General features: G+C 40.0%; 2 protein-coding genes across 2 annotated transcripts; both read right to left on the bottom strand.

Annotated features, from left to right (window-relative positions):
• Positions 1-36276: 36276 nt before the first annotated feature.
• Positions 36277-38214, bottom strand: LOC142175271 (uncharacterized). The gene is made up of 4 exons (XM_075241856.1): positions 38092-38214; positions 37717-37986; positions 37325-37498; positions 36277-37128 (listed from the first exon to the last, which is right to left on the bottom strand). The coding sequence occupies exons 1-4, from the start codon at positions 38212-38214 to the stop codon at positions 36277-36279; spliced, it is 1419 nt and encodes a 472-aa protein (XP_075097957.1).
• Positions 38215-49563: 11349 nt separating this feature from the next.
• On the bottom strand, positions 49564-53759 carry LOC107771170 (premnaspirodiene oxygenase-like). Its single transcript, XM_016590499.2, has 2 exons — positions 52815-53759; positions 49564-50318 (listed from the first exon to the last, which is right to left on the bottom strand). The coding sequence occupies exons 1-2, from the start codon at positions 53727-53729 to the stop codon at positions 49698-49700; spliced, it is 1536 nt and encodes a 511-aa protein (XP_016445985.1). The 5' UTR covers positions 53730-53759; the 3' UTR covers positions 49564-49697.
• Between the last annotated feature and the right edge of the window lie 14472 nt (positions 53760-68231).

Here is a 68231-nt window from a genome sequence, read left to right on the forward strand (position 1 = left end):
GGGTAGAAACTCAAGCCACCTGCGCTGCCTCAAACTGAAATCCCTCTGCTTGAACAAATGCTGCAGGTTTCGATAATCGATATAAACCTCACAGGACACCCCATAAAGATAATGCCTCCAAATCTTAAGAGCATGAACAATCGCGGCCAACTCCAAGTCATGTACATGGTAATTCTTCTGGTGGGGCTTCAGCTGACGTGAAGCATATGAAATAACTTGCCCCTCCTGCATCAGTAAACAACCCAAACCAATGCGTGAAGCATCGCAATACACAGTATACATCCCTGAACCAAAAGACAATACTAACACTGGTGCTGGAGTCAATACGGTCTTGAGCTTCTGAAAGCTTGCCTCGCAATCATCGGACCATCGGAACAGAGCACCTTTCTGGGTCAATCTAGTCAAAGGTGCTGCAATAGATAAGAAGCCCTCCACAAACCGACGATAATAACCTGCTAACCCCAGGAAGTTCCTAATCTTAGTCGTTGTGGTAGGACGAGGCCAACTCTAAACTGCCTCGATCTTCTTGGGATCAACCTTAATACCCTCGCCTGATACAACATGTCCCAAGAATGCCATAGAATCTAGCCAGAACTCACACTTGGAGAACTTAGCATATAGCTTCTGCTCCCGCAAGGTCTGAAGTACCACTCTCAAATGTTGCTCGTGCTCCTCCATGTTACGCGAGTAGATCAAAATGTCATCAATGAAGATAATGACAAACAAATTAATATATGGCCTGAACACCCTGTTCATCAAATTCATAAACGTCTTTGGGGCGTTAGTTAAGCCAAAGGACATCACTAGAAACTCATAATGGCTATATCTAGTCCGGAAAGTCGTCTTCGGGACATCGGAATCCCGAATCTTCAGCTGATGGTACCACGATCTCAAGTCAATCTTAGAAAACACCTTAGCACCCTACAACTGGTCAAACAAATCATCAATACACGGCAATGGGTACTTATTCTTAATGGTAACTTTGTTCAATTGGCGGTAATCAATGCACATCTACATAATCCCATGTTTATTCTTCACATATATCACTGGTGCACCCCAAGGCGAAACACTCGGTGTGGCGAACCCTTTTGCTAGAAACTCCTCAAGATGCTCCTTCAACTCCTTCAAATTTTTCGGAGCCATGCGGTATGGTGGAATAGATATAGGCTGGGTACATGGAGCCAAATCAATACAGAAATCGATATCACGATCTGATGGCATGCTTGGGAGATCAGAAGGAAACACATCGGAGAACTCCCGGACCACGAGCACTTAATCAACTGTTGGAGTCTCTGCAGTAGTATCCCAAACATAAGCTAGATAAGCCAAACACCCCTTCTCGACCATGTGTTGAGCCTTCAAAAAGGAGATAACTCGACTAGATGTACTGACAGACGAACCCTTCCACTCCAATCTAGGCAACTCTGGCATTGTCAAGGTAACAGTTTTGGCATGGCAATCAAGGATGGCATGATATGGAGACAGCCAATCCATGCCCAGGAGGACCTCAAAGTCGGTCATATCAAGCAACAAAAGATCTGCTCTAGTCTCATAACCATAGAATGTAACAATGTAGGACCGATAGATATGATCCACAATAATAGAATCGCCCACTGGAGTGGACACATAAATAGGAGTACCCAAGGACTCACGAGGAACACCCAAGTAATGAGCAAACAGAGATGAAACATGTTAATAACTGGATCAAATAGTACTGAAGAATCCCTACCGCAGATAGAAATAGTACCTGTAACCACGGCATTTGAGACCACTGCATCTGGTCGGGCTGGAAAGGCATAAAATCTGGCAGAAGCGCCTCCTGGCTAGCCTCCACCTCTAGGACGGCCCCTACCCACCTGCCCTCTGCCTCTGGGCGGTCGGACGGCTGGTGGGGCAACTGGTGTTGGAATCATAGGCTGCTAACCCTGCTGCACTGCCTTGTCCCAAAGCCTGGGGCAGAACCTCCGTATGTGACTAAGGTCCCCACACTCGAAACAACCTCTCGGTACGGTGGATTGCTGACCTGAAGTCTGACCCTGATGGCCTAAATACCCACTAGAGGGTGGTCCCTGAATAGCTGGTGGGCAGTAAGAAGTCTCTAGCATGGCACTGAAATAAGGTCGCACTAGAGCACCCCGAGGAGGCGGCGGTGCTGGATATGTGGTCCTGCTAGACTAACCCCTCACGAACTGACCCCTGCCCCCAGCCGGGCACCACTGAACTCTCCAGAATATCGGAACCGCTTATCCCTCGTAGCCTTCTCACAACCACGCTGACTTGACCCTCGATCCTCTAAGCTATCTCTACAACTAGTTCGCAAGAAGTCCCCATTTCCACCTCTCGGGCCATAGTGGCATGGCTACCACTGTGCAAACCGGAAACAAACCTCCGCACTCTCTCTGCATCGGTCAGAAGTATCATAAGTGCATGGCGAGACAACTCATAGAATCTCGCCTCATAGTCAGTCATTGACAGCTAGCCCTGCGAAAGCTGCTCGAACTGAAATCGCAACTCTTCCCCTATGAGAGAGCGGAATATACCTATCTAAGAAGAGGCATGTGAACTAGTCCCAAGTCATGGGAGGATAACCTGCTGGTCTGCCGCGAAGATATGACTGCCACCACCTACGGGCCCTGCTCTCCAGCAGGAAAGTAGTAAAATCCACTCCATGGGACTCCAATATCCTTATGTTGTGCAGCCTGTCCCTGCACCGGTCAATAAAGTCCTGGGGGTCCTCGTGTCGCTCACCTCCAAAGACAGGAGGCTGTAGCATTTCATCTGTCCAATAGCCTATGCGGATCGCCTGTCGCAGCTGGTATGGGCCCAGGTATAGCTGCTGCAACTGGCTGAGCTCTGCCCACGGTTAATGCGCCCGGGGTCAGATATACGGCAGTTGCGTGCCCTTGAGCCTGATAGGTAGGGGTTTGTGCCCCCTCCCGCCTGAGGTGTGGCAGGGTCTGCTGGAAATAAACCATCCTGAGTCATAGAATCCAAGAACCGTAGCATACGGCCTATGACCTCCTAGAATCCCGGTGCGGACATGAAATCCATTGGGGCTGGTCCTGCTACAGGCACCTCACCATGCTCCTCAATAATGAGATCCTCTACTGGATCCACTGGTGGTATAACTGGAGCAACTCTAGGATGCCCTCGTCCTCTACCACGAACTGAAGCCCTCCATCCCTCCCTCGGCCTCTAGCGAAAGGGGGAGCAGCTCCTCCATGGTCTGGTGCATACGTTGTGTGCGTTCTCACCATCTGTGAGAGAATGAGAGAAAAATACTTAGTACTACATCAACTGCACAATGGCATATGAAGAAAGAGTAGTTTTCTAACACCCTATAACATCTCGAAGATAAGTACGGACGTCTCCGCACCGATCCGCAAGACTCTATTAGGCCTTCTCATAACTTGTGAGACCTACGTGAACCTAGTGCTCTGATACCATGTTGTCACGACCCGCTTTCCTTTATAGGCCGTGATGGCACCCAACGTCGCCTCTAGGCAAGCCAACTATGAACTAAACCATGTTATTTCTCTTTAATAAGTTTTTCAAGTAATTAAATTCTATTTAATAATAAATTAAGGAGTAGGAAATTTAATAACTTAAATGAAGAGAACTGAATGGCAATCATAATGATGTAAGTACTCCCAAAAAATCATAAAGTCTACTAGTATGTATGCCAAGACCTGGTGTCACAAGTATATGAGCAACTAGTAGAATACAAAAATCTAACTACTGTCTGAAATAAAGTAGACAGAATATAAATATAAAAGAGAGACTCTAGGGACTGCAGAATAGCTCGGAAAACAACTCACCACTAGGCCTCGAGATATCTGGGACGCGCGTCGGTAGGACCGCTAGATGCACCTGCCTCAGATCCTGCACGGTTAGTGCAGAAGTGTAGTGTGAGTACATAAACAACATGTACCCAGTAAGTAACAAGTGTAACCTTGAAGAAGTAGTGACGAGGGTCGATATTGATACTTACTATGGGCTAATTAGTAAAGAAATATGGGAAACTAAATGAGCACGGGTTATGTATATAATAACAATAACTCAATAATAAGCAAAAAATAAATAAATAAACCTTTCACACATGGTAAGTTCTAAATAAATTTCCATCTTATAATATTTTGCATCTCAAGCCAGGGAAGTATATCAAATATATAATTACATATCGAGTGTTATCACGCACGATTATGCCGAGGTCGTACGTCCCGATCCGGAATAATGTGTACACTACCGAGGGTCGAGCGGCACGAATCATAGATGCATCTATCTACTGCCGAGGCGTTCGACCCGCTCCACAAGAATAGAGGATACTTTATAAGCATTTGACTTAAACGTTATTAAAGGCTAATACATAATGTATACAAATTCTATTAACGGTCTTTCACAATTCCTCTAACAAGTTTCAATATAATTTAGGTACTTTAATTAACAAATAGGGTGCAAACATCTTAAATAATTCATGATTTGGGTCCTAAGACTACCCGGACATAAGCATAATTAGTAGCTATGCACGGACTCTCGTCACCTCGTACGTACGTAGCCCCCACAATTAGAAGCAAACATTAATTTAAATTACCTATGGGGTAAATTTCCTCTTACAAGGTTAGACAAGAGACTTACCTCGTCTCAAGGCTCACTTTCCGGTCACAATTTCGCTCTAAAGCCTCAACTTGATGCTGTACAATCCAAAACTAGTCAAATGTTATATATATTAATCAATACATGTCCAAAAGTTCATATTCTAATTATTATAGTGTTACCCAACCCCAATTGTAGAATTCCTAAAATTCATCCCCGGGCCCACGTGCCCGGATTCCGAAAATATTTGAAGTAAGTTGTTACCCATAACCTCACGAACTCAAATATATAATTTTTACTCTATTCTCTAACCATTTTCGTGGTTAAATCCCATTTTTTATCAAAACCTATATTTTTCATCTAAACCCATAATTCTCACAATTTTACATGTTAAAATATACCCATAATCTATGTATTTAACTCATATTGTATAGGGATTACTTACCTCAAAGTTCTAGGTGAAAACCCCTCTCCAAGAGCTCCAAAATCGCCCAAGACATGAAAGAAAATGAGCCAAAATAGCCTAAGTCCCGCATTAAATAAACCATTCTGCCTCCAGCGATTTTCGCACCTGCGACTCCTCGTTCACATCTGCGGCTCCACATCTGCGGCTCTGCTTCTCCGGAAAGTGCCTCGCAGATGCGGTCCTCCCCTCAGCTGGCTTCCTCGCTTCTGCGACCAGCGGCTCGCTTCTGCGAGACCCCTTCTGCGGTGAGCACGTCGCACCTACGCCTTTCTTCGCTTCTGCGATCGTCTGCTTCACACCTGTGCCTCCGCAGGTGCGGTCCTCCCACCGCTTCTGCGATTCCATGGGCAGCCTTTCCTGGGCCGCTTCTACGGTTACTGACTCACTTCTGCGAGCTCGCACCTACGGCTGGCCTTCCGCAGGTACGATTACACTAGAAGCTGGATGCTTCAGCCATTTCCTCTAAGTCCAAACTTGGTCCGCGCCTCGTCCGATTAACACCCGGGGCCCCGCCCAAACATACCAACAAGTTTGAAATCATAAAACGGACTCGCTCGCTCCCACGTAATGCATAAAATAATATCAAAACTAAGAATTACACTCCAAACCAAATTGAATCAACTTATGAACTTCAAGTTCTTTCAAATTACTCTGAATGCGCCAAAACATACTTAAACTACTTAGAATGACACCAAATTTTGCGTGCAAGTCTTTAATCATCATACGGAACTATTTTCCGGCTCGGAATCCCAAACGGACCTCGCTAGCACCAAAATCTACTCCAAACCAAATTTAAAGAACTTTAAAACCTTCAAGGTGCCAACTATCAATACTAAGCGCCGAAACGCTCCTGTTCATCCAAAACTCGATCCGAACATACGCTCAAGTCTAAAATCAGCATACGAACCTATTGGAACTATCAAATCCCGGTTTCGAGGTCGTTTACTCAAAATATTGACCAAAGTCAAACTTAGTCTTTTAAAGCCAAATTAAGGAATCAAATGTTCTGATTTCAACCCGAACCCTTCCAAACCTCGAACTAACCATCCCCGCAAGTCATATAATAGTAAAAGCACATACAGGGAGTCTTATTTAGAGAAACGGGAATCTAGAAGGTAAAACGACCGGTCGGATCGTTATATTTGATATCTGCTTCGTAAAAAGATCTTATCAAAAACAGTACATGAAGTTTATTAAGTTGAGTAACGTTAGAGTAGACAGGATCGTAGATGCATCCTTGTGATACAGAAGAACCACACAAAAATGAGAGACATATTAAAAAATCACTTCTACATCTCGAAAGAGATAATTGTCTAGCACAAAAAGGAGCGCAAAAGCAAATAAACCAGCCAATTGCAGATTTGAGCAAAAACACCGATAAATAAAGTATTCTACTGTAAATCAGAACCTAATTAGGCAAATAAAAACTTCTCGATATCAAATATTTGTAATAGTCAATATAGAGCAATAAGCAAAATTAAAAGATTATATTTTACTAGTTCTGTTTCAAAAGGAAGAGCAAAATGCTGCAAGGGCTTTACCTCGTGCGAAATCTATTGCTATACTTTTTGGTATGTTGTTCAAAGAAAAGAATCTACTGCAAAATTATTTATATTATCGTATAAGATCAAAGAAACATAACTTAAATATGTTGACAGCCCGCATACATCTACGTCGGAAGATGAAACAAAAACAAAACTGAAAAACGCTTCAGCATGATATTATATTTTTAGAAAAGGTACCGTTTGATAGGATCCCAATTAAATATCAAATTTTATTTTTCAATTCAGTTCACAGCAGATGAAAGAGCTTCGGTTGTGCTAAAAACTGTTTTTCAATTCACATGTTCAATATTTATACCTCTTACTATTTAATAGGATCAAATTAAATGGCCAATTTCATTTTCCAACTTATCCATTCACAATTTCATATATCAGTTGTAGTTTTACCATTTAATAGGATCCCAATTAAATTTCTACCTTTTTTTTTCTATTCACACGTTCACACATTAATTGTATCTATAATTACCATTTAATAGTATCTCAATTAAATGACCAACTTCATTGTCCAATTTACAATTTCGCGTAGCAGTATCTCAAATAAAATTGAAGTAATATTTTAGTAAAATAACTTTCACCAAAAGTTTTCACACTTATAATATAATATGATATTGAGGGGCATCCTAACGTACAGTATGTAATAAGTCTTTTATCTCCTTTTTTTTGCGTTTTTCCTTCACAAATTCCTTCTTTATTTTCTTTCTCATAAATTTTAATTTTATTCCATATGAGAATTTTCAATTATGCATCATCCAAAGGTAACAATTTACTCTATTCTATATTACAGGTTGAGTATTGGATATGCTTAACCTTTGTTTGAGGAACCCTTATATGTTTTCGACGGATCATCGAGGCTGATACCGGACAATTTGAAGCAAATTATAGAGTGTCACATCTCCTTTTTACGGGGAAAGGAGGTTTTTCAATTTAAGTGACATTATTTGAAATATGATTTTATTTTATTTTAAGAGTCGTCACTCGAAATTATTTATTTATGGTGTTCCGAGCCACCATTTATGTTAAATCCCAGATCAAGAAAAATTGACTCCTTTTAAGTCCGCGAAACTAGAAGACCGGGTGGGGAATTATGTTAACCCGGGAGAAGGTGTTAGGCACTCTCAGATTCCGTGATTTTAGCACGGTCGCTTTTAATCATACCTGGCTTAATTAATGGATTATTACGTATTTTAGAACCTATGTGCATTATACCCTTTATCGCTTTTTAATTTCTTGATTATGACGCTATAGAATTATCTTGAAACGAACCACGTGTGTGTGAATCCGTTTTATTTAGTGAGCTAAAAATCATGTCACGCGTACGTGTACACACTTAATAACACTTTATTATCATTAAGGTTGTTTGGCCAAAGTCGCGCGAACGCGTACCTTGATTTATTTTTGGGATCATAATTATGTCACGCGAACGTATACATAACCATGATAATAAATTAAAAGCGCGCCTAAAATATTTTTCACATGTTCATGGGTTAATTCATTTATCCAAAGTCACGATTATGTGAGGAGGTCTAAAGTTTAGGGGTGTTCAAAGCGAACCGGAAAACCGCACCAAATCGAAAAGTCAAACCAAACCGATTAAAAAATCCGACTAGGTTTGGTTTGATTTGGTTTGGTATTGAATAAAAAAACCCGAACCAAACCGACATATAAATATATAATTGTTTTATATATACTTTAAGACTTTATCTAGAATTTTATTTAAAAAATATCTAGAAGTATTTAGGATCGTCTCATGAGATGTAATATTTGATAGAACTACGAAGTACATTCATTTTTATTTACTTTAAATAATGGGTTGTATCATTTTCTTATTAAGTGTTAATGAAATGCGTCAATCATATCTTTGTATTTTGATATTCATATGTCAAGATTTTTTTTATCTTTTTCGAATTTGAAGTGGTATTTCGATAATTTAAAATTACATAGAATATATCATTATTTAAGTCTCATATTAATTTTTATGTTTACTTATTAAATTCGCTTAACATTGAAAGCGTACATCAACGAAAAAATTATTATTAGACGACTAAGAAAATAAAATAAACTATCATATGTTACTAAAATAAATTCTCCCATAAGAATACTTTAATAGATCATATGTTTGTTAATTTTTTAAATTTTTTTAGCAAACATATATTCACTTATCAAGACTTTATCTATAACTTTAATAAAGTAAGATTGAAATAATATTCATGTAACAAAAAAACCCAAAAATCCGAAAAACTCGACAAAACCGAACCAATCCAAACCGATATAGTTGGTTTAGTTTTGTTTTGATAAAATCCGAACCAACCCGGTCCATGTAAACCCCTACTAAAGTTATTGAAATTGTTTTGGATTTGAAAGGCGCGCCAAATACTCCTTCACGTTTGGTATACAGGCGACCCATTGAGTAATTAAAAATCTGCCGAAGTCAATTATTTTACATGTTTGAGGGGCACCTTGATGAGTGCCATGGGCAGTTAAGTACTATTGAGGCTTTAAAAGTTAGTTGCATCGTTCTCTTAATTCCACGTTTCAACATGGACTAACAGGTATTGTTTATGGATGGGAATTATTTGCATAATTACATGAGGCCTCTAACAAATCAGTGGTCTTAAATGGGCCAAACTCGAAACCCACAGAAACATATGTCAAAGCGGCCAGTCTTCAGGAAATATCGTGGTCATTGCGGGCCTCGAAATTGTTAGGCCAGCACATTATGGAATCCACCTACCTTCACTCTATGTGCAGGCTTTGCATTAAGCTAGGCACAGATTCAAACTTCTAGATATGGGATCTGGGCTTCCCAAATGAGCCCAGCAGTGTTAACAATTTGAACAAATGCAAACATAAATTGTAATTAATCAGTTTAATTAGGTACAGAGAAAGGGCGAACAAATTGTATCTTACATTTGACTAATCATAGCATGAATTACTAGAGAGGTGCTAGGGGTAACGAAGGGTTATTCGGGAGGCCACAAAGGAGACTGGTGGTGGAATGCGGAGGATCAAGGAAAAGTGGAAGCTAAGAAAGCGGCATATCTGAAGCTAGTGGAGAGCACGGACGAGGAGGAGAAGAGGACGTGTAGGGAGTGTTACAAGAAGGCAAGGAAAGAGGCAAAATTGGCAGTCACGGCAGCTAAGACTGCAACTTTTGAGCGATTGTACGAGGATCTTGGGGGAAAAGGAGGTGACAAGAAGCTGAGCAGGGGTAAGGCTACTGGGCCATATGAGATCCCAGTGGAATTGTAGAAGGTAGTGGGTCGGGCAAGCTTGGAGTGGCTTACTGGTTTGTTTAATGTCATTTTCAGGATGAAGAAGATGCCCGAAGATTGGCGGCGGAGTTTGATGATCCCATTGTATAAAAACAAAGGTGATATCCATGACTGTAATAACTATAGGGGTATCAAGCTGCTGAGTCATACTATGAAAGTTTGGGAGAGGGTGGTGGAGATAAGGGTGTGACGTAGTGTTACTATTTTCGAGAACCAGTTCGAATTTATGCCGGGACGGTCTACTACAGAAGCCATTCACCTTGTGAGAATATTGGTGGAGCAATATAGGGAGAGGAAGAAAGACTTGCATTTGATATTCATCGACCTAGAGAAGGCCTATGATAAAGTCCCGCGAGAGATCCTATGGAGGCTATCAGTGTCCCGTGGCATATATTGGGGCGATTAAGGACATGTGCGAGAGAGCGAAGACTCGGGTGAGGACTGAGGGAGGAGACTTAGATCATTTTCCAGTGGGGATGGGGTTACATCAGGGATCGGCTCTTAGCCCGTTTTTGTTTGCCTTAGCGTTAGATGTGTTGACTCATAACATACAAGGGGATGTGCCATGGTGTATGCTATTTGCTGATGACATAGTCCTGATTGACGAGACGTGAGGCAGAGTTGATGCTAAGTTGGAAGTTTGGAGATAAACGCTAGAATCTAAAGGTTTCAAGTTGAATAGGTCAAAAACTTAGTACTTGGAGTGCAAGTTCAGTGAGGGGATGCGTGTAGAAGAACTGGAAGTGAGGATTGGTGCTTAGGTCATCCCTAAAAGATAGTTTCAAGTATCTTAAATCTATTATTCAAGGCAATGGGGAGATTGACAAGGATATTACTCATCGTATTTGTAACGATCCGGCCGGTCGTTTCGAGAGTTATAGCCCCGTTTCCCCTATTTCTACTTCCTTTTGTTCTTTTCAGCTATATTATGATATACCGGGTTAGTTGGTTCGGGTCCAGAGTCGTTTCAGAGTGGATTGAGACACTTAGTCTCTAAAGTAGAAGTTTAAGTTGGAAAAGTCAACCGGATATTGACTTATGTGTAAACGATCTCAAATTTGAATTCTGATGGTTCCATTAGCTTCGTTAGGTGATTTTGGACTTAGGTGCACATCCGGAATGTGACTTGGAGGTCCGTAGTGGAATTAGGATTGAATTGGCAAAAGTTGAATATTTGGCGATTTCGGTCGGTTGTGGAAAATTTGATATCGGGGTCGGAATGGATTTTCGGAAGTTGGAGTAGGTTCGTGGTGTCATTTGTGACGTGGTTTGGTTGGTTTCGACATCGGTTGTCGAATTTGAAAGTTTAAAAGTTCTTAGGCTTGAATCTGAGGGTAATTTGGTGTTTTGATGTTGTTTTGAGTGTTTCGAAGGTTCGACTAAGTTCGTATGTTGATATATGACTTGTTGGTATGTTTGGTCGAGGTTCCGAGGGGCTCGGGGTGAGTCCGGGTGGTTAACGGATTGTTTGAAGTTGGAAAATGCAGCTGAAGGTGCTGCTACTATAAATTGAACACTTTGTAAATTTTGGTTCATTTCCACCATTTTCAAGTCGGTCTTTGGAGCTTTTGGAGTGATTTTTGAAGGGGATTCAAGGGTATTCACTGAGGTAAGTTGCTTGAGCTCTATTATCATTAGCTATGGTATTTTCCCGCTAATTTCTCACATAATTAGTAGGATTTTTGGAGTGAAATAAGGGGTTAGGGCTTGGGATTTTGGAGAGAGTAATTTGGAGATTTGAGGGACCATATGAGGCCGGATTTTAATGAATTTAGTATGGGTAGACTCGGGAGTTAATGCATTTTCGGATTTTGTGACTTTTATCAGATTTCGAGACGTGGGTCCGGGGCCCGATTTTGAGTGAATTTCGGGATTTGGCCTATAAATTGGTATTTTCCTTGTGGGATTCATTTCTTTAGCTCATATTGATCGTATTTTATTGCTTGTGGCTAGATTCGGGTCATTTGGAGGCCGGTTCGAGAGGAAAGAGCATTCTGAAGTTGGAGTTCTACGCTGTTGAGTTAAGTAAGAGTTTGAAATTTGTTCTTAAGGGTAAGGAACCCGGAGTTTGGCATAATGTGACTGTTTGGAGGTGGCACCGATGCTAGGTGACAGGCGTGTGAATGTACGCAGTGAGGGATCGAGATTTGGTCCGTCCCGTGAGACTGTAAAGTCTAATAGCCTTTATTTTTATTCATATGCATTCCTGTCTGCTAGAACTTGACTGCTTTTCATGTTAGAAATCATGCTTAGGCTATATTCCGGCTCCTGGTAGTTATATTCAGTCATAGTGCTTCTTGTACATCTTTACCTCAGTCTCTGCTATTTTCCCTGATGATATACTGTAACACTTTGATTTGGGTTGTTTTTCCTTTCTTTATTGAGAGCTATGAGACTAGAGAGGTTCATGACTGAGTAAGGCTGAGGGCCTGGTTGTGAGGTATTGTTCTATGGCACGTGAGTTGTCCGTGCAAATACTTATGTTTATACTATGGCACGTGAGTTGTCTGTGCAGCACGTGAGTTGTCCGTGCGGATCCAGATATGATATTATAGCACACGAGTTGTCCGTGCAGCACGTGAGTTGTCCGTGCGGATTATAGCGCTTGGGCTGTATGAGCCCCTCATGAGTCTGAACACCCCCAGTGAGCGTAGGTACCTATTGAGAGTGTGTATTGAGGGCTGAGAGCCGAGAATGTGAGCTGTTGAGATGGGTTGAGTGACTACTTCCTTGAGAGGCTGTACTTGCTTTTATTTATTATTTTACTTAGTTGTTATCTGTTGTTGTTGTGAAATTTCTGGAAGATTCATATCTGTTTTACATGAGTGCAAACTGATTTGACTTATACCACAGGATTTGAAAGCATGTTCACTCTTTACTGAAAACTTTTAAAATAAACTATACTGTATAGCTCGTAACTGCTTCTTAGTTCCTTATTTATTTATGTTACTTACTTAGTTGGTTGTACTCATACTACACCCTGCACTACATGTGCAGATCCAGGTGTGTCTGAGCATGGAGATTGTTGAGTCCAGGCTTGTTTGAGTTTCGGAGACTACAAGGTAGCTGCCAACGTCCACAGGACCTTGTTTACTCCTTCCATATTTCTTTCTGTTTTGTACTGATATTTAGACATTGACTGTTATAGTTTTAAATACTTAGACGCCCATGCCTAGTAACACCCCGATGTTTGGGGTTGATTTCTGCATTTTGATTCTATATTGAGTTTAACTTTGATTTTATGAAAAATTCCTGATATGGAAAGCTTTACTTTACTTTTATATTTAGTTTGGAAGTATTTTTGGGAAGGTCGTCTTGCCTAGTACCACCGATAGGCGCCATTACGACGGGTTTGGTTTTGGGTCATGACAAGTTGGTATCAGAGCCAGGTTACATATGTCTTATGAGTCATGAGCGGGTTAGTAGAGTCTTGCGGATCGTTACAGAGACGTCTGTACTTATCTTCGAGAGGCTGCAGAACCCTTAGAAAAATTTCACATTCTTGGATTCTTGTCGTGCGAATCTATTTATTCTAGTAATTAAACACCTGTTGTTTCATTCTCTTACAGATGGTGAGGACTCGTGCTACCGATCAGGAGGGCCTGCCACCAGTACCACCAGCCAGGGCCGCGAGAGGCCGAGGCCGCGGTAGAGGCCGTGGTAGGGGCAGAGGTGCAACCCGTACCGCATCTCGGACAGTACCTACAGATCCACCAGTTGTCCCATATCAGGACCAGATTCCTAGCTCAGGCACTACTTATGCCTATTGTGATTCCAAGCCTCTAGGAGGCCCTAGCTCAGATTCTGACAGCGTGTACCGACCTTGCTCAGGCGGTCTCTGTCTCGACGATCGCAACTACTTCTCAGGCCGGGGGAGGCACTCAGACTCCCGTCGCTCGCACACCCAAGCAGGTTGTTCAGGGACTCCAGACATCGGAGGCACCACCAGCCCATCCGCTTATAGCTGCTCAGGATTATGTGGTTCCTGCTATGCATGAGGATGATCAGCGTAGGTTGGAGAGGTTTGAGAGACTCTAGCCTCTACCTTTCAGTGGCACAGAGAGAGAGGATGCCCAAGACTTCTTAAATAGGTGTCAGAGGATACTCCGTACAGCTAGTATTCTGGAGACTTGTGGGGACTTATTCACTACTTTTCAATTTTCTGGGGCTGCACTCAGATGGTGGGAGACTTACGAGAGACGTAGGATTGTTGGCACAACACCCCTTACTTGGCAGCAGTTCTCCGTGGTCTTTTTGGAGAAGTTCGTGCCTAAGTCCTGCAGAGAGGAGCTGCACAGATAGTTTGAGCAGCTTTGCCAGGGTGATATGTCTGTGATGCAGTATGAGATGCGATTCTCAGAGTTGGCCCGTCATGCTATCTGGTTGGTTCCCACAGATAGGGAGAGGATCATGAGGTTTATAGATGGTCTCACTTTTCAGCTACGATTGCTTATGACCAGAGAGAGGGTGTCTGGTGCTACCTTTGATGAGGTAGTCGACATTGCTCGGCAGATTGAGATGGTTCGCCGTCAGGAGAGGATTGAGAGGGAGGCCAAGAGGCCTCGTGGTCAGGGTGGATTTAGCGGTGCTCCTTTTGGGGGTCAGTTTCATCACGGTAGAAGTCATCATTTCAGACAGGCTCAGACAGCTCGGCCATTTCACCGTGGTGCATCATCTGGCCATGGTTCTCACAGTCATCAGCAGGGCCAGTCATCATTCAGTGCACTACCAGCGCAGAGTTCTCATCATGCCCCGCCCGCTCAAGTATCCTCGGGTAGTTCTTTTTGGCATCAAGAGCAGCAGTTTGGTCAGATGAGGGGTTGTTTCGAGTGCGGATATTTTGGTCACATTATGAGAGATTGCCCTAGGCTATTAGGTGGGACTCCACAGCGGAGTACTCAACCGATGGCACCAACACCAGTTCCTCCACCACCCACTCAGCCAGCTAGGGGTGGAGCTCAGTCAGCTAGGGGCGGAGCCCAGTCAGCTAGGGGTCACCCGAGAGGGGGAGGCAGATTAGGGAGTGGTCAGGCCCATTTCTATGCCCTCCCTGCAAGACTAGATGCTATTGCTTCAGATGCCGTGATTACAGGTATTGTCTCAGTTTGTCACAAAGATGCCTCTGTATTATTTGACCCTGGTTTCACGTATTCATATGTTTCCTCGTATTTCGCCCATTTTTTGGATATGCCCTGTGAGTCTTTAGTTTCATCCGTTCATGTATCTACTCCTGTGGGTGATACTATTGTTATGGACCGCACATATCGGTCATGTGTGGTGACTATTGGGGTCTGGAGACCCGAGTGGAGCTTTTTCTGCTAAGTATGGTTGACTTTGATGTGATATTGGGTATGGATTGATTATGTCCATGTCATGCCGTTCTAGATTGTCACGCAAAGACCGTGACGCTAGAGATGCCGGGATTTCCGAGGGTTGAGTGGAGCGGTTCTATATATTATGTACCTAGTAGGTTGATTTCATATTTGAAGGCTCGGCGTATAGTTGATAAGGGTTTCCTATCTTATTTGGCGTTTGTGAGGGATGTTAGTGCAGAGACTCCTGCCATTGACTCTGTTCCGGTGGTACGTGATTTTTCGGATGTGTTTCCTGTAGACCTGCCGGGCATGCCTCCTGACAGGGATATTGGCATCGGTATTGATTTGGTGTCGGGCACTCAGCCCATTTCTATTCCATCGTATCGTATGGCACTGGCAGAGTTAAAGGAGTTGAAGGAACAACTTCAGGAACTCCTTGATAAGGGGTTTATTCGGCCTAGTGTGTCATCTTGAGGTGCACCGGTTCTATTTGAAAAGAAGAAGGATGGTTCCATGAGGATGTGTATTGATTACATGCAGTTGAACAAGGTCACTATCAAGAACAAGTATCCTTTGCCTCGTATTAATGATTTATTTGACCAGCTTTAGGGAGCGAGGGTGTTCTCCAAGATTGATTTGAGGTCCGGTTATCACCAGCTGAAGATTCGGGATTCAGATATTCTTAAGACATCTTTCAGGATCCATTATGGCCATTATGAGTTCTTGGTGATGTCTTTTGGGACTGACCAATGCCCCAGCAGGTTTCATGCATTTGATGAACAGTGTATTCCAGCCCTATTTGGACTCATTCGTTATTGTATTCATTGATGACATCCTGGTGTACTCTCGTAGCTAGGAGGAGCATGTTCAATATTTGAGGGTTGTATTGCAGAGATTGAGGGAGGAGGAGCTTTATGCAAAGTTCTCCAAGTGTGAGTTTTGGCTCAGTTCAGTAGCATTCTCGGGGCACGTGGTATTCATAGTATTCAGGTGGATCCGAAGAATATAGAGGCGGTGCAGAGTTGGCCTAGACCGTCCTCATCCATGGAGATTAGGAGCTTTCTTGGTTTGGCGGGTTATTACCGTCGCTTTGTGGAGGGATTTTCATCTATTGCATCATACTTGACCAAATTGACCCAAAAAGGTGCTCCATTCAGGTGGTCGGATGAGTGTGAGGAGAGTTTCTAGAAGCTAAAGACTGGCTTGACCACGACACCAGTTTTAGTTCTGCCATCAGCTTCACGTTCTTACACCGTGTATTGTGATACCTTGAGGGTAGGTATTGGATACGTTCTGATGTAGGAGGGTAGGGTGATTGCCTATGCCTCGCGCCAATTAAAGACCCAAGAGAAGAACTATCCTGTCTATGATCTTGAGTTAGCAGCCATTGTTCATGCCTTGAAGATTTGGCGTCATTATTTGTATGGGGTTCATTATGAGATCTATACTGATCACCGGAGTTTGCAGTATCTGTTGAAGCAGAAGGATTTGACTTGCGTCAACGGAGATGGTTGGAGCTTCTTAAGGACTACGATATCACTATTTTGTACCATCCGGGGAAAGCCAATGTGGTAGCCGATGCTTTGAGTCGCCGGGCGGAGAGTTTGGGGAGTTTAGCATATCTCCCAGCTGCAGAGAGACCCTTGGCATTGGATGTTCAGGCCTTAGCGGGCCAGCTTGTCAGATTGGATATTTCGAAGCCGAGTCGGGTTTTGGCTTGTGTGGTCTCTAGGTCTTCTCTTTATGACCGTATCAGGGAGCGTCAGTGTGATGAACCCCACCTGCTCGTTCTTCAGGATAGGGTTCAGCGAGGTGATGCTAGGGATGTGACCATTGGTAATGACGGCGTGTTGAGGATGCAGAGCCGGATATGTGTGCCTAATGTAGATGGGCTCAGGGAGTTGATTCTTGAAGAGGCCCACAGCTCGTGGTATTCCATTCATCCGGGTGCCGCGAAGATGTACCAGGATTTGAGGCAGCACTATTGGTGGAGGCGGATGAAGAATGATATAGTTGGGTTTGTGGCTCGGTGTCTCAACTGTCAGCAGATTAAGTGTGAACATCAGAGACCGGGTGGCTTGCTTCAGAGGTTAGAGACCCCAGAGTGGAAGTGGGAGTGAATCACCATGGACTTCGTAGTTGGGCTCCCACGGATTGGGTTATTGTGGATCGGCTGACCAAGTCCGCGCACTTTATTTTAGTTGGAACTACTTACACTTCAGAGTGGTTGGCTGAGATTTATATCCGAGAGGTTGTTCGCCTGAATGGTGTTCCAGTTTCCATCATTTCAGATAGAGGTACTCAGTTTACATCGCAATTTTGGAGGGCCGTGCAGCGAGAGTTGGGTACTCGGGTTGAGTTGAGAACAACTTTTCACCCTCAGACGGACGGGAAGTCCGAGTGCACAATTCAGATATTGGAGGACATGTTGCGCGCTTGTGTTATTGACTTTGGGGGTTCATGGGATCAGTTTCTACTGCTCGCGGAGTTTGTATATAACAACAGTTACCAGTCGAGTATTCAGATGGATCCGTACGTGGCTTTATATGGGAGGAGGTGTAGATCTCTGGTTGGATGGTTTGAGTCTGGTGAGGCTAGGCTCTTAGGTACAGACTTGGTCCAGGATGCATTAGATAAGGCAAAATTTATTCAGGAGCAGCTTCGCACGAAGCAGTCTAGGCAGAAGAGCTATGCGGACAGGAAGGTCCGTGATGTGTCTTTTATGGTTGGGGAGAAGGTTTTGCTGAAGGTATCACCCATGAAGGGTGTTTTGAGGTTTGGGAAGAGGGGCAAGTTGAGCCCCCAATTCATTGGGCCTTTTGAGGTGCTTCAGAGTATAAGGGAGGTGGCTTATAAGCTTGCCTTGCCACCCAGCTTGTCGAATGTGCACCCAGTGTTTCATGTTTCCCTGCTCCGGAAGTATATTGGAGATCCGTCCCATGTTTTAGATTTCAGCACGGTTCCGTTGGAGAGTGATGTGACTTATGATGTGAAGAGGTCAGCATATGGAGGAGGCCACCTGGGAGACCGAGCGGGAGATACGGAGCAGATATCCACGCCTATTCGAGACTCCAGGTATGTTTCTAGATCCGTTCGAGGACGAACGATTATTTAAGAGGGGGAGGATGTAACGACCCGATCAGTCGTTTCGAGAGTTATAGCCTCGTTTCCCCCATTTCTGCTTCCTTTTGTGCTTTTCAGCTATATTATTATATATCGGGTTAGTTGGTTCGGGTCCGGAGTAGTTTCGGAGTGGATTGAGACACTTAGTATCTAAAGTAGAAGCTTAAGTTGAAAAAGTCAACCGGATGTTGACTTATGTGTGAACGATCTCGAATTTGAATTATGATGGTCCCATTAGCTTCGTTGGGTGATTTTGGACTTAAGAGCGCGTCCGGAATGTGGCTTGGAGGTCCGTAGTGGAATTAGGCTTGAATTGGCAAAAATTGGAAATTTGGCGATTTCGGTCGGCTGTGGAAAATTTGATATCGTGGTCGAAATGGATTTTCGGAAGTTGGAGTAGGTTCGTGGTGTCATTTGTGACGTGGTTTGGTTGGTTTCGGCATATGTTGTCGAATTTGGAAGTTTAGAAGTTCTTAGGCTTGAATCCGAGGGTAATTTGGTGTTTTGATGTTATTTTGAGTGTTTCGAAGGTTCGACTAAGTTCGTATGTTGATATATGACTTGTTGGTATGTTTGGTCGGGTCCCGAGGGGCTCGGGGTAAGTCCAGGTGGTTAATGGATTGTTTGAAGTTGGAAAATGCAGCTGAAGCTACTGCTACTTGTATTTTCGCACTTGCGGAGTGGGAGCCGCAGGTGCGAGGTCGCAGGTGCGCGTGGGAGTTCGTAGCTGCGGACAGTGTTGAGGTAGGCTGGGTCCGCAGGTGCGTAGAAGAGGTCGCATCTGTGAGTCCGCAGATGTAGATAGGTGCCCGCAGAAGCAAAAGCGGGGAGGTCAGGCAGTGGCCGCAGGTGCGAGGTGTTTTTTGCACCTGCGTGGTCGCAGATGCGGATATGGAGCGCATGTGCGAGGTTGGGGGTTTTATTGATTTTCTGTAGGCGCGAAGGTTCTTGCGCAGATGCGGCACCGCAGGTGCGCATATTTAGCCGCAAGTGCAAAAGACCTAGGCAGAAACTATAAATTGAACACTTCGCGAATTTTGGTTCATTTCCACCATTTTCAATTCGGTTTTTGAGCTTTTGGAGTGATATTTGAAGGGTATTCAAGGGTATTGACTACGGTATGTTGCTTGAGCTCTATTATCATTAGCTATGGTATTTTCCCATTAATTTCTCACCTAATTAGTAGGAATTTTGGAGTGAAATAAGGGGTTAGTGCTTGGGATTTTGGAGAGAGCGTAGATTGGGGATTTAAGGGACCAAATGAGGTCGGATTTTAATGAATTTAGTATGGGTAGACTCGGGAGTGAATGGGCTTTCAGGTTTTGTGACTTTTGTCGGATTTTGAGACGTGGGCCTGGGGGCCGGGTTTGAGTGAATTTCGGGATTTGGCTTATAAACTGGTATTTTCCTTGTGGGATTCATTCGTTTAGCTCATATTGATCGTATTTTATTTCTTGTGGCTAGATTCGGGTCATTTGGAGGCCGGTTCGAGAGGAAAGAGCATTTTGGAGTAGGAGTTCTATGCTATTGAGGTAAAGTAACAGTTTTAAATCTAGTCTTGAGGGTATGAAACCCGAAATTTGGTATAATGTGGCTGTTTGGAGGTAGCGCCCTTGCTAAGTGACAGGCGTGTGGATGTACACCGTGACGGATCAAGACTTGGTCCGTCTTGGGAGACTGTGAAGTCTAATAGCCTTTATTTATGTTTATATGCATTCATGTCTTCTAGAACTTGACTGCCTTTCATGTTAGAAATCATGCTTAGGCTATATTCCTGCTCCTGGTAGTTATATTCAGTCATAGTGCTTCTTGTACATGTCTATCTTAGTCTCTGCTATTTTCCCTGATAATATACTGTAGCACTTTGATTTGGGTTGTCTTTCCTTTCTTTATTGAGAGCTATGCGACTAGAGAGGTTCATGACTGGGTAAGGTTGAGGGCTTGGTTGTGAGGTATTGTTCTATAGCACGTGAGTTGTCCGTGCAGATCCTTATGTTTATACTATGGCACGTGAGTTGTCCGTGCGGATCCAGATATGATATTATAGCACGTGAGTTATCCGTGCGAATTATAGCGCTTGGGCTGTAGGAGCCCCTCATGAGTCTGAACAACCCTAGTGAGCATAGGTACCTATTGAGAGTGTGTATTGAGGGCTGAGAGCCGAGAGTTTGAGCTTTTGAGATGGGTTGAGTAACTCCTGCCTTGAGAGGATGTACTTGCTTTTATTTATTGTTGCACTTAGTTGTTATTTGTTTTTGTTGTGAAATTTCTGGAAGATTCATGTCTGTTTTACATGAGCGCGAACCGATTTAACTTATACCACATGATTTGAAAGCATGTTCACTCTTTACTGAAAACTTTTAAAATGAACTGTACTGTATAGCTCATCACTGCTTCTCAGTTCCTTATTTATTTTTGTTACTTGCTGAGTTGGTTGTACTCATACTACACCCTGCACTACATGTGCAGATCCAGGTGTGTCTGAGCATGGAGATTGTTGAGTCCAGGCCTGTTTGAGTTTTGGGGACTGCAAGGTAGCTGGCAGCGTCCGCAGGACCTTGTTACTCCTTCCATATTTATTTCTGTTTTGTACTGATATTTAGACATTGACTGTAATAGTTTTAAATACTTAGACGCTCATGACTAGTGATACCCCGATGTCTGGGGCTGATTTCCGCATTTTGATTCTAAATTGAGTTCAAGTTTGGTTTTATGAAAAATTACTGATATGGAAAGATTTACTTTACTTTTATATTTAGTTTGGAAGTATTTTTGGGAAGGTCAGCTTGCCTAGTACCACCGATAGGCGCCATCACGACGGGTTAGGTTTTGGGTCGTAACAGTATTGGAGCGGGGTGAATGAGATGGAGGATCGCCTCGGGGGTTTTGTGTGATAAGAATGTTCCACTTGGACTTAAGAGCAAGTTCTATAGAGTGGTGGTTAGACCAACTATGTTGTATGGAGCTGAGTGTTGGCCCATCAAGAAGTCCCATGTCCAAAAGATGAAAGTAGCTAAAATGAGGATGTTGATATGGATGTGTGGGCTTACTAGAAAAGACATGATTATGAATGAAGTTATTAGGGACAAGGTAGGAGTGTCTCTATGGAGGACAAGTTACGTGAATCGAGGCTGAGATGGTTCAGGCATGTGAATAGGAGAGACATAGATGCTTCGGTAAGGATGTGTGAGAGGTTGTCCATGGCGGGTTTGAGGAAAGGAAGGGGTACGCCCAAGGAGTAATTGGGTAGAGGTATTGCTTCAGCTTACCGAGGACATGACCCACGATAGGAAGGTGTGGATGTCGAGTATTAGGGTTGTAGGTTGACAAATAGTAGTGTGTTCCTCCTAGGCCGTTCAGTAGTACTAGGACGATTTTTGTAATTTCCTATTTATGGTTCTTTATTATGTATGCCATTGCATTCACGCCCGTTACCGTGTTATATTGTTGCTAATATTCTCTACTACTTGGTTGCTTTATCTTCATTATTCCTTAAGCCGAGGGTCTATCGAAAATAACCTCTCTATCTCTATGAGGTAGCGGTAAAGTCTGCGTACATATTACCCTCCCCAGACCCTATTTATGGGATCAAACTGAGTTTTTTTTGTTGTTGTTGTTGAATTAAAAGCTTGTTAATATAAAATTAATTCTAGGCTTCCATTCTATGAGCTTCCATGGTGAATTCCAGTATGGTTTCCTCTCTCCAAACCACTTCCAAATTTTCAAAGACATATCCATTGGGCTACTATTGCAAATCAGTTTGGCTATTCTAGTAAACCAAATAGACAAACAACATATTAGGCTCAAATCAACTACTGTTAATAATCACGTTTAAATAGGAATATATTATTTGAAAGTGTAAATTATTATCAGCAGTGAGCAAACAATACTGAGGTCAATCAAAGAAGGTAAACTAGGCAGATTTTGTAGCTAGCATGCTAGATCTATAAGACTAAACACAAAAACAGTTTGAGCTTGTACATACCTAAAATGCTGAGTAGCATCATAAACTTGACCAAATAAAGGTCAGGACAGCAACAAGCAGTAGAAAACCCAGCCAAGTCTACTTCAAAACCCAGAATTGCAAGAGAAACTCAAAAGCAGAATAAGGAGAAGAGATTGCGACCAAATAAAGGTAAGATAAACCAAAAGCTACCGAACAACAAATTCAATAGCAAATTCAGCAAAAGCAACTTTACTTTCTAATCCCAAACCAACTTGTGAATCCCAGAAATGATTGAAACAGTGTAGTAGAAATAAGAACCAGCCTTTCAGTTTTTGTTTTTCTTCTGTTTGTTTCAGATCTCAGATTTTAATTCAGAGAGAGGAATCAAAAGCTTTGTGTTAGGTATGCAAATGAGAGAAATTGAAAATCTGAATGAGTGTCTATCCAGAATAAAGGAATGTACTATTTTTATAGAAAACTTTCAGCATCTTTTCTGTTACATCTTTTCTTTTCAACCCTTTTTATTTCTGTTTTTTACTCTTTAGTCCCTAACACCTGGCCATTTATTTTCTTTCTTTGCAATTTAGTCCTCCTAGAAGCTTTCTAAATAACTAACTAAGATTTCCTAAGTTTTCATGTTCTCTTAGCCCCCTTGAACTTCTAGTATTTACAAACAACTATAACAAGAAACTTAAACAGATCAAAAATTACTGCAAAGCAAACAATATTCGAAGTTTAACAAAATTAACCTAAAGTAATTAACTAATCAAGATCATGTAATTAAGTTATTTTTTTATGATTTATAATTCTTACAATTTTTCCATGACTAGTTTTAATTAATTACTTTTAATTGATGTACATGCTTGACCACTTAGGATTAATTCACAACTTAGCAATCTAAAACCTAGTTTAAACCAATAGTCCCATGCAGCTTTAAAATTCGGTCGGGAACCACAGTTGTAGACCTCGAAGAGTGCCTAACACCTTCTCTTTAAGGTAATTTGAGCCCTTATCCGATCTTTGGTGATATTGACTAGTTAAAGCAGAGTTTTGCAAATAGGTGCCCAAATGCACCTTAAAAATCGTTAGGTGGCGACTCTTCTCTTTTAATACTCATTTAAAAGAGTTGTCACACGTCGAAATCCGCTTTCGCGAGAAAATAGGGAGCAACAACATGGCGACTCAGCTGGAGATACTTAGGTCCTTACCATAACGGATTTTATTTCTATGTGGGATTTTTGTGTGGTTTCTTTTCTTTTTAGATCAAATTTTTATTTCCTTTCGTTTGATTTACTTTATTATTTTATTTGTTTACCTTTATACGCGTCTTATAATTTTAATGTCTTGTTTGTGGCTTTCTTTGTATACCCCCTCTTCATTCCCTCGGTTGTTTATTTTTCATAAATGTCTTTAAGTAAATTTTTGTAAAAAAAAATTCATAATTTTTTTAATTCATATAATATTTTTATTTCTACTTACTTTCATATATATCTTTTTGTTTTTGTTTACTTTTTAATTATATTTTAATTTACTCTTCATGTAAATCCTCTTCCTCTTTCCCTTATTTTTTTACATTTCAATGATTATTTATTTTACTTTCGTGCACATCCTCTTTTCCTTCGTTGTCTACATTTTATGCATATCCTCTTCCTCCTTCCATTATTTGTTTACTTTAAAATATGCTTTGTTTTTTTTATGTACATCCTGTCCCTCCTTCCCCTATTTGTTTAGTTTTTTTTAATTAAAAAAAAGCTTTATTTTTCTTTTCATGCATATCCTACTCCCTTTCCGTTATTTGTTAGAATGCGTATCTACTTATTTTCTTTACTTTTATTAGTTAACATGTTTTAACCATGTATTCTCTCTTTTTTGTTTGTTTAAATTTTATTGATCGCATTTGCTTTACATTTATTGCTTTCTTTAATTTACACATTCTTTTATCGCTTTCTTTCAAATTGACTCCATGTCTAATGTTTTCAACTATATTTGTTATATGTTATGTCTTTGATAACTATCATCCTGTTCATATTTCCTCCACTTGAATTTATTTACACTAGCACACTTGTAGCGGTTGCGTATTTTCACGACCGAGCACTCTCAAAATTCCTTTTAAGGAAAAGTTATGTGGGTAGGTAGGTCAGCGGTGCACCGACGGTCGTAGACTTTCCACTCCCAAGTTGTCCGCTTGGGAGATCCTTTGGTCTAGACAACCTACACTTGTTCCATAGAGCCCAACCTGGTATGATATTTTTAGAGAAATCATGTTTTCTATCGACCTAGGTCGATTTAATATCCTTGGTATATTAAGTCCAATAGTATGACTATGCCCAATTGGACGTGCCAACATGCCAACTATTGTCTCTTAATTAATCAAATCTAGTAGGGGCAACACTAACTCATTCAAAGCATCCTTGTCTTTTGTGCCATACCCATAACGACTTTTTTGTACATTTATATGTGTATCTATTTTCATTCTTACAAGTCTATATTTATTCGGTTGCGACAGGGCTCAACTTGCCCTTCTTTTCGAACCCCATCACACCCTTCATGGGTGAAACTCGAAGCAAAACCGTCTCTCCAACCATGAATGCAATGTCACGAACTCTACGATCGGCATAACTCTTCTGTCTAGACTGAGCTGTGCGAAGTCGATCATGAATCATCTTGCCCTTTTACAAGAAGTCCTGAACCAAATCGGTACCAAACAACCGAGCCTCTCCGGCTCAAACCAACCAAGTGGCGAACGGTATCGCCTCCCATATAATGCCTCATAGGGAGCCATATGAAAACTCGATTAGTAGCATTTGTTTTAGACAAAACTCTGCAAGCGGTAAGAACTGATCCCAAGAGCCCCCAAAATCCGTAACGCAAGCGCAAACCATATCCTCCAATATCTGAATGGTGTGCTCGGACTGTTCGTCCGTATGAGGGTAAAATTTTGTACTCAACTCAACCCGTGTTGCCCAACTCATGTTGTACGGCACTCCAGAAGTGCGAGGTGAACTGCGTACCTCGATTAGAAATGATGGACACCGGCATACTATGAAGACGGACGATCTCGCGGATATAGATCGTAGCCAACCACTCTGAAGAATAGGTAACTGCTACGGGAGTGAAATGTGCCGACTTAGTCAACCTATCCACAATCATCCATATCGCGTCAAATTTCTTTTGATTTCGTTGGATCCCAATAACGAAATCCATGGTAATACGCTTCCACTTCTACTCAGGGATCTTGAGCCTCTGAAGCAGACCACCAGGCTTCTGATGTTTGTACTTTACCTGCTGACAATTCAAACACCGAGCTATATATGCAACTATATCTTTCTTCATTCTTCTCCCTAATAATGCTGCTGTAAATCCTGATACATCTTGGCGGCACCCGCATGAATAAAATACCGCGAACTGCGAGCCTTCTCAAGAATCAACTCACGAAGCCCATCCACATTGGGCACACAAATCTGACTCTGCATCCGCAACACCCCATCATCTCCAACAGTAACCTGCTTGGCACTACCATGTTGTACCGTGTCCTTAAGGACAAGCAAATAGGGGACATCATACTGATGCTCTCTGATGCGCTCATCTAAAGAAGACCGAGAGACCATGCAGTCTAGAACACAACTGGGCTCTGAAACATCTAACCTCACAAACTGATTGGCCAAAGCCTCAACATCTGATGCTAGTGGCCTCTCACTAACTGGAATATACACAAGGCTACCCATACTCACAACCTTTCTACTCAAGGCATCGACCACCACATTGGCCTTCCCGTGATGATACAAAATGGTGATATCATAGTCCTTCAACAACTCCAACCACCTCCGCCGCCTCAAGTTGAGATCCTTTTGCTTGAACAAATACTGTAGACTCTGATGATCCGTGAATACCTCACACGACATGTCGTAGAGGTAATGCCTTTAAATCTTCAATGCATGAACAATGGCTGCCAACTCTAAGTCGTGAACATAGTAATTCTTCTCATGAACCTTTAACTACCGCGACGGGTATGCATTCACCCTGCCATCCTGCATCAATACTGCACCGAGTCCGATACGCGATGCATCTCAATACACCATGTAGGATCCTGAACCCGTGGGCAACATCAACACCGGCATCGTAGTCAAGGCAGTCTTGAGCTTCTAAGAGCTCAACTCACACTCATCTGACCACCCGAATGGAGCATTCTTCTGGGTCAATCTAGTCAATTGGGATGCTATGGATGAAAACCCCTCCACGAAACCAGCAATAATAACCCGCCAAACCCAGAAAACGCCGAATCTCTGCAGCTGAAGTAGGTCTAGGACAATTTTGAACTCCCTCAATCTTCTTAGGATCCACTTTTATTCCTTCAGCCAATACCACATTCCCCAAAAAGGCGACCGAGTCTAACCAAAACTCATACTTTGAAAACTTGGCATATAATTGACTTTCTCTCAGAGTCTGAAGCACAACTCGAAGATGCTGCTCGTGCTGCTCGTGCTCCTCTCAACTGCGGGAGTAGATCAAGATATCATCAATGAATATGATCACAAAATAATCCAAATAGGGCTTAAATACCTGATTCATCACATTCATAAATGTTGTTAGGGCATTTGTCAACCCATATAACATCACTAGGAACCCATAATGCCTATACCGAGTTCGAAAAGTCGTCTTAGGGACATCCAATGCCCTAATCTTCAACTAATGGTAGCCAGACCTCAAATCAATCTTTGAAAATACCTTGGCACCCTGAAGCTGATCAAATAAGTCATCAATCCTCGGCAATGGATACTTGTTCTTGATAGTAACTTTGTTTAACTGTTGATAGTCTATACACATCCTCATCGAACCATCTTTCTTCTTCACGAAAACCAAGGGCGCATCCCAAGGCAAAACACTAGGTCTAATAAATCCCTTATCAAGAAAATCTTACAACTGTTCCTTCTATTCCTTCAACTTCGGCGGGGCCATACGGTATGGTGGAATAGAAATGGGCTGAGTGCCCGGAGCCAAATCAATACAGAAGTCAATATCTCTGTCGGATGACATCCCCGACAGATCTGCAGGAAACACCTCTGGAAACTCACGCACAACTGGTACTGAATCCATGGAAGGAACCTCCGCTCTAGAGTCGCGAATATAGGCCAAATAGGTCAAATATTCCTTCTCGACCATACGTCGAGCCTTGACATAAGAAATAACCATGTTGGTAGAATAGCCAAGAGTCCCCCCTCCACTCTAATCGAGGCAACCCCGGCATGGCTAAGGTCACCGTCTTGGCGTGACAAACTAATATAGCATGATAAGGTGACAACCAATCCATGTCCAAAATAACAACAAAGTCTACCATATCAAGAAGTAGAAGATCTACACTAGTCTCAAGACTCCCAATAGTAATCACACACGAGCGATAGACACGATCTACAACAGTGGAATCTCCCACAGACGTGGACACATACACATGAGCATTCAAAGAATCATGAGGCATAACCAGATATGAAGTAAAATAGGATGACACGTAGGAATAAGTAGAGCCCAGATCAAATAGAACTGAAGAATCTCTATAGAAAACTGGAACAATACCTTTGATAACGACGTCAGATGACTCGGCCTCAGGTCTAGTTAGGAATGCATAAAATCGGGGTTGGGCCCCACTACCCTGACCTCCGTCTCAAGAACGGCCTCTAGCTGGCTCTCCTCCACCTCAATGACCTGACCTCTACCTCTAGCAGCCTAACCCCTGCCTCTAGCTGGATGAGCGGGCGGTGAAGCAACCGGTGCCGGAACTATGGCACGAGAACTCTGTTGCGGCATGCTGCTCAACAATCTAGGGCATTACCTCCTGATATAACCAATACCCCCATGCTAAAAACACCCATTTTGCTGTTATGGCTGCTGAAGCTGAAGTTGACCCGAACGGGTCGAATAACCATGGTGATAGCTTTAGATCGGAGGTGCACTAATAGGAGCTGATGGTGCACTGTAGGATGGCTGCCCAGGATGAGACACATAAAGACCACGACTACCCGAAGCACTGTGGGATGCCTGAAGCGCTGACTGAAATGTTATAGGAGGATAGCCTCTACCAAAAGTACCCCTGCCTCCAAAGGAGGCACCACTGAAACAACCGGAATGACAAGGCCTCTTATCAGGCACCGACCCCCTCTCCTGACCATGAATCATCTCGAGCCGTCTGGCAATATCTACGACCCTCTAGAAAGAAATATCATCTCCAGTCTCCTTGGACATCAGTAGCCTGATACTGAAGGTGAGCCCATCAATGAATCTCCTCACCCTCTCCCTCTCAATATGGAGTAAAATAGTGGCATGGTGAGTTAGGTCCACAAATTGAGTCTCATACTAGGTGACGGTTATGCCACCCCGCTGAAGGCGCTCAAATTTCCTACAGTAATCCTCTCTCATGGTGAAAGGAATAAACTTCTCTAGGAATAGATGTGAAAACCGATCCCAAGTAAGTGCAAGCGAACTGGCTGGTCGAGTCAACATATAGTCTCTCCACCGCCTCTTGGCAGAATCGGTCATCTAGAACACCACAAAGTCGACCCCATTGGTCTCCACAATACCCATGTTGCGCAACACATCGTGGCAATGGTCCAAGTAATCCTATGGGTCCTCAAAAGGTGCACCACTTAAATGAATAGGGAAGAGCTTGGTAAACTTATCTAGTCTCAACAAGGCCTCAGAAGACATAGCGGGTCTATCCCCGGCTTGTGCTGCCACAACCGACTAAACTACCCCAATTGGCTGAGCCTCTGGAGTCTAATATAGGAGAGCCACCTACTACAAGGTGTGAGTAGAGGGAGTCTATGCTCCTCCCCTAGCCTGAGAGACGGTTGTGCCACCAAAAATACACCGGTCTGGGCCACACTCTCCATAAGGCCCACCAAGCGGATTAGAGTGTCCTGAAACACTGGAGTTGCTATGAATCCCTCTGGGACATGAGCTTGTCTGACGGGTACGGTCTGAGTTGGGACCTCATCCTCATTATCAACCTGAGGTTCCACTGCGGGTGATGCTGCTCAAGCTCTAGGCTGAGCTCTGTCTCGGCCTCTGGCTCGATCTTGGCCTCGGCCTATGCCCTTGGTAGTAGCTGCCATATGGGGATCCAGCTCCTGTCCGGCTGCGGATGTTGTGCGTGTTCTCGTCATCTGCGAAAAAACAAGAATATAATGGTTCAATCATCAATGATAGAATGAAATCGCGCGATAGAGAAAGAAAGAAGTGAAATTTGTTTCTTAAAACTCCATAGCCTCTAGAAGATAAGTACATACGCCTCTCTACCGATCCTCCGGACTCTACTAAGCATGCTTATGACTCGTGAAACATAGGCAACCTAATGCTCTGATACCAACTTGTCACAACCCAAAATTCTCACCCTCAGGACAGTTATGGCGCCTAACATTTCACTTGCTAGGCAAGCAAACGTTAGATATAGTTATTAACCATTTTTAACACTTCAAGTTAAATGAAATAAATAAGCTGAATAAACTAAAATAGAGTAAATAAACGAATAAACAATGATATCCAAATACAATTCCAGAACTGGTGTCACGAATATACGAGCGTCTAGAGTACCACAAATAATAGTCTCAACAAAAGCATAACTGTCTGAATCGAAATAAACAGCTAAGGTAATGTAGGAGTGGGTGGGATTCAAGGCTGCAAATGCTGTGCAGTTGTACCTCAAGTCTCCGTCAAGATCAGAATCCGAACAAATTTACTGGACGCCGCTAGGACCCACTCTGAAATCTGCACAAGAAGTGCAGAGTGTAGTATGAGACAACCGACCCCATGTACTCTGTAAGTGTCGAGCTTAACCTCGATGAAGTAGTGACGAGCCTAAGGCAGATCGCTTATAATAACCTGTACGTAGTATAATAATAATGACAGGGAAGAAAAACAGGAAATGAAAGTAAGGAAGTTAATTTATGAAAAAGAACTCAATCCTTGCAATCAGAGAACACAGAATAACCGATCTCATAATTTCATGTAAAAATGCTGGAAACCAACACAATAACAACAACGAATACAACATACACAATCCGTTGCGGTGCACAACCCGATCCCACCGTACACACACAATCCTTCCTTATTTCACCATAGCATCATTTATCAATATCAAACATAATCAATGTCATAATCCTACCTTATTTCACCATGTCATAATTTACCAATATCAAGTATTACGTACACAACAATTGCGGCGTGCAACCCAATCCCACCATATCATTATAATCAATATCAAAATTCTCCCTTATTCCACAATATCACAACCGTTGCGGCATGTAACCCGGTCCATAAACATTGTTAATAAAAGCAATCAACTCAATAGCTCATTTTACAAGAATCTCTACAATTAAGGAATATGACAGCAAAGCAATAAAGGAACCACGTACTAATCAAAGGAATGCTACAAATTATCCAAAAGCAACAAGACAATCCAAGTACGTAACAATTAAGGTGTGCAAGTAAGACAATTTAGGCAAGTAGCAATTAATCACGGAATCATGGAAGGAACGAACAATTCAATACAAGAATAATTAATGACATGTAACAAATTACGGCATAGAAAGCATTTAAAGCATGTAATAGTTAAGGCATGGAATGAGATAATTCATGGAGTATGACAAAGATATGGAAACAATTATTTTGACGGCGTATATATACTCGTCACCTCGCATATACGCCGTTTCACACATAATTCACATAAGATATAGTTCAAGGGTTCCTAATTCCCTCAAATCAGGCTTACACCCAACACTTACCTCGCTCCACAACTCAAGCAATCACTCAACCATGGCCTTGCCTTTTGAACAAGCCTCCTAACCAACCAAATCTAGCAAATTATTAACCAAATGATTCAAAATAATCTTTATAAACTACCCACAAATGAAAGAGGTTCAATTTAGATCATTTTTTAAAAAGTCAACAAACGTCAACCCCAGACCCACTTGGTCGAAATCGCGATACGGACCAAAACCTGATTACCCCATTCACCCCGAGACCGGTTATGTGATTTATCTCAAAATCCGACCCCAATTCGAGGTCTAAAGCTCAATTTTATAAAAATACCCAATTCTATCCAAATCCCTAATTTTTACCATAAAAATTCTAAATTTAATATTGAAATCTCATGAAATGTAATGGGTAATTGAAAAGAAATAGGTTAAAGTCACTTACCAATAAATTTAGAAAGAAAAATCTCTTGGAAAATCGCCTCTAGGGTATTGAGGTTTGAGATAATGTGAGAAATGAGCTAAGTCCTGTTTTCCCCTCTTTTACTCAGTTGCGGATGTCGCAATTGCGATGTCTTGTTCGCAATTACGAACATCGCAAATGCGAGAAAGGGGTCCCAAATGCGAACCTTGTCTCAGAAGAGCAGTCGTCGCAAATGCGACCAAACACTTTGCAAAAGAGGAGCAGTACCCACTAGCCAGTGATCGCAATTGCGACCACATCCTTCGAAATTGTGAAGGTCTAGTGTCCGCAAATACGAAGAAATTCTCGCAAATGCGAGGCTCAACCAGCCCAGCCCATGCTCGCAAATGCGAATCGTTGTTCGCAAAAGCGAGGCTCGTAATTGCGAGATCTGCAACAAAGCACCAGCACTGGTATTACACCAGCAGACTTCTCCTATGCAAAACTCATCCAAAATACGTCCGAAATTCACCCGAGCCCCTCGGGCTCCAAACCAAATATGCACACAAGTGTAATAGCATCATACAAACTTACTCGCGCAATCAAATCACCAAAATAATATATAAATCTATGAATCAATCCTCAAAACGAATGAACTTCCAAAGTGAAACTCAAGAACACTAGAATCACGTTTAAGTGTACGAATCATGTCAAATGAATTCCGAATTGAACCAAATTTTGCAAACAAGTTTCAAATAGCAATACGGAACTATTACCAGTTTTGACAACAAAATCCGAACCCGTTAGCTAAGAAATCAACTTTCGGTCAAACCTTGTAATTCTTCAACTTTCAAAAATGCTAGTTTTCGGCAAAATGAGTCAAAACAAGTTAGGGACTTCCGAATTCAATTCCGGGCATATACTCAAGTCCCAAATCTCGATATGAACCCACGGGACCTTCCAAATACTGATCCGGATTCGTTTACACAAAATATTTATCGTAGTCAACTTAAGTCATTTTAAAGACAAAATTCACATTTGCTTCAAGTTTTCACATAAAGATTTTCCAGAATAAGACACGGACTGCGCACGCAAATCCAGAAACGCTAAACAGAGCTATTTGAGGTCTCAAAATACGAAAATAGAGGCTAAATTTCAAGATGACCTATCAGGTCATCATAGATTTTAATTTATCAAATAGCCATTTCATGTTTAATTATACAATTGCAAATGTAGCCATTTCAGTCTTTAACCTTTTTAGAATTAATTTAAATAAACTTAAATAATTCCAATAAGATGCAATAAGAATTATAATAATCAAATACACTACTAATTACTATAATTAATTAATTAATTACTAAATATCTTATTTTCCTATTTACTACACTAATTTCGAATTTATTTTTAAATAATGGGCTATTTCACCAAAATTAAGATGTAACTTTGTTAAACTAATTATAAACCTATGTGATCAATATGATAGTTATTTTAATAGTTTCCAAAATAATAAGAGTAATGTATTTATAATTATATAACCACTAAATTATTAATCAACACCATTAATTACTAAAGTAATAGGTATTATTATTTAAAAACTATTTTAACATATTTATTGAAAATCAATAAGTATAAATTAATTAATTTTTAAAAGGAGAGTCAAAATTAATCGTTAACACCTATAATTTAGCCTTTCCTTAAATGTAGCAGTATAGTTAGGCCAAATCTTTCCTTAAATGTAGCAATATAGATATGTGAGAATCATTTACTAACAGGGATAAAGGTACTAGCAACGATCAAATCCTTTTCATGGATTTTTATTTTTATTATTCTTTCATGAATAAAATCTCCAAATTATTGAACTTTTTTCTTCCCAAATTCCAAATTTCTTTGCTACCAAACTGACATCCATCTTATTCAAGTTTGTAACATCTTTTGTCCACCTCTTTAGTGTATAATGTTCATGAATAATGTCATTTACATTCAGTATGTCCAAGATCTTTAAGGCATGTCTACATAGTATACTCATAAACTCAAACAGTATACAGTTGCCAGAGACTTCAGTTAATGATCGCTTAATAGTTATTACGTGCTCCTTAACACTTCCATGAGTGCTAACATTACATATACATAATTCTCCTTCAATATGAAACATGTCAAATATAGTTGGTGTATATACTTCCCTAGCATGAACCATTAAAGGAAATTTAACCTTTAAAATAGATATTCGTTGAGTCATCTCAAAATTTAATTTCTTCTCATTGGCACGCTTATCATTAACTGATCTTTAAAATTCTTAAAATATTATTCAATATCTAGATTATATTTCAAATATCCCCTTAAAGATCCATTGAAACTCTCACTCACTTGTGTGTTGCACATACCTACCGAGAATGTATTTCTTTCATATGTCATGGACCATTTCTCCCTTATAAAAAACGTATTTTTCAATAAATTATTATTCCTAAGGCCATATTACTCCAGCATTTCCTGCCACGCACTCAAACAATCCTCTTCATAATCGTAAAGCAATTTGCTAAAATCTCATGGAAGCTAAAATCTCGATCAACATTTTGTGAAACAGTTTGTAAGCTTAATTATTCAATTTACTATATGTGTTTAAGGAATACAATTTCTCACATTGTTAGACATTGATTTCCTACTTTATTCTCAAAAAGTTCAGTTGAGATATTTTGTCAAACACATCATAAATATTTTTTAACATGGGCAATTTGACACTACAAAAATCACAAGAGGTTTAATTTGACACTACAAAAATCACAAGAGGTTTAATTTGACACTACAAAAATCACAAGAGGTATGAGATTGAAGAAGAACCTATTTTGCTGCCATCGCTCTTTACCCAGAATAATATTTTGCTTATCAACTAATTTCGTTTATCTCCTTGCAATTTGTTGTTGTTGTTGTTGTATTAGTAGTAGTTTGTAAATGGTTTAATCTTTTATTTTTCCTCATTCTCGCGCCAAAGAATTATTTCCATCGATAAGAAAATATTTTCCCAATCAAAATGAAATTCCCAACAAGATTTTCGGATAGTTGATTTCTCTTTCCAATTTTGATACTAACCCAGCAGGAGAATGTTTAATTTAATCATAGTTTAGTCTAAATAAACTTCGGCCCTTGGATCTGAAAGAGAACAAATATCATTAAATTAGATATGCACTAATGTAAATGGAGAGATATTGTATAGGAGTTGAGCCAAATTAGAAGATTAATATAGTCTCAATTTTAGAGGAAGGCTCTTCTTGTTAAATTCACTTTCAATAGCACCCCTAACTATACTATGCTTTGTGTTTTTTTTAATCAAAAGTCGATCATCACGATGGAAGAGTTAGCCAGACTCCAACCCGTGCATTCTAAAAATAACAATTACACGGAGAAAGACATAAACCTTAGACTCGATTACATAGTGTAGATTAGCAACAACCAAACTAGTGTACAATTGCTCAAAGGTACTAAACCAGAGAATGAAAAAGGATCTAGATACAATCATGTTCCAGTTACCCAACCTATTAAAATATCAAGAAATTGCATCATTGACTGAAAATTGGTTTCTTCTTGGTCTGAATGAAATTAGGGAGGCCATATTGATCTAACTTCAATGCAGCTCTAACCTAACATGAAAAAGAAAGAGCCTCATTGAAGATAGCATGATTGTTTAAGAATTCTCCCGGATTAGCTAAGTATTTCTGAAAATATAAACAAAGGTAAACTCTCCATTTTTTGTTATATCCTAGATTTGTTCAACCAAATGAAAGACTTGCCATGATGGTTTCATCTTCTTGTTGATCATATTGACAATCACCAAAGAGTCCGATTCCACTATCACTTTTAAATCACCGCTAGTACAATATAAAACCCCGCAAAACTGCCTTAGATTTAGCCATGCTATTTCTACAATGTCCATAAGATTCCACAAGAGATAACACCATATCACCATGGTGATTTCTAATGATGCCTCCACCCCCACCAGATCCCGAATTTGCACCTATCAACATTTAGTTTAACCCAACCGATGCCAGATGTTTGCCACCTGGCTGGCTGGGAATAAATAATTTGTTGTAGTCTCTCCACTGATCTACACTTATCAATCCATACTTGAGAAAGTAAGAGATTAGGGAACTGACAATTAAGGGTCAAAGTTAGACAATTGGTTACTTGCTGAATAATATGCCATCTGGACATGTGCATATTGTCTCACTTAATTGTACACTTGTTCTTCCAAATTTCCCAATAAATTATTGATGGTAAATACTGAAGTAGCGCAAAATGAATATTTTTTCTCCCTATAGCTAACCACCAGCTCATTAGAGTCTGCCTTAAATTACCCTTGTTAAAAGTAATGCTACATGAGCTACAGAAGTATGACCATACCTGCTCTGCTACCTGGTTGTTGCTAAATAGGTGTGCAATGGTTTCCTCATCATGTATACTACAATAACAATATTTTGAAGGAATCATAACACCATATTTGTTGATAGCATCATTTGTTGGGATCCTGTCCTATAATAATCTCATCATAAAGAATGAGATTTTAAAGGGGAGGTTTTTTAGCCAAATCTTCTTGCTAGTCATTGTTGCTCATTTTTCCTTTCTTACAAGTTGCCAAGCTGATTTACATGTAACGATTCTTGTAGATTATGGTGTCCATTAGGGGCAGAGAGCTTTCAACTCATTTACTTCAATTTTTTGAATTGTATTGACCACATTGCGAGGTAATACATCCAACAATTTGTCTAATCTCCATGCTCAATTATGAATGAACTCTTTCACCATAGTACTCTTGGAAGTCCTAACACCTTCAACCAGAATAGCCAAGGCTCCTAAACGTGTCCAATTATCCCACCAAATGGACACCCCTTCTTCCTATTTTCCAGAAAATAGTAGGTTCTGCCTCCTTTTTGATGTCCATTAACCTCTTCCATGTATGCGATTGGCCATATGCCCACTTCCTGGCAATAGGATGATATCTCTTACAATACTTAGACTCCAAAAACTCCTTCAACAGAGTATGCTTTGTCCTGAAATTCCACAAGAGTTTGGCTGAAAAAGCACTACAAGTGTCTTGTAATGATCTGAAATCTGCTCCACCTTCATGGACTGGAAAATATAAACCACTCCAGGCTTTCCAATGTCTTTTGTATCTACTATCTTCCTTCCCCCCAAAAACTTTGGCAATATTCTTATCAATTTGATTCAACACTATTTTAGGAGGATGAACCACAGATAATAAATACAAAGGTAACGCATGCAACATAGATTTGATAGGGATTGCCTTTCCACCATAACTCAAAAATCTACCCTGCCATCCTTGCATCCTATTAGCAACTTTAGACACCATATTGTTAAAGTATACAATCTTCTTCCTACCTACATAAATAGGAAATCTCAGATATAGCATAGAAAATTGACAGTATGAAAAACCAGTGATCCTATAGATGTCACAGATTCTAGGATTGTCTTCCTGCCATGACGTATAGAATTCAGATTTTCTCTTATTCACCATTTGACCAGACACCTTTTCATATAACTCCAACTTTGATATCATTAGTTGTAATGATACTGGATCAGCAGAAGAAAATAAAATTATATCATCAGCATAGATGAGATATTTTAAGCCCCTTCTTATCAATTGAGTATGGAATAAACCTTGAACCAATAAGGCCATCCATAAGTCTGGATAATAATTCTGCACCAATGACAAAAAAGGATAGAGAAAGAGGGTCACCCTACTTGATTCCTTTGTTGGACTTAAAACAATCATGTCACACTCCATTTATATTGATTGAATACCAAGCATTGGTCATAAGCCTCCACACCATATCAATCCAGGATTCTGAGAAGCCCATCTGCCTGAGTACTTGACATAAATACTCCCATAAAACCTTATCGTATACTTTAGCCATGTCCAACTTTAATATAACATTCCCACCTGAAGATGGTTTAGCTATATTGTGGACCATATCTTGTGTAAGCATGATATTTTTCGTGATTGATCTACCCTTGATAAACCCTGTTTGATTAGGAGACACTAACTTCTGCATCAGTGGACTCAGTCTCTAATTCACCAACTTGGACAGAATCTTGCATGAAAAATTACTAAGACTAATTGGTCTAAGCTCTGTGAACGATTGCGGGCACTCCACCTTTGGTAACAAGATAAGACATGTATGAGTTAGTGCCTTAGGTATTTCAGTACATGCAAAAAATAAAAAATCATTAGTAGTAAGTCCTCTTTTCTAATCTCCCAACAAGAATGGTAGAACTTCCCAGAGACTCCATCAGGCCCTGGAGCACTTTGAGAACTCCCTAAGAACACCACCTCCTTTATTTCTTCCATAGTAGGTATTTCTATTAGCCTCTCATTTTCTTCCTCATCAATTAGTTTAGGAATACAACTCAGAGGTGAGAAATCACTATGAAATCTCTCCCTAGTGTACTGTCTCTGAAAGAAAGAGATTGATTCGTTAGTAATATCATCATCCCTTTCCACCCATCTATCAGTATCTTTTTTCATCTTCTTCAAAGCTAACCTCTTCTTTCTTCCCTTAACCACAGAGTGAAAGAATTTTGAGGTTACCTCTCCTTCCACAAACCATTTAATTCTAGATTTTTGTTTTCAAAAAGACTCCTCCTTCTTGTAGGTTCTAACCAGGAGTACATTAGCCTGATTTAATGCAGCTCTATTCACCTCAGAGTTATCTGCTAAGATGTTATTCTCCATTTCAGCCACTTTGTCCTCCAACTCTTTGACTTTGTCAAAAATATTGCCCATTGTGACCTCGGATCATTCAGATAGTTTCTTGCATGTATTTTTAAGTTTCAAATGAAACCTCCACATTGGTGTTCCCTGAACCTCCATATTCCAAGCGTGTTCCACCACAGTTTTGAAGTCTGGATCCTCAGCCAAAAAATCCAAGAACCTAAAATACTTAATAGGTTCTCTGTGAGTATCCTTGGTAATGATAAGTAAGGGAGAATAATCAGATCTGGTTCTAATAAAATGATTGACACTAGTTGAATCAAACAAGTTTAACCATTCATGGTTGACTAATACCCTATCCAATCTTTTCCAAATCCTTTTCTCCATTACACCAAGTGAATATTGATCCAGAATAACTAGGATCATTGAGTTTACAATTCATAATGCACTGTAAGAAAGGTAAACTCTTTGACATCCTGTAAGGATTCCCTCCTTTTTTTCTGTAGGATCCACAATACAATTAAAATCCCCACCAATTAACCAAGGTAAAGTATATTTATCAGCAATGTCAAGACCCAAACTTCCCTCAATAGGATGTCGTGAAGGAACCTAGTCTCTAAGACTAAGTAAGCCTAATACTTACTGAATTAAAGACATAATTTAACCATAACAACTACGAAGCATGAAACTAAAATTTTAATAGTAAAACTAATGATCCTAAGTGCAATACAATACCCAAAAACCGGTAGTACAAGTCATAAGCTCTACTGAGTTTGCTAGAAAATCTCTAAATACAATTGTTCGAAATTTAATTAAACAGTACGAGTACAATATCATAAGGTGACTCCGAGGCCATGCGAACGCGACGTCAGGTTTACCTTGAGTCTCCACAGCAATGCTCGACCAGCTAGCTAATAATCAACAATATCCGAGGCACCTGAATCTGTACAAAAATGTGTAGAAGCATAGTATGAGTACACCACAACGGTACCCAGTAAGTATCAATACTAACCTCAGTGAAGTAGTGACGAGGAACGGTCATGACACCCACTGGACTAAACAATCTGAATAAGTATAAATGTAGAACTAACAGGGAACAATGTCTCTATAAAGCTAGGCATGATGACAATAATAATACAATGCTTGTAATTGGAAGCTAAAAGCAACAATTAACAATAGGGAACAAACAGGTAATAACAATGTTGAGTGAGCTGAACACAGTTTAAAGCTGGGTGACACCAAATAAAGGAAAACAAGTAACAACTCAATAAGAATAACCGCTTTCACACTAGGTTTTTCCAAGAATTTTCACGAGGTACCAAACCTCAAATCACAAATAACGGGTCCCAATTCATGAACACTAATCACTTGGCACCTTGTGCCCACATTACAACTTATAACTGCACGGGCGACTCACATGCCAAGAATGTGACAATATCTAATATCTGTACGGACCACTCACATGTCAACAATAAGAATGACTCATGACAGCACGGACAACAAATGGCACATAAGAAACGTTCACCACAAAATGTACAGTGTAATAAATACGGCAATGAAATTGAAACAACGAATAGTACAACAACGTTAGCTACACAGAACTAAGCAAATAATAAAACACGGAGAAAGACAATTAATAGTATGCTAGGGAAACAACAATCAAAGACAAGTACAAGAGAATGGGAAAATGTCAACAAGAATCACTACCGAGGTACTGCCTCGTAGTCTCAAATCATAAAATGAATCACAATCTTTCTTTATATCACCACAAGAGCCTTTATATTTAGTTTTGAAAATTAATTTTCCCGAAATAACATTCCGCATTTTAGCCGACCTTATCACACCGCATGGTTTCTAGTAGTTCCCCTACTAGCCACACGTATCAAGCTCATCTTATCTCACCACATGCGTTTCAACACCCAGACCTTATACCACCGCATGTGTAGCAATAGTAATAACAGCACGGCAGAAACCTCGTGCAAACACCCAAAATATCCTCTCAACAATAACACGTGTTCCAAAACATAACTCAATAAAATGACTTGCATAATATGTTCCCATATGACACAACATTTCCTCAAAACAGTTTCAGTACCACAACTACGCATAGCTCTCGGCTCAACAACACTGAATACAACAACAACAACAATAACACGAGAATACAACAAGTAAATCAACTCAAGAACTTCAGAACACAAAGAAACAGTAGAACGAGCTCATAAAGAAAGACACAATAGGGAATAATGGTCTCAACAATAATAACTCAACAAGGAAGAGATAATGTGTAGAAATGATTTCACAAAAGTACAATTCGACGATAAGAGAGATAACATGAATCAATGATTCCAAATAAGGATAAGTCAACAATGATAAGGGATAACAAAACTTCATTTAGGGTTGAGCAATTATGGAAGAGATACAATAATTCAATTAAGGATAAGCAATTACGGAAAAGAAAATAATAATTTCAATTAAGGATAAGCAATTACGGAAAGGATAGCATGGCAATAAAAGAGGCAACAACTTTAGTAAGGCACATAAGAGTTTAATCAGAAATAAGGGGTAGAACATGAAGCAATAAATTCTAAATAAGATATGTAAGGGTGAATTTAGTAAATGGGGGATTTAACATGACCAAACAACTTCATATATAATGAACTTAACAACCTAAGAGGCTTAAACGGTCAAATTTTCACAAATAAGCCCGAGCACGTACTCGTCATCTCGCGTACACGGCCTTCACAAGACACAATTAGCACAAATGACTAAAATCCTAAGGGGTAGTTTCCCTTCACACAAAGTTAGGCAAGATACTTACCTCAAAGAAGCTAGACTGATACTCTAAAATGACCTTCTCGAGTGAAACAACCTCTGTATGACTCAAATATAGCCAAAATAACTTCAAATCATAAATAAAACTCATAGAAAACAATTTCGGATAATAAAGCTTCAATCTTTAACAAAAACTAAAAAGTCAACCCAAAAGTCAACCTCCGGGCCCGCACCTCAAAATCAAACAAAATTCATAAAATACAAATACCCATTCGATAACGAGTTCAACCATGCCAAAATTATCAATTTCCAACATCAATTCATCCTTCAAATCATCATTTTAAGTTCTGAAAGATTTTTACAAATGTTCCCTAAATTTCTATCTTAATTCACTAATTAAATGATGTGAATAGCAATGGGTTCATGAAATATAATAAGATTCGGTTAGAGAACACTTAGCCCAATGAATTTCTTGAAAACCCCACAAAAAATCTCCTAAAACCGAGGTCTCTAACTTAAAATATGTTCAAAATATCAAACCCTCGACATATATGTGATTCTGCCCAGGACTTTCGCATTTGCGAACAGAAAATCCGCATATGTGGCCTCGAATTTACGAGCAAAAGTTCGCGTCTGCGAACACAACTTACCAGGCCAGGATGCACATCTGCGGAAACACAATCGCACCCGCGACATCGCAGAAGCGCCAAACGAGCCCCAAAAGCGAACAACTTCGCATATGCGGTCACTGGGCCGCAAAAGCGGCCATCGCACCTACGTGCCAATCTCCGTAGAAGCGAGATTACTCCCAGGCCTCTATAATCACAAAAGCGGAGCCGCACTTGCGCTCCAAAATGTCCTAGGTGCGAAGCACCAGAACCATACCTGTCCCAAAACATGAAAATCATTTGAAGCTTGTCCGAAACACACCCAGGGCCCCCGGGACCCTGTCCAAGCATACCAACAAGTTACATAAAATAATACGGACCTACTCGAGGCCTCAAATCACATCAAACAATTCCAGAACTACAAATCTCACCTCGAATTGAACTTATGAAATTCCAAATCTTCCAACTTCCAGAACTCGTACCGAAACATATTAAATCAACCCGGAATGACATCAAATTTTGCGTGCAAGTTCCAAATTACATAACAAAGCTAATTCAACTCTTAGAATCGCACTCTGACCCCGATATCACTAAAGTCAACTCCCGGTCAAAACTCACAATCTTCCAAAACTTTAACCTTCCAATTTTTGCCAAAATACTCCAATTTACTCTATGGACCTCCAAATCCAAATATGGACGCACGCCTAAGTCTAAAATCACCATATGAAGCTATTGAAATCATCAAAACTCTATTTATAAGTCGTCTACATAAAAGTCAAAACTCCGGTCAACTCTTACCCCTTAAGCTTCTAAAACAAGATTCCTTCTCCCAAATTGATCCCGAATCATCCGAAATCCGAAATCCGAACTCGACCACGCACGCACGTCATAAAACATAATGCAAAGTTTCTAGAGATCTTAAGCCCCCGAACGGGACGTAAATTCTCAAAATGACCGGTCGGGTCGTTACAAGCAATATCCATAAGGGACTCCCACAATTCTTCTCTCAATTCACCTTTACATTTAGCATACACAAAAGACATCAGAACTGTTGTCTCATTCCATTTGATCATACATGTAATATGCTGTTCACTCTCCTAAACAATTCTGCAATCTAGTATGTCATCCCAAAAAATCCTGATCTGACTATTACTATTAGAGTATGCATTTGAGAAACCTAATTTTATTTTGTATTTATCCAAATTGTCAGCCTTGTGGAAAGGTCCACAAAGATCTACAAATGAAAAATGTTATGATCTAATCAATTATTTAAGTCTCTCAAGAGCACCATTAGAACTAATGCCCATGATATTCCAAAATAGAGACTTAATCATTAAATTAGTTGGAAAGATGAAGTTCATGTGAGTTTCTCCCAAGCTGTTGTGTAGAGTGTCTACCACCCCTTCCTCTTGTTGATTGTCTGCCACCCCTGTTGTTGCCTCTTCCCCTGCCTTTTCCTTTACCTCTAGGCGAGAGATTAGCATTTTTGATGATGCTGTCAAGTTTCGAGGTAACAACAATATCCACTTATGCCCGAGGACAAAATGTATCAACTAAAATTTCTGCATGGTTATCATTGTTGGTTCCAGTAGACTCATTCACCAAATAAGCTTGACCATCACTATGCAACTCTTAACTATCAACACTTGCATACTCCTCACTATCTTCAGAATTTTCCTCATCAACATAATCCATGTCTTCTAAGCTACTTTCCTCCCCCTCTTCTCCAGATGAGTCCGATTGTTTCCCATATTTAATTCCATGTGTGAAGTGTCTATCTTGCTCCTCCTTTAAACTTGTGCCACTGATGAGTTTCAAGTAATTGTTGTGGACCTCTACAAGATCAATGTCATGGACTGCTTCATTACTATGTGGTTGTGTGTCTGTATGATTATCCACACTTATACAATTGACTATTGGGACCTCCTTTTGATTTGTTGCTTTCACCTTTCCCACTTGCTTCAGACCTTCATTTGTATCACTCCTAATACCTTGAATCCCATAGGTATTAGGATGAGAGTTGTCAGCTTCTTGCTCTAAGTTATCATCATTTTTATTTTTATTACCTTGTTTCTTCTTCTTACACCTTTTATTTCTTTAGGGATGAACGTCTGTAGTATTAATCTTGTTGCCCTCACCATGCTCCCCTTGGACCTCTTGATTGATATCATCTATTTTACCTTTTTCTTTACCAGGAGTCTCCTTAATCATTGGCAATTGGTGGACAGTGGTAGGTTCAATAATAGTGATCCCTTTATTTCTCCTGGAATTTTGATTTTCTACACATACACTTGTGCACTATTACCCTTCTTACCTCCTCTGTATTGTATTTGCTCGACATGTTTTCCTTTGGATTTTGTTGCATTTTGAGTCTGCTTATTTTGAAGCTCTTCTTTGTTGCGTTGATTGTTTAGTGGTATTGTTCTGGGCTTTGATCCTCTTTTATTCACAGTCTGGAACCCATCTTTATCTTTGTTCTCCGTTTCATACATCTTCTCGCTTACCTTGTCCTTCTCTTTTTTGGATTGTTCCTCTCTTTGAGCTTTGATCCTCTCATCTCTTATCTTGTTCCTACATTGACTTTCAAGATGTCCCTGCATTTTGCAATATAAGCAATAGCTTGGAACTTTTTCATATTCAATATCCAACTATTTGCCATCATCTGAACCATACAGTCTTTTGAAACCAAGCCATATTTGATCTAGTTTTGTTTTTAACAATTCAATTTCGACCTTTACTTTGGCCATATTTCCCATGGGTTTAGAGTATGTAACTTGGTCAGGGGCCACCACAACTCCAACCTCACTAACCATTTTTGAAACAACTTGCCAATTGAAAAGGTGCCAAGGCAGTTGATGGAGTAGAATCAAAATTAGGACAATGGAGGTTTTTTCCTCAGGCTTAAAGTCTACAGTCCATTTCATGATTTTTATTAGTGCGTCACCAATATCAACATATTCCTTAAAACGGATGTGATTATAGTCGACTTCATTTGACAGATCGATATAGACATGCTTAGGATCAAAATACGCAATCTTAACTGAGCCGGTTAATTGGAATTAACGAATGAAAACCTTCCTAATCTCCTCCATTGTCGGTTTCCCTCTGTAGAACTTACCTATAAGCGCGAATTTACATTCTTTTGCTAGATTGACGAAGTAATCCTCTGCAGAAAAGAAAACTGTTGGTTTCCCATATGAGTACAAATTTCGATTGGTCGGTCTCATTGTTTAAAGATGGAAGTTTCAACTGAACCGTTTCAACAAATGACGGTTTCGAGAAACTCTGTTTACCTCTTTTGTTACCTGAGGAGTCTTGCACTCTGTTTCCTAGAAGTGGGATTTTTTCTGCTTGCATGTTGGTATGTAAAATATTTTTGGCCGGTGTAGTCCCATTTGGATGTGTATTAGTGTGTTGATGAGGTGTCTGATGTATAGAAATACTATTATCGGACTGCTGGTCATTCCGACGAGGTAGCCGATTGAAATTCGAGGAGATTTTTGGTTGAGTCGGGATGATATTTGAGGCAGAAGATGTGTGTGGGTTATTATTGATCTCATTCCTGGTGTTAATTCTAACTTCGGTGGCCTTTGTAGCAAGAGTTGAGTCGGTATTTTTTGAGTCCGGAACCAAAGTGTGGTCTTTTTGGACTCAAACGACGAAAATAGGTGAAAAACATAAGTGACTACCATTTTATATATAGCGCGGTTATTTACCGCGCTATACCTTAACGACACATTTGTCCGTTAAGATATATCGCATGTAATATATGCTCTATACTCAGTATTTGCAGTTATAATGTATTGACTACATAGCGCATCAATGACATGCGCTATCTATCCTTCACTTCTCTCCTTATTTTTCTTGTCTCTTGCATTATAAATAAGTAGTATTTGTTTCACTTAAAGCAAAATTTGTCTTTTTGTTCACCAATTCCGTAGAAGAAAATGAGATGTCATTCATATGTTTTCTGGTAATGATTAGTTTTTGGGATTTGAATTGGCAATATTGGGCCACGAGCTATGGCCCACATCCGTTTCGTTTGACCATATAGCTACGGGTCATTTGCATCTATACCCATGTTTTAGTTCACCATTTAACTTATATCCGCTTTGCAAAAATAATTACAAGCGTACCCATTTTTCGGGTAACTTCAGATATACGGGCTTGAAGTAGCAAAAATTTATGTCTGAAGTTTGAACTTCAGAATTTTTTGCCTTAAGTGTAGCCTTATCAAAGCAAAACTTCAGATATTTTTGCCTGAAGTTTGGCCTGACTTGCAAAGGCAATCACATAAATTTCAGTTCATAAGCAAGGGCAAACTTCAGTTTAATTGTGTATATCTGAAGTTTGAACTTCATAATTTTTTGCCTGAAGTGTAGCCTTATCAACGCAAAACTTCAGATATTTTTGCCTGAAGTTTGGCCTGACTTGCAAAGGCAATCATGCAAATTTCAGCTCATAAACAAGGGCAAACTTCAGTTCAATTGTGTATGTCTAAAATTTAAACTTTAAAATTTTTTGCCTGAAGCGTAGCCTTATCAAAGTAAAACTTCAGATATTTTTGCCTGAAGTTTGGCCTGACTTGCAAAGGCAATCACACAAACTTCAGTTCATAAGCAAGGGCAAACTTCAGTTCAATTGTGTATATCTGAAGTTTGAACTTCAGAATTTTTTGCCTGAAGTGTAGCCTTATCAAAGCAAAACTTCAGAATTTTTTGCCTGAAGTGTAGCCTTATCAAAACAAAACTTCAGATATTTTTGCGTGAAGTTTGGCCTGACTTGCAAAGGCAATCACACAAACTTCAGTTCATAAGCAAGGGCAAACTTCAGTTCAATTGTGTATGTCTGAAGTTTGAACTTCAGAATTTTTTGCCTGAAGTGTAGCCTTATCAAAGCAAAACTTCAAAATAAGGCTCAATTAGAAGATAGGCGAATCGACAAAACAAGCTATAATTTCATCATCAGAACAAGTTAATTTGGAAGCTCGAATGGTTAACGGGAATAAACTTGGTTGAAAAACACAATATGCTTATTTTGCAATTGCAGAGCCATGGCCAAAAGGTTCATGATTTGCAAAAATGGACTTATCAACAAGGAAAGTTCAGAAATATATGTATGGAGATAAAAGATATGGAGGCGAGCTATCATTTTTACCAAGAAACGTAAATTCGGAGAGCGAGGATGACAGTTTTATTCTTGCATTTTGCCATGAACTAAGAGATACAGTTCAGCGTGAACTCTCAAGATCCTAAACTGGGAAAAAACAATAATGGGTATGGTCAGATCCTAAACAGAACTGCCCTCAGCCTCATCAGAAAATAAGAGGAGGAAGAAAGGAACGCATAGGTCAGGAGGAAGAAGAGAAGACGTCTGAATTTGTTAAAATTAGGGTATATGTTAAATAATTTTAAAAATATGGGTATATGTTAAATGGGGGTGACCAAATAGGACGCCCCGTGCAATTTCTAGCTACGTGTCATCATTCTAACTCACATTCAATAAAATATTATTTTCACTTTTTTCAACTTTTCTTTTTGGCCAATTTCTCTTTACTGCTACTACTATAATTTTCTTCCACTTTTAAAAACCATAAGGCTTTTTAGAAAATTTTCTTATACCCCTTGAGGTTAAAGAAGAACAAAAGTAAAGCAGAGAAGTTTACATCCTATCTCAAATAACCGACAAATGACATGATCGGTAAAAACTTACCCGTATTAGATATTTATACAAATTTAACAAATTTTCTTATTTGATATGTAGATTATGAGTTTTAATCACCTATGCTTTAAATGGAAGAAAACGGAATAAAGGAAATATTAATCTTTTCTTTGTGCCTTTTGTTTTAACATAATCCGGTTCTTAATCTCTTTCAGTTTCAAAATGACATAAGTAATCAATCTGAAAATTATTGATAAAGCAACTTTAGGCATTATCACCTTATCACTATTAAGAATTAAGAACATAAAATGTATATTTGATTCGTCATACTTTTTAATTTTCAAATTAAGGGTCACAAATTGAGCATTGTTTCTTTGGTTGCCGCAGATTTTTGTTGGGGGGAGAGAGAAAACTACAAGTGAGATCAATGTAATCTATTTTTGTTTGAGGTTCTATTTTATCTTTAGATTGTCGGTTGTGTCATAAACTTATAAGGGAATAAATATTGAAAATAATAGGAATTTGTTAATCGCTCATGATATATGCGCATTGATAATGTAAAATATATCCACATTATCGAATTAAGTTGATATACTCTAACAAATAACTTATCATATTAGACCTAAATTAGTTTCAACATCTACAATAGCACAAGCCACTAAGCAATCTAGCAATCTTGAGTAGCAAGGCACAAAGTATTGGATATCTTCCTGTCGTATGATTTAGATTTCTCTTGTTAGATACTAATCTTATAATAAACTCTATTCTTAAGTCCCAACTTGATTAATATCTTTTTACTAGTATGATTTATATATATATTTTTTATTTTTGCTTAATTTGTTTTATGCTACTATAGAATAGTGAGATGAATCTCTATTGCGGATGAAAAAATACTTATTAATTCCACCACAATCTTTTGACATTGAATTGTACAAGTTCTCTAATTACACCAACTGCTTTCTCAATTTAAATCTTGAATATGAGTTACTCTACTCTTGGATTTGAGTATGTTATAATTTTTCAAAAAATTCATCTCTACCTTTTTAAATAAGACCTTCCTCACCACCTGCCCCAACTGCTTTTATTCTCTAATTTACTTGATCTAATTTCACCCGAACAAAAAGACAAATTTTGCTTTTAAGTGAAACAAATACTACTTTTGTAATGGATAGCTAGTGTCATTGATGCGCTATGCAGTCAATATATTATAACTGCAAATATTGAGTATAACGTATATATTACATGCGCTATACTTTAACGGACAAACGTGTCGTTAAGGTATAACGCGGTAAATAATCGCGTTATATATAAAATAGTAGTCAGTTATTTTATTAACCTATTTTCGTCGTTTGAGTCCAAAAAGACCACACTTTGATTTCGGACTCGTATTTTTCTGGTTTGTTTGGTTGGGATTAGCGTTTGTGAGGTGGTTTGTAGGTGGAGGGTTGGTGTTAATAGGTGTAGGTACGTGTGTTGTGGAAGTGTTATGGGTTGGGTCAGGTGGGGCATGTGGGTGAATAGGGGGAGGGTCTTTAGATTGCATATTACCAAAGAGAGAGAAACTAGAGAGAGGTCAGAGTGTCAGCTGAAATTCTCTTAGCTAGACTGACTTAATATGCCTCGTGCTTAAGTTCCCAATACCATTGACAAGATTCAGAAGAACTCCCTATATATGGGGACTGGGGTACCAAAAATAAGCACTATTTAGTGAAACGGAATATTGGGACTAGGCCTAAATCCCATGGAGGCCTAGGAGTTGCCAAAGCTAACAATAAGAACGTTGCCCTACTAACAGGATTATTAACAAGTATGGCATAAACAAGCATAAGATCAAACCTTCACTCATTTGACGCAACATCATAAAGGGTTAGACCTTTTTGCAACCAGTGGATGACTTGGTCTATTGGTGCGCTGGATCTTGTATAAACTTCTGGAATTCAAATTGGATCCAGAAACCACTCTACTCTTAGAACCTACATTCAAGGACCCCTTACCAAACAATTCTAGATGAAGAGATTACACTTGTACCCTTCCTAAAAGGTGATAAGTGTTTAGTTTTTAATTATTTTTGTGTGATCCGATTCTAGAGTCAAATGAGCTAGTATGTTAAATTGCTTACTTGGTTAAATAATTTTTTTAATATTAACCAAAAAATATTATAATAATCAATTTAAATATTGTATTTAAAATCTAATAACAATACAATATGATACGATGAAAATAAACCACACAAACAACATGTAAATCCGCATATCGATTTGGACCCGAAACAATTACTACATTCTCTTGGAGAAAAGAGAAACAAAATGTACGAAAATTACAAATGTACCACACAAAACGGTGAAACATATTATTTGGTCCGAGCTTTTTAACCAAAATATTCAACTAACTTTGGATCTTATTAATTGCACATTTTCACGGTACACTTCAAAGGTAACAGGGAGACACACATAATAAACTGAAAGAAGGCGAAGCATTACATAAGTGTGACTTTTCACCATTTAAAGCACAACATCAAAAAATTTCATTGTCCTTGTGATCTACGGCAATTAAGTATAGATCTTTCTGTTTCCCTGCAGTTAATCCATTTTTCTCTGTCATATCCAAATCTTCTTGACTAGTTCCAAATGGAAGCACCCAATTAAAATGGTAGAGTAACTGCGCCAAAGGATATTTAATAGTTGCTAAACCAAATTGTATTCCTGGACAAATCCTTTTGCCCGCACCAAATGGAACAAGCTCAAAATGATTTCCCATAAAGTCAACATGAGAATTTTCAAATCTCTCTGGAATAAAATTCTCAGGGTCATGCCAAATTTCTGGATCTCTTCCAAGTGCCCATAGATTAATCAACACTCTGGTCTTAAGAGGTATTGTATATCCATCAATATATGTTTGTTCCCTACTTTCCCTAAACAGCAAAGAACCCGGAGGATGTAGCCTGAATATTTCTTTAATCACTAAATTAAGGTATGATAACTTATCAAGATCTTCTTCATCGAAACTTGTGTTTCCTTTGAAGGCTTGTCTCACTTCACTTTGTGCCTTGATCATAATTTTAGGGTTCTTCATCATTTCTGATAATGCCCAAATAATAGTCGCAGCTGAAGTTTCAGTTCCACCAGCGAATATGTCCTACTTCAACCAAACAAATTAAATTAAATAAATAAATAAAGAGAACATATCGGTACGCATATAAGCTTAAAAACAATCCAATAACGATAGTGTACATCAAAATTTGAAGGAGATACCTTCAAACGGGTTTAAAGTTCTACACATCCAAATAATTGGAGGATGAACTTGAACATTATTTTGATTTAGCTAGATACGTTTGATTGAAGCCTTCAACTAACATGTGGTTGAGGCGTACGTCGTTGTTATTATTAGATGCATTTGAGTGAAGATTATGCGTGCATTTTGTAACATGAACTTGCATCGCTACCCAGTTGATATCTGCCTAAATTTCATCTTTTTTCATTGAGTCACGCCGACTTTTAAAGCATACCGTGTAGTTATACCTCTTGAACCCTTGCACACAATAAGTGTTTGTTAGATTCTCACCAATGTAATAGGAAAAAATTGAAAGAGAAATTGCCGCTATAGGCTATACATCAAGATCGGAGTATTATAGGCGCAGACAATTTCGGTAGTATGAGGAAACCAATCTTGATGCACACGTACTAATTGCATGGAAAGATTTTAAGTACTCCTTCCGATCAATTTTACTTTTCCACTTTGACAGAGCACACAGTTTAAAAAATGGGACTTTTGAAATTTGTGGTTAGTATTTTAAAAGGCATTTTTTGGGCGAGTCCGGAGCGAGGCGCACCAAAAATACCTTGAGGCGATGATGTGGGGCGAAAGTCTCAAGAGGCGTACACCCAACAATTCGGGGCATACACCCGGGCTTTTGAGATACGTTTTTTAAGTGAGGCGTAAGCCCCACGGACTTTTTCAAATTAAGACAAAATTTGTTGAATAAGTCCTTCATATGATACCCAAATTCTCAAAAGTCAGCTTGGTAATTACTCAAAAGTTTTAAAAAGGAACTGAAATGTATTAAATTTAAAAGTCAAGACTTTTTATTGATTGAAGCCATAATTCATGATCTTTCCCAATTCTTTATCTTGTCTGCTAGTCCGCTAATATCTCCCAAAATCATGAATATTCAAATTTTTTTTTACAAATACGAAGAGATCTTCATTCTCCTTTATAGCAGTAAGTTCAAAGTTCAAATTGCAGGTTAGTCATCTTTTTTGTTTCTCCATATAGAAAACTTTATTGTTTTCGACTCAAGTTACTTGTGCTTCTAAGTAGTGTATAATAGATTGTTTATAAATATTTACTGTAATTATATTATTTTATAAATTATTAAAATTTAAATACCTATGGGACTTACGCTCTGTGCCTCGGGGCTTGCGCCTCACTGAGGCATATGTAAAACGCATCGCCTTACGCCTCACGCCTTTTAAAACACTGCTTGTGGTCTCAAACAAAATATCTGTGTAATGTATCAAAATATGTCTCTTGAACTTGTGTTCTTAAATTTTTCACGTAGAATGTTGGACTTGAAGAGTTGCTAAGTATAGAAAGTGACGTTCTTTTATAAACTGACTAAGAAGGAAGTTAAAGTAAGAAACAAAAATTGAAAGACAAGCAGTAATAATCAAAGTGGATCCCTCTCAGAAGTCACTCAACATTTTTAGGGCTTTATTAAACATTATATTTCATATTTCTTTTCAGCCCAACCATTTAAAGAATCAAAAAACCCATTTAAATCATGACTTGACCGTTCCATGACTCAACCCATTTTCTCTTACTTCTATTATAAAAAAACGTAAATATTACTTTGTTGTAGTGTATTATATTGGTTCTCAATATAGTTATACTGAATGTATACATTGGTTTAAGCAAAGTATTAAATAAAAAATAAGGAATTAATCTTAACAAACTAGAGGAGTTAAATTTGAAAGTGAAACAAGAAAATTAGCAGCGTTGAAGTGGAAGAAAATATAAATGAGGAAGGAAAAATGAAAAAAGTATTTATGCTTGAAATTTTGACCGAGAAATATTAATATAAGAGTAAATTAAAAGACAATATCCTCGATGTTTTAGAACAAGAACGCGCATTGCTTATAGTAAAGATAATGTTACTAGACGACCATTTCTAGTCGAACTGATTTAATACTTTGCTTAAACCAGTATGTTGAAAATCAAGATAATTAACAGCAAATTAATATTTACGTTTTTTTGTAACAAAAATAAGAGAAAGTGGGTCGGGTCAAAGAGCGTTTTGAGTCACGGTTTAAATGGGTGTTTTTTTATTGTTTAAATGATTGAGTTAAAAAAATATGAAAAATAATATATTTAATATGACTTAAATGTGTTGAGTGACTTTTGAGTTACAATGTGGAAATTATGATGACTTTTCTGTTACAAAACAAAGTAAAGTGACTTTATAAACAATTTATCCGAGAAATGGACTCCTTGGTAAGGTGATTATGGACATGACAAGTTAAATCTTAATTAGTCTCCATTTTGTTCCTAACTCAGAAATTATATACTTGTGCGCTCATTAATTTAATCGTAAAGAGACACAGGATAACTATCATGAGCTGGGAGAAAACTTACAGAAATGACTGCTTTTATGTGATCATTTGTGATTGGAAATTGAAGTTCGCCATTGTCCTTAATTCTTAGGAGAACGTCAACAAAATCTTCACCTGCAAACTCACCATTTCCCTTGCTTCCAGCAGCTCTATTCTTAATATGCTCATTGATTATTTCCTCCAGAGCTGCATCAGCCTTGTTATGCAGCTTTACGAATCTTGATTTCGCCCCACTCATCTTGTGAATTAATAACTTCCAAGAAGGGAAAAAATCACCCACATCAACTAATCCTCCTACTGATTCCAGTACTTCACTCAACAATTTTATCAACTCGTCTTGATTTTTACATGCTTTCCCAAAGGCTGATCTACAAATCACCGAGTTCGTAAACCGAAGCACTATTTGTGTCAGGTTGACAGCAGAACGTCCATTCACGGATCGAATTGATGAAAGCAGACGCGAGAGTTCATCTTTTCGAATTGAGCTAAATGACTTGACCATCTTGACAGTTAGAAGTTCCATGACACATATTTTACGCATTCGCCTCCAATTGTCACCATATGGTGCGAAGGCAATGTCTTTGCAATTGTAAGAAGAGATGTTTATGGTTGTGAATACAGGCATAGTAGCAAAGGCAAGATCGTGAGTTCTTAAAATTTGTTTTTTCATACTAGGTGATGATATGACCATTGTAGGAACTTCTCCAAGTTTAAAATACATGATTGGACCATACTTTTTTGCTAATTTTGTAAGAGTTTGATGTGGAAGTCTTCCTCTGATCAAGTGATGGATACTACCAATAAGGGGGAGTCTCCATGGACCTGGAGGAAACTTTTGCTGTTTTGATTTTTTCCATTTGTCAAATACAACAATAAATAGGAAGGGAAAGAACAAGAGCAGTGTAACGAAGTTCAAAGTAGAGGAATAAATCTCCATCTTTCTAATTAACAGTAATAAGGAATTAAGGACTTTTGATGTATATTGCTTAAGTTGGTTCATTTTAGCTGTCTTTTATAATGCTCCAAACAGGCTCAAGTCAAAACAAAGCTAGCAAGGCACGTGAATTCAATGCATAGCAGTTAGCTGATTTAGTTAAAGAGCCATAATAACATATGAACGACGTGTAAAATTTTCTTAAATATTGGAGGCTCTTCGCCAGCTTTCTTTTATTAATGTTTGTGCTGTGTATATTCATAGTGGTAGTGATTAAAAAGAGAAGGAGACTCATTGCTAGAACACCGTAAGAAAGAAGTAATTTTTAAACACTTCTTGTACAAATTAAATATTTGGTAAACAAAATGGAAGAGATATTATTGACTAAATAAGGTTATTTACAATCAAATATTGACAATTGAGACTAAAAGTGTCATGACCCAAAATCTCACCGGAGCCGTGATGGTACCTAATACCGTTAGCTAGGTGAGCCAGCAACAAATATATGAAAATACACTTTAACAAAGGTAAGAAATTATCTCAAAAAGCGGCATAATATAAATATCTGAAGTTATAATGTTAATACAACTGAATCCATCCCAAAACATGGTGACATCAAGTACATGAGCTCTATAGAGTGCTAAATACAAAGAATAAACAAATACAATATTGTCTGGAAGACTATAGTAAGAACATAAGATAAAGAGGGGACTTCAAGGCCTGCGAACGAAACACTAGTGCTAATTCGAAATCTCCAAGCTAATCCGGATACAGCTCACTAGAAACCGCCGCTATCAACAACATCGGATCTGTACACGAAGTGTAGAGTATAGCATGAGTACAACTAACCCCGTGTGCTCAATAAGTAACAAGCTTAACCACGGGCTGAAAGTAGTGATGCGCTTAGCACGGTCCAATGCTCACTTTCCACAACCAACAATAGCAATAACAGCAAAATAATAACATATGTAGGAATACAACTCAAATGATAACAGGCTCAGCTTAACACACATAGGAGGAGAAAGAGACATACTTATCAGATATAATAGTCAAGGCATCAACTACTACATAATATACTTAGACAGGTACTTAACATGATAAAACTGTAATATCAAGCTTTAAGGAAAAAATAGATTCATCAAATACCAATTAGCACGAGAGATAATACAACTCTATGCTTGCATGCCAGTTACACATGCCAATTCAACAAAGAATCACTGTTTAAAGTCAAGTATACATAATCTCAGCACCTTCATAGTGCCTAGCACAAAGTGCATCTCAATCATACTCTAAGCACGCCCTTGGTGCCTGGCTCAAACCCCCATCGAACTTCACACACTCAGCACTGTATGGATGCCTGACACAAGTACCTCACCAAGCACATAAATGACCTTGTATCTGCATCCACGATTATTACATGGCTTTGTAAAGACGGGTTCGTGCCCAAGCGCTGAACGGATCTGAGTCAACGATCAATACCATCTAGCCTAACATGGGGCGTGGCGCACGTGTCATCTCAATATCAATACCACTCAGCTCGATATGGAGCATGGCACACGCGTCACCTCAATAATAATACCAACACGGTTCTATGGCCCAAAATCAGTCATCAATCCGCTTAAGTCTCAAAATGACAATATCTTACAGTAACAACAATCAAAATACCGCAAAATATGTCAACATGCCATAATTTGGCTCAAACTTATATCACACACAGAGCACTAAAAACACGTGAGATAACATATAAAATTGCACGGAGACAGAGATATAATACGTGGATTTAATATCATGAGTGAGAAATATGACTACGTGCTAACATAAATAGCTCAACATAGCAAAAACGATCATATCATGTCTCAACAGATAAGAAAATAGCCTAGACATGATTTCTAGCATGAATAATAGCTCACGTAGTCATACAAGTGGAGAAAATACAATATCAAAGAGATATGATAACAAAACAAGGCATATAAAAGCTTAAGATCTACCCGCATCATGAATAATCATGGTGCACGCATATATGCTCATCACCTTGCATATACGTCACCCCAACATATAACAAATACCAATAGCCAACGGGTAATTATCCTCAAATCAAGTTTAGAAAAGGTACTTACCTCATCCAGGCTAGTCTTCAACCTTGAATCACGCCAAAACCTCGATTTAGCCCTCTAATCGCGCAAATCAAAGACAAACATTATCCAAGGAAGTCCACAATGTCATAGAAAGAAATCTTAATCCATAAAACTTCGATCTTTGAAGAAATTCTCAAAAATCAACAAATGTCAACCCGAGCCCACGTGCTCCAATTCCAAAACAAAACCAAAATTCGATGATCCATAACATGCCGAGTCCAAATATGTAATTAGTTTCCAAAATCAAGTCCAAATTGGTTCTCAAATCCCCAAAATATACTTTCTTAAAATGTAGACAAAACCCACAAATTTCCTTTCAACATTCTAAGTTTTAGGTATAGAAATCCATGGTAATCACTATATAAAACTAAATCCAAATGAAAATTACTTACCTCAAATGTAGTATTTAAATTGCTCTTCAAAATCTCCTCTTCTCGAAGTCTTGGGCTCAAAATATGAAATAATGGGCAAAATTTCAAAAATGGCAACTTAGATGAACTGCCCAGCAGCACCCTATGCAAACGCAATAGTAGGCCTATGCGAATGCGACGTTGCCCATGCGAACGCGATGACTTAAACCTCGGCTGACAACAAAGCTCCGTGAACGCGACCACTGCATCGTGAATGCGATGAACAAATCACCAGTCAACCAAAAACCTTCTACACAAATGTGACACACTGATCATAAATGCGAAGAACATCAGAACACCAGAAGATCAGCTATGCCAAACTCAATCGAAATGGTGCGAAACTATTCCGAAACTTACCTGAGGCTCAGGGCACCCCGTCCAATCATACCAACAAGTCTCAATGCATCTCTCAAACCTATCCAAAGGTTTCTAACGTCGTAATTAACACCAAAATCAAGAATCTTCGATCAAGATTAATCTCTAAAGTTCATAAGCTTCTAACTTCAAGACCAAGCATTCGAATCAAGCCTAACAAATCTGGGATGAACCCAAACTTTGCACATAAGTCTCAAATGACAAATGGACCTATTTCAATTCCCGAAATAATAATTTGATTCCGATAGCCTCAAAGTCAACTCTCGGTCAAACTTATGAACTTTCCAAACTTTCAAATTTCTAACTTTTGACAATTAGAGCAAAATCAATCTAGAAACCTCCAAATCCAAATCTGGATATATGTCGAAGTCCAAAATCACCATACGAACTTGTTAAAACCATCAAAAGACAAATCTGAGACTGTTTACTGAAAAGTCAGGCCTTGGTCAACTCTTCCAACTTAAAGCTTCCGAATTGAGAATTACTCTTCCAAATCAACTCTGAACCTTTCGAAAGTCGAAAATAACTGTACACTCAAGTCATGATATATAATATGAAGATATTCAAAGTCTCATACCACTAAACAAAATGCTAAAACTCAAAACCACCAGTCGGGTTGTTACAAAAAGGTAGCCAAAAATTGATTAATTATAAATTACTTATCTGTGCATTTATTTGAACATTTAAAATTACTAATTTATATTTTGAATTTGAAAGTTGATTAAGTGCCCGTTCGGGAAAGATTATGTCTAGTAAGATAGGTACGTATAACGGTAGCTTGTTTAATGAAATTACATTTAGGTTTGTCTTAACCTTCTATTTACCCTTAAAATTGGATAACAATTAAACTTATAAACCGTTTCTGATTTGATCCATTCCGAGATTACGCCATGATCCTCGACCAGTCACCGAGGTTTACGCCGTGATCCTCGACTAGTCACGGATATCTCGCCTTTCTGTTATTGTGCTATCTTCGATCTTGCTCGATGTCTGTCTTGTTTGGCTTCGATCTCTACTAGCCTCGATCTTGACAGGTACCTCGGTTCCAAACTCGGTACCTTATCCTTGTGATATGGCCTATTCCGTTATGAGGCCATCCTTCGATGCAAACTCCCAGTGAAATAGTAAAATCGGGTGGGCCCGGTTTTAACCGTATACAGATAGTCCCCTCATTTTTTTGGAGTGTAATGACAAGAAACAAATTGAGCCTTCAATTTTCTATCTCGACTTGTCATGATGTCATCCTTGTGACGTAAGCGACGGAAGTGACTGAAACGCCCCTTCTGTACAGTTACCAAGGCATTAAATGCAAGTCTGTCGATGGTCGGCCACCGCCAATATTGAACCGTCGTTGTGAAATTTATAAATAGCCCCTCTCTCCACCATTTTGAACTTTTACTTTCAGATTTCCAATCTCCAAAGCTTTTTATATCTTCTAATTTCTTCATTTGCAAATCTACGATTTTCACTGCTAACCTCTTCTCAAAACACCAAATCTTATCATCTCCATTTATTTTTAACTTCAAATCCATACAAAAATGGAAAAAACATCAAAAACTGTTCCTTAAAATTAAAACGCTTCTTCATCGCGGCCGGCCGGCAACAAAACACCGGCGGAGCCGCGCCCTATGGAGTGTGTTCCCGGGGGGTGTGTCCTCACTTCCGATTTTAAAACCGATAAAGCCTCATCGATTCCCGGTCGATGCGAGCCAGTGTCGATGTATATATGCTCAATAACTGAGGGATACTTTAAGCAGGTAAAGAATGATTGTAACTGGGAGGGAAAAGAGGTGGTGATCCCGACCCCCGAAGAGGACATCACCACCCATGTGGAAGGGTTTTTAAGTGTTTACACTTACCCTTTCACGCTGGACCCCCTCGACCCCGTCGTCGTTGATTTTTGTCGTCAGTATCAAATAACCCTAGGCAAAATCCATCATTCCTTTTGGCGAATTGTGATTCTGCTCCGATTCTTCGTGAGCAAAGTCGAGGGGATGCCTTTCACCCTCGACCACCTCATCAGGTTATACAGCCCCCGCCTCTATCGAGGCAGGTTAATAAAACTCCAATGACGGGCTACCAAAGTGCTGCTCTCGAGCATACACGAGGACAAAGACTGAGGCTGGATGGGCCGATACATTTGAGTGAGGACTTCCGACCTAATCCCGGCCGAGAAGATGCCATTTCCCGAGAAATGGAATATGAAGCGTAAGTACAATCCCAATGTTAGCTCTTATTTATTGTTTTGCTCCTTTGCTTCTTCTCATCGATATCCCCTTCCGTGATCTAGCGGTCGCTTGGATACCCGGTGCAATTCCTAACCTCAAGAGCTGGGTTCGAGACCTGGCCTCGACCTCTTCGTTTGCCGAGCGCTCATGGTGCGATTTATCAAAGGGACGATGGGAAGCCAAAACTCATGGTTAGCCCCTTTTCCACGTCTTTAATGATTTTATCAAAGCATTTCTTACTTAATTTTCTTTCATACAGGCCCGTGCAAAGATGATGTTATGAGGCCCCTATCTGGTGAGGGGGAGACTTCGATCCTGACACCGAAACCGGCGAAGGACAAAAAGAGGAAAAAGTCCTCACCCTCCGAGGATCCATAACCTAAGAAGAAGGCGGCTCGTAAGACGAGGAAGAACATCATCCTCCTAACCGAAGAGTATGTTCGACGCCTAAGGGACAAAAACGAAGAAGTGGAAGAAGATGACTCTGGGCTGGTGGCCCGAGTGGGAATGAGCAACGAGGCCCCAAAGGCCACTGAATCGGTGAAGGCTGCAGAGACTCCGTCTCGAGATGAGGGGGTCTCGGGAAGAGACTTGGGCGAAGTCCTCGAGTCATATAGGATCGAAGATTCCTTTCACCACACTGAGCCAACGGTGGGTACGGCTGTCGAGGCCCCTCGAGATGAGGAGAATGCCCCAAGTGATTCACTTGGGGCAATAGAAATTAGAGGCTCCCCGCTGCTCCCCTCATTTTTTGAGGAGATGATTCAAGAGGCTCGGGCCTTGAATACCCTCTCCATCGAAGGAGACCACGGAAGGGAGGACCCCTTCCGTGATTACTTTACCGGTCTGAGTGACTTGGAGGTCTCGAGGAAGGACTCGGGCGAGGCATCGAACCTTTTCAATGAAGCGCAACAAGCTCTGAATCGGGTAAGCCTTAGCTCCCCTTGTTGGTATTACCTTTGTGTTCATTTTTCTCTTTTTGTCTAACTATTTTTCTTCTTTCTGCGTAGGCCTTAACGCTTCAGCGAGAAGCATTTTCTCGGTCTCGAGTCGAGCTGAGTCGGTATGAGGCCGACATTCAAAGGCTTACCGAGGAAAGGAATGCCCCCAACCTTCTCAGTAAGCAAAAAGATGAACAGATCAAGGACCTCCGAGCCGAATTGGCCATGGCTTACAAAGATCAGACCGACCTGATCGAGTAGGTAATGATAATCTTAAAAGCTCATGGGCTCGATTCGGCAACGGTGGCCAACATTTCGATCTCACAGCTGCAGCAGAAGGTCGAGAGGATCGAACAGCTCCGCGAGGAGGTCAACATGATAAAGGCGGAGTCCTTGGGGTGGAAAGAAGGTATGGACCGCTTTGCTGCAGAAAAAAAAACTGCTTGAGTCCAATTGTCATCGGTCGAAAGTCAGCTTCAAGGTATGAAGGAGAAGAGCTCGACTCAAGCAAGGAAAATAGAGGAGCTCGAGGCTCGATTGGCTTCTAAACTTGCCAAGGCCGAATCTGAAGCTGAAAAGGCAAAGGCCGAGGCAGATGCGATCGTGGCCGTTTACCGGGCCGATGCTGAAGCCGCTCAAGTCCAAGCGATAAAGGCAGCTGAGATAGCTCAAGCTCGAGCATATTAGATTACCGAACTCGCCAAATGCCAATCTCGGAGGAAAACCCTCGAAAAGATCCACGCTCGAGGTTTCGATCTTACCAACGAGATAGTAAAAGCTAGAGAACGGGTCCGAGAATGGGGAGGACCTCGATGGAGAAGAAGCTGCCCCTAGAGAAGATCAGGAACCTTAGGATTTTTCACTTTTGATCTTTTGTATAGGATTCTGATCGGACCTTGTAAATATTCTCATATATATAAATATCTCTTTCCTTTCTGACTTGTCTTTATTTCATTTATGCCTTGTGAAAATTTTGTTTTATTTATGCCTTATGAAAAATTTTTTCAAAAGTTTGAGGCTTAGGCAATTTGATCGAAGCCGAACTAGTATAGTTTTTATAATCGAGTGAGTACTTGCTCGAACTCGAATTAGGGTGACCCTTAGGTTTTAATTGAGTGAGGATGATTTCTCAAAAATAAACTGGCCCTTTAGGCTCTTGAATTAGGCCGATACGGCCATAGCAAAAAGAATGGCTTTCTCTCCCTTTTCGGCTTGAAAAGTTTATTGTTTAATCATATAAATTTTGTTGTGCCTGGCACAAAATAAAGGATTTGCTCGAGAGTTTGAACGGTTTCGTACCCATTAGGATTTTCAAGGGCCGGTATTATCGAGACCATTTGTTTCATAATGCCTTAGCATAAAATAAAGAATTTGTTCGAGAGTTCGAACGATTTTGTACCCATTAGGGTTTTCGAGGGTTGATTTTATCGATACCCTTAGAAATTTAGCCGAGGGTAGCCTTTTTAACCTGTTTGTGAAAATATTTGAAGGCATGTTTAATAACGAAAATCGGACGTCTCCAAACCGGGTTAATTTGGCCGTAGCCTTTAACTTGGGATTTGACGTTTGGGCTTGTTCCCCTGTTATACTTCAAACTTGTTCGAAGTATCAGTCCCAAAGTGGGGGTAGTTGTGGCCTATAAAATCGAGGATTGCCTTTTTAAGGTCTTACGTTTTCGAGTTTTAGTAATTTGATCATGTCGATTTTTTGGACGGCAGTCCTCGAGTATCGGGTAAATTTTTTGAATTTCAGTTGTGATCGGCTCTTAAGCCAGTTTCCACAATAGATCATAAGTATGAAATTGTAAAGTATAAATTTTTCTGAAGCATGGAACATCTGGTAAGGAAAAATACTTCTTTCAATAGATTATACATGCATACGTGTTTTTTTCCATTAGGGTTCGAGTAATCTACATGGACATGGTTCAGTTGACCATTTGATCCTCTACAAAATTAACCTATCAAGACCCTGTCGACACGAAGTCTTTTCCTTGTAACTATCCGAAGGTGATGCCCCCCAATATTCGAGGTTGATTGTAAAGGAGCCTCGGATACTGTTGAATTGCTCTAAGTTAGCACGAACAATGGTTGCCTCGTTAAAAACCTCGCCGGTAAAACCTATTTGGGACAAAAACCAGTCTAAGAGAAAAAGAGTGCAACGCGTGCTTTCAGACCTAAGGACTGTGTTTGAAGAATCCTTCGATGTATTCGACTAAACACCTGCAAATGGTTAGTATGAAATATAAATAAAAATGGAGAAGGTCGTACCTTAGCAGTAATATCATTTGAGGAGTGATATATTCCAATTGTTTGGTAACTGTTTGCCGTTCATCGTGCCAAGTTTGTAGGATCCCTTTCCGATGATATTGAGGACCTGATACGGTCCCTCCCAGTTCGGGCCAAGTTTTCCTTCGTTTGGGTCTCGAGTATTGAGGGTGACCTTCCTCAGAACCAAGTCCCCGATTTTAAAGTGTCAAATATTGGCTCTTCGATTGTAGTACCTTTCGATCCGCTTTTTCTATTCAACCATTCGAACGAAGACGGCTTCTCATTTTTCATCTAGCAATTCGAGGCTTGTATTCATAGCCTCATGATTTGACTCTTTTGTTGCATATCAAAACCTGATGCTGGGTTCCTCGACTTCAATCGGGATCAGAGCTTCGGCGCCGCATACTAAAGAAAATGGTGTTGCCCTCGTACTGGATTTTGACATCGTTCGATACGCCCAAAGGACTTCGGGCAATATTTCTCTCCATTTTTCCTTAGCGTCGTTCAATCTTTTCTTTAGATTATGAAGGATGGTTTTGTTTGTTGATTCGGCCTATCTATTCCTACTAGGATAATATGGCATCGTCAGGATCCTCTTTATTTTGTGATCTTCGAGAAATTTTGTCACTTTGCCGCCGACGAATTGCTTTTCATTGTCGCATACGATATCGGCAGGCATCCCGAATCGGCATATAATGTGGTCCAAGATGAATTCTGTGACTTCTTTCTCTCTAATTTTCTCGAAACCCTGTGCTTCAACCCACTTAGATAAATAGCCAATCATAAACAAAATAAATTTAGCTTTACCTAGGGCCGATGGCAGAGGGTCGATGATATCCATTCCCCACTTCATGAATGGCCATGGGGATAAGACTGTGTGGAGTTGCTCTCCAGGCTGTTGAATTATCGGCGCATATCTTTGACATTTGTCGCACTTTCGAACAAACTCTTTTGTATCCTTCTCCATATCGGCCCAATAGTATCCTGCTCTGATGACTTTGTGAACCAATGATTCGGCACCAGAATAATTTTCGCAGGTACCCTCGTGGATTTCTCGTAGGACGTAGTCGGTATCTCCTGGTCCCAAATATATTGCCAATGGTCCATCGAACATCCTTCTATATAGGGTTCCATCTTCGGCCAATGTGAATCGTGCGGCCTTCGTACGTAGAGTCCTCGATTGTTTAGGATCCGATGGAAGCTTCCCATTCTTTAGGTACCCGATATATTTATTCCTCCAACCCCAGGTCAGACTTGTGGAGTTGATTTCGGCATGGCCTCCTTCGATTACTGACCTTTAAAGTTGTACGACAGTCCCAGGGCTAATCTCGCCATCTTCAACTGATGACCCCAAATTCGCAAGGGCATCGGCCTTGCTGTTTTGTTCTCGAGGCATATGCTGTAAGGTCCATTATTTAAACCGATGTAGAGTCACCTGTAATTTGTCCAAGTATCTCTGCATTTGATCTTCTCGGACCTTGAAAGTTCTGTTGACTTGGTTTACCACGCGTAGGGAGTCACATTTGGCCTCGATGACTTCTGCTCCCAAACCTTTAGCTAGCTCGAGACCTACAATCACGGCCTCATACTCGGCCTCATTGTTAGTTAACTTGGAAGTTTTGATAGCTTGTCTAATTGTATTACCTGTGGGAGGCTTCAAAATGATGCCTAGCCCGGACCCCTTCACGCTCAAAGCGCCGTCTGTGAAGAGGCTCCACATTCTCGATGATGTACCCTATTTTAATAATAGTTCCTTTCGACCTCGGGTACGAGGGATGATGTAAAGTCGGCCACGAAGTCCGCTAAGATTTGAGACTTGATGAACGTTCGGGATCGATACTCGATATCGTACCCACTGATCTCGACGGCCTATTTGGCCAATCAGCCCGAAAGTTCTGGTTTATGCAAAATATTGCGAAGGGGATAATTAGTTACCACACAGATCGGGTGACACTGAAAATATGATTTTAATTTCCTAGAAGCGCTTATTAAGGTAAGCGGTAATTTTTCTAAGTGTGGGTACCGGGTCTAGACCTCACCTAGAGTTCGACAATAAACAGAAAATTGCGTACCTTGCTCTTCTCGAACTAGGACCCCACTTACCGTGATTTCCGAGACTGCTAAGTACAAGTATAGTTGCTCCTCCGCTTTCGGAGTATGAAGTAGTGGCGGGCTCGAGAGATACCACTTTAGTTATTCCAATGCTTGTTGGCATTCCGGGGTCCATGCAAAATTATTGTTCTTTTTGAGCAGTGAGAAGAACCGGTGACTTCTATCTGAAGTCCTCAAAATGAATCGGCCTAGGGCGGCTATGCGCCTTGTTAATCTTTGTACGACCTTAACATTATCCACGACTATGATGTCTTCGATCGCCTTGATCTTATCAGGGTTGATTTCGACACCCCGATTTGATACCATAAATCCGAGGAACTTGCCCGAGCCAACCCCGAATGCATATTTCTCCGGGTTGAGTTTCATGTTGTATTTCCTTAATATATCGAAGGTCTCCTACAAATGTGTCAAATGGTCCTATGCACACAGGGACTTAACTAGCATATCGTTAATATAAACTTCTATTGACTTACCTATTTGTTCTTCGAGCATTCGATTTACTAAGCGTTGATAAGTGGCACCAGCATTTTTTAGTCCAAACGGCATTACATTATAACAATAGGTGTCGTACTTAGTGATGCACGAAGTCTTTTCCTGATCCTCCGGGTTTATTTGTATTTGATTGTACCCGGAGTAGGTATCAAGAAAACTAAGGATCTCGTGACCGGTCGTGGTATCGATCATGCGATCAATATTCGGCAGAGGAAAAGAGTCTTTAGGACATGCTTTGTTTAAATCTTTATAGTCTACGCACATTTTAAGTTTATTTCCCTTTTTAGGGACTACGACTACGTTTGCTAACCATTCAGGATATTTTACCTCCCGAATGGATCCTATTTTGAGATGTTTGGTTACCTCGTCCTTGATGAATGCATATTTTACCTTGGACTGGGGTCTTCTCTTTTGTTTTACCGGGCGGAACTTCGAGTCCAAGCTCAGTCGATGTGTAGCGATTTTCGGCGGGATCCCTGCCATATCTAAAAGGGACCAAGAAAAACAATCCATATTATTGATAAGAAATTTGATGAGTTTTTCCCTGAGCTCGGGGGTTAATCTCGTACCTAGGTATACCTTTCGATCGGGTAGATGCTCGATTAGTACGACTTGCTCCAACTCTTCGACCGTCGATTTGGTGGCGTCGAAATCCTCGGGGATTATGAAGGATCAAGGGATCCAATAGTCATCATCCTCTTCCGTTCCCTGCTTCTCCGATTGAGTCGAGGATGATAGTTGTGGTTTCTATTTAGCTTCCTGTTTTCCTTTGGACTCCAATCCTTTTGTTGAAGAAAGCGTTGATACCGGTATCACTTCGTCAATCGCGAACATCTCTTTGGCAGCATGTTGTTCCCCATACACCGTTTTTACTCCATCCGGTGTTGGGAACTTCAGTATTTGGTGAAGGGTTGAGGGGACTGCCCTCATATTGTGAATCCAGGGTCTTCCGAGCAGTGCGTTGTATCTCATATCGCCTTCGATCACATGGAACTTTGTTTCTTGAATAATTCCGGCTATATTTACTGGTAGGATGATTTCTCCTTTATTTGTTTCGCTTGCCATGTTAAAGACATTGAGAATCCAAGCCGTGGGTACGATCTGATCTTGTAGGCCGAGTTGCTCCACGACCCTCGATCGAATAATATTAGCCGAACTTCCTGGATTAATTAAGACACGTTTAACCTGAATTTTATTTATAAGGATAGAGATTACCAAAGCATCATTGTGGGGTTGTGAGATCCCTTCTGCTTCATCATCATTGAATTATAAAAAACCTTCTGGCATATAGTCTCGAGTTCGTTTTTCTCTGGTGAATTATAAAAATACTTTAGTGTGTTTGAACACGGGCCCTTGTGGAATATCGACCCCACCAACGATCATATGAATCACGTGTTGTGGTTCTTCCTGCTCGTTTTTCCTATTTGTGTTTCTGTCTCTGAAATGGATTTTAGCTCGATCGCTAAAGAATTCTCGAAGGTGACCCTCGTTGAATAGACATGCCACATCCTCCCTTAGTTGTCTGCAGTATTTGGTTTTATGATCATGTGTACCATGGTATTTTCATGTTTGATTAGGGTTCCTTTGGGATGAATCGGTTTGTAGGGGTCCGGGCCATCTAGTATCTTTGATTCTCCCAATGGCTGACACAATACCTGATGCATCGATGCTGAAGGTGTATTCTAACAATCGTGGTGCTTCTGTGGGATTGGTATGTTTATCGAAGCCACTTTTGCTCATGAGCCCTCGAGAGCTCTTTCTTCGATCGTTCCTTCGATCGTTTCAGATGGGATTGTGTCCTGGGCCGCTGTTTCTACTATCTGCATTGTATGGTAGATATCGATCTCTGCTCGACCGGGGTTCTCTGTCTATATCCCTTTGAGTTCTACCGACGGGCCTATTTGGATAAGCGGAATCGGAAGGGGTCCCCAATTGATCATCCTCGACCCTGATCTTCGACTGGTACCGATTATGTACATCGGCCCAGGTTAATGCCGGATATTCAATTAATTCTCCTTTAGCTGTCGTGATGCCACCGAACTTCGTTCGTTCAGACCTTGAGTAAAGGCCTGAACATCCCAATCGTTTGTGACCGGTGGTAGTTCCATGCGTTCCATCTAAAACCGAGATACAAATTTCCTCAACATTTCGTTGTCTTTTTGTTTCACCTTGAAGAGGTCTGATTTTCTAGTCGCAACCTTTATTGCTCCGGATGTGCCTTTATGAAGGAGTCTACAAGCATGGCGAAGGAATCGATGGAATTAGGCGGCAAATTGTGGTACTATATCATTGCTCTTTTCAACAAGGTTTCTCCAAATTTCTTCAGTAGAACAGATTCAATCTCATCGTCTTCTAAGTCATTTCCCTTTATTGCGCATGTATAAGAAGTGACATGCTCATTAGGGTCAGTAGTCCCATTGTACTTAGGAATTTCTGGCATTCAAAATTTCTTCAGAATGGGTTTCGGTGCCGCACTTGGAGGGAAAGGCTTCTGTACAAATTTCTTTGAATCCATACCCTTTAGAATTGGCAGTGCCCCCGGTATTTGGTCAACCCGGGAGTTGTATGTCTCTATTTTCTTATCATTTGCCTCGATTTTCTTTTCTTCTGATTCAATCCGTTTAGTGAGCTCCTCAAACATTTTCATAATGGCGGGGTCAGTCCCCGATTTGTTGGCATTCGACCTTTCCGGCACAGGCTCGTTCCTTTGAACGACTTCTGGTTCGATCCTACTCGGTGTTCGGTGTTGATTTTGTAGTTGTGCTACAACGGCATGTTGGGCCTGTAACATTTCGAATATCAATTGAAGGCTAAATCCACCATCTTCTCCGGCCTGCGTACCTCGACCACCTGATCGAACTTCCCTGTGTACACTACCTTCGGGCTCAATGCCCAAATTTGTATTTAGGGAGACATGTGAACTGACATCGATGGGATTTGCAATTCGTGCTCCCTCGAGGTCGGCCTGAGGCACCTCGATTCCTGGGGCGGCTATGTTGTCGTTTTTCCCATGAAATCCAAGGTTGTTGTCACCATGTGTAGGTGTTGCTTGTGAGTTTGACATATTTGTACTGAAAACAAAGATTCTTACGAGAATAAGTGTAAAGCAGTGTGTGTTATTGGAATCAGTATTAAGTAATCGCTATTATCCTTAGCCCCACGGTGGGCGCCAAACTGTTTACCCTTAAAATTGGATAACAATTAAACTTATAATGAGGTTCTAAGGATACGCGATTTCAATTAATACCGATAGACAAATATGAAGATTAATAACATAAATGAACTATATAATAAAGTGAACCCGCATTGAAACGTAATTCAACCCTCGAGTTAGGGTACCCTCGAACTGATTGATACCAAAATAGTTAAAAATAAAGCAAGCTGATGAACAAGAGAGCATAAGCTAAAGAGAGAGCGTTATATTGGCTTTTTTACGTGAGAACAATGTGTCTTACAAATGGTTAATACTTCCCTTTATATAGTAGAGGAGTTCTACTTATAGTATAACTCTAATTACAAAAGGAAATCCCATGATTAGCTAATTA

This window comes from Nicotiana tabacum, chromosome 21, assembly GCF_000715075.1.
Source record: "Nicotiana tabacum cultivar K326 chromosome 21, ASM71507v2, whole genome shotgun sequence".
Taxonomy (NCBI): Eukaryota; Viridiplantae; Streptophyta; class Magnoliopsida; order Solanales; family Solanaceae; genus Nicotiana; species Nicotiana tabacum.

Excerpts from the sequence above, each read along its gene's own strand:
- LOC107771170 (XM_016590499.2), bottom strand. The coding sequence starts at position 53,729 with ATGGAGATTTATTCCTCTACTTTGAACTTCGTTACACTGCTCTTGTTC. Across the intron at positions 50,319-52,814 it reads ACATAAAAGCAGTCATTTCT|GACATATTCGCTGGTGGAAC; the intron begins GTAAGTTTTCTC and ends TGGTTGAAGTAG.
- LOC142175271 (XM_075241856.1), bottom strand. The coding sequence starts at position 38,214 with ATGGGCAATATTTTTGACAAAGTCAAAGAGTTGGAGGACAAAGTGGCT. Across the intron at positions 37,987-38,091 it reads ATCAGGCTAATGTACTCCTG|GGAAGAAAGAAGAGGTTAGC; the intron begins GTTAGAACCTAC and ends TCTGTGGTTAAG. Across the intron at positions 37,129-37,324 it reads TGGCTAAAGTATACGATAAG|AATTATTATCCAGACTTATG; the intron begins GTTTTATGGGAG and ends TCATTGGTGCAG.